Here is a 72,089-nt window from a genome sequence, read left to right on the forward strand (position 1 = left end):
CGTTTCATGGAAGCAAGATATGCGTAAAGCCTAAGGCCTTGTTTCAATCTACGCAATTTAAGCCACGTTACCACTACAGTAAGGCATATAGTACTATTACAGTATCCCTCACTGCCACTGAACGCAAGCGTTACTCAGTTGACACACAGCATGCTTGTGCGTTGCGCTTTTTGAACCCGCTGCAGAGCACCTGATGTGGAATACCCCTTAGGAATATCCTTGCGTTGCAGCGCAGTGATATTGTCCATTGCAACGGACTCAATGTGTAAAGGCCCTTACCTTCTAATACCTTGTACACACAATGCAATTTTCCATCACATTGACTGTCAAATTGATTATTTCCAAGAGGAAAAAAAAATGATCGGAAATCAGTTTGGACCTGTTATTTCTGAGAGGTCCAAACTGATTTCCGATCATTTTTTTTTCCTCTTGGAAATAGTTTGGACCTCTCAGAAATAACAGGTCCAAACTGATTTCCGATCATTTTTTTCAATCACTTCTATACAAAATCAATCGAGAATCAGATCGGACCTCTTGGAAATAATCAATTTGACAGTCAATGTGATGGAAAATTGCATGTATACTAGGCATTAGTCTATATATTCCTATGGATTCTGCTGGAGACTGGCGGTAGTGATCTGCTTCCCTGGAGGGCATACATTAAAAAAATGGCAATAAGCGATATTCTACTGCTGGATCCAGATAGTAAAATATTGGTAATGTTTGCCGATATATTATTATGGCTAAACCTAACCCTACTCACACAGAACCGTTCTCTAACTATGCGTAACAACCCCCGGTGGTGCAAATCCGCGATGTGCAGCAAGGAAGGTAAATTTCAGCGCCTGGAGGCACCTGATTAGCGGCAGTGAAAGTAAACTTCGCCACCAGACATCGCGGGCACGGAGGTTTGAGAAAATGGTAATTGCTATTGAGCGCTGGAATTTACCTTCTTTGTGGCTTTTTTAGTGACCACAATATGCATCAATTTGCAGCAAAGGTAAAGTTTTGGTGCCAGGAGGCTTCTGATATTACCTTTGCAGTGATGTTTGCCTGAACGTGCATTGAAAGATGAATTAAAACCCCAGTGCTGCGGTGCAGAAGGACCGCTCCATGGCACAAATGCTTCGCTCCGCATAGCATGGGACACTGGAGCAATTGAATTTGGCTATCATTCATAAAGTATTCCTGCATGCGGAAATGCTGAAAACAGCTGACCTTACTGAGCACATAGCAAAATGTGTATTCATAAAGGCGGTTTCCGCATGAAAAGCTGAAATTCCTGAGCAGAATGATAAATTACTGCCTTGTGTGGTGATTATCTTAACAAATGTAACAATGTCAATTCATAAAGATTAGAGCAAGCGGTATGCGGACGGGGAATACCGCTCCCTTGGAAGTAGCGATAAACATGCAGAATACATTTTAAGTTAAAGGGACTCCGAGCTCTACTTAAAAAGTAAAATAGTACTCACAGGGGGCTTTTAGTCCAGTGCTGGTCGGGAGGTCCCACGACGGCGTCCTGGCTCCTCTCCTAGGCCCCGCTCCGGAATGGCTGGACTCGGTTGAGTGTCGGGCTGCTCCTTCCGCGTATGACGCGGCTGACGTCACACGCCGGCCGCCTCGCGTCATCACGGCGGCCGGCGTGGCAGTACGGCGCATGCGCGATTAAAGCGCGCATGCGGCGTACTGCCACGCCGGCCGCCGTGAGGACGCGAGGTGGCCGGCGTGTGACGTCAGCCGCGTCATACGCGGAAGGAGCAGCCCGACACTCAGCCGAGTGTTGCCCGGGCTGCCGCCGTCCAGCCATTCCGGAGCGGGGCCTAGGAGAGCAGCCAGGACGCCGTCGTGGGAGCTCCCGACCAGCGCTGGACTAAAGAAAGCCCCCGGTGAGTACTATTTTACTTTTTAAGTAGAGCTCGGAGTCCCTTTAATGGAGACAGACCTCCCAAGCAGCAGTAGTGAGAGCAGCACACTGAAGGACTCAGGCAGCTTCTCCTGTTACGCCAGCCTACCAACAGCCTAGTGCGGGAAATCACCGCACTACTATCGCAACTGGCAACATTTTTATGACTGATCACCCAGAAGTCTAAATACCGAAAGCGGTATTTTCCCGCACAAATTTGTTACCGAACTCACTTTTATGAATGATAGCCATAGTTGGTAAATCCTGAGTGATGGGAGGTGATAAACAGCTCACGTTATGAACTTTTTATCACCTTGAATTGCATATGGCCTCTGTGCCTTGCTGAAATCCTGTTCAGCAACACAGAAGTGGGGAAAGGACCTTTATTGGCATTTCTCCAATGTTTTGAAGGTTGCGGTATGTCAAATGTCAGGAAACTGCAGGTTGCACCTTCATGGCATTTGACATGAACACCAGTGTGACCAAAAAAAAAAAGTTCTATTGCTTCTCCATCTGTTAAACAAAAAATACTTGTTCTAACAGGACCAATTAGGTATTGCTATTGTTGCCCATTAATAACAGTGGGTTTTTAAAGGGGAACTGAAGAGAGAGGTATATGGAGGCTGATATGTTTATTTCCTTTTAATCAATACCAGTTGCCTGGCAGCCCTGCTGGTCTATTTCTCTGCAGTAGTATCTGATTAAAACCAGAAACAAGCATGCAGCTAGTCTTGTCAGATCAGACTTATAAGTCTGAACCACTGAAACACCTGATCTGCTGCATGCTTGTTCAGGGGCTATGGCTAATAGTATTAGAGGCAGAGGATCAGCAGGGCTGCCAGGCAACTGGTATTGTCTAAAAGGAAATAAACATGACAGCCCCCATATACCTCTCTCTTCAGTTCCCCTTTAAGAAGTGCAAATTACAATCTACTGGCGAGTATGATGCCATAATTACAAACCACTACTGTGCTGAATACTGACACCCATATCTACCCTTCCCAACAGTCCTATAGAGTAGTAAAGCATTTGCATTGTAAGCAAGTGTTTCTTGATGGGGAACACAAGCACTAGTCACAAGTAAATGGTGCTTATGCATTACTGTATATCAGAGCTCTAGTCCACACATCCCTCCAGGCTATGAGTAGATTGGCGCTTGCACATAGGCAGCCAATCAGACGGAAACTGATCAGACATCCAGTTATGGACCATTTACAAGGCAGGTGCCAATAGACAGCCCATTATATCTTCAGAGGAGCTAAATCAGCAAAGCTTAAAGGGGCACTACAGTGAAAAACTGTAAAATTTAAAATATGTACAAACATATACAAATAAGAAGTACATTTTTCTAGAGTAAAATGAGCCATAAATTACTTTTCTACTATGTTGCTGTCACTTACAGTAGGTAGTAGAAATTTGACAGAAGTGACAGGTTTTGGACTAGTCCATCTCTTTATAGGGGATTCTCAGGGATATATTTATTTTCAAGAGCACTTAGTGAATGGCAGTTGCTCTGTCCAACTGCCAAAAAACTGTAGCGAGTAGGGAAACCGGCCAGCATCTTTGTATAAATCCTTTTTAGGGAATATCTTTATAAAGAATAAAAGCTTTGCTGAGAATCCCCTATGAAGAGATAGACTAGTCCAAAACCTGTCACTTCTGTCAGATTTCTACTACCTACTGTAAGTGACAGCAACATAGGAGAAAAGTAATTTATGGCTCATTTTACTCTGGAAAAAACATACTTATTTGTCTATGTTTGCACATATTTTACATTTTTTCGCTATAGTGCCCCTATAACAATTACAATATTGATCGAGTGGTCATTTGGAGTACGGTATATTTATAGGATAAAAAGACGGGCCTATTTGGCAATCGTGATTTTCTCGTTTTACTCAGATGTTGCACTTTTAACCCCACAGAAACACACAGGAAAAAAAAAACGGCCACTACCTTGGTAAAAAAGGCAATTTGCTGTAATTTATTTACTAAAACAACTTTTTTTTTTAAATCCAGAATAAATAAAACATGAATAGCACAAACCACCATGGCATTGTAAGATTATAAATCAGAGAATGGTAAAAAAAAAACCACAGGTATAAATAAACATCATTTAGCATAACAGATGCAATACAATTCTAGAAGCAGAGTGCAACAAGATAACAGAAATAAATAGATTTGATGAATTCAGCCCTAATAAACAGCTATACAGGATTCTTTCATCTCCTTTTTAAGCCCCATGTACACGATACGATTCTTTGTGCGATTCGATTACGATTCTATTTACGATCCGATTAAATCCAACATGTCCGATCGGGATTCGATTTGATTTAATTCAATTTGCCATTGCAAAACAATGGCTAATCGAATTGAATCGATTCCCGATCGGACATGTCGGATTTAATCGGATCGTAAATAGAATCGCACAAAGAATCGTATCGTGTAGATGGGGCTTTAGACTGCAGGCTCTGGTCCCTTTAAAGTGAACCCGAGGTGAGTTATATGGTGGCTGCCATATTTATTTCCTTTTAAGCAATACCAGATGCCTGGCAGCCCTGCTGATTCTCTGCCTCTAATACTTTCATCCATAGACCCTGAACAAGCATGCAGCAGGTCGGGGGTTTCTGACAATATTGTCAGATCTGACAGGATTAGCTGTGTGCTAGTTTCTGGTGTGCTTCAGACACTACTGCAGCCAAATAGACCAGCAGGGCTGCCAGGCAACTGGTATTAAAAGGAAATAAATATGGCAGCCTCCATATCACTCACCTCAGGTTCACTTTAAGGATGAGCCTTTTTTTCCTTTCACTCTTCCTGAGCCAATCACAGTGATCAGGAAATGTAATAACAAAAACGGCTCCTGAGAGAGTTACGGAGCTCAGCTGTCTTTAGACTCACCTGTAAGTTTTTGAGATTGAGCCCGTTGATTTATCACATTCATATTTGCACAGGAACACAATTTATCTGTACGGAAAGGAGTGTTATGAGGCTTGCTATAATTAAATGACAACTTCACTTTAAATTCTTAAAGGAGAACTCCAGGTAGTGTCATTGGACTGGGGAATGAATTTTACATAACATTTATACCTTCGCTAGTTACTCAAAAGTTCTCAGTTGCAGAAGTTTTTTTTTTTTAATATTCCTGTGTGTCAGTGAGAACCTCCAGAGAAGAAGTCACACCCCCTGACAGCTTCAGGTACAATGGAATGAGTGGGCTCATGCTTGGTTGGGAGCTTCCGAGACAACAAGATGGGCAGGTTCTAGATAGAAGAAACTGCTCGACATTGCTGTCACAGCTGCAAGAAGTGAAACAGTCAAACCAAGCCTCAAATATTGCAGGGTCCCACCCACTTCCCTGGAGGGAGTTCGATAACCAATTAGAGGGACACTGTATGAATTTTAAGCAGCCAATGGCTTCTGACAGATAATTTCAATCATTTTTATTCATTGCCAAATCCAATGAGATTGCATGGAGGTCTGACAATGAACCATGGTCAAAAACACTAACTGAATATTAATTTGTAAGTGGAGAATAAGGTGCATACCTTTTGGTCCACTAGTATATCTCACAGTCAAACCTTGGGCCCTATAAAGTGACCAAACTGGTTTTCTCCACAGAAAACAAAGTATACAGATACTTAATTGGCAAACTATCTAGCAGTAACCCTTATTCTGATTGGCTGGACAATCAGACTAAGTTTTGTCACAAAAAAAGGCCATCCTCTCAAATGCACTGTCAGTCATCAACTAGTCATGGGAATGTTGGCGTGATTGCATTAGACAGTCATGCAGTCAGGATCTTGCTGCGATTCTCTTCATAGTGCTGGATCATTTCTTCCAGGTTCTTGTCCGCATCGATGACCTGCAAAACAGAGCTCAAACTGAACAAACCCTCCACACACCAACTGATAAATGGCTTTGTAAAATCAATTAATAAAATTAATGTTAAAGTGTACCTCAGGGCATTTTAAAAAAAAGGAACTTAGGGTGACCATACACCTGACGATTATGGGCAGAATCCGAGACAAATTTATCTCTAATCGACTGATTAGAGATAAATTTGTCTCTTGTCGATTTTGCCCATATACTACAGGCCGATTCCAGCATGAAATCTTTAGGGAATCAGTTGAGCTCGTTGCGTCCGCACTGCCGCTGCCCTCCCATATATAAATGTGCCCCCCCCCCCCAGTGTGTGTGCATTTATACATTACTTGTCCTATTGCAGCCCCCGCAAGGTGTCCCGTAACCTCCGGGTGGTTTTCCGTACGTGCACTGGTGCATAGCGTCTGACGTCAGTAGCGTGTAAGGATAGCCGTCCTGAGGTTACGGGACACCGCGCGGAGGCTCCAACAGGACAGGTAATGTATAAATGCACACGGGGGCACATTTATACATTGCGGCGGGGGTTCCGTCGTCTCGTGGCTCGTTCCAGAAATCGCAGCCGTACCACCGCACACCCGACCAAGCAACTTTGGCCCGACATCTTGCATCATGTGCAATAAAAAAAAAAGCAACCAACTTCTGTCCCGAAATCGGTCGCTTTGTCGGTTAGGCATGCACTTGGCGGCAACGATTTTCATCCAATCGGATTATAGTAATCGAATTGGATGGTCAATTGCCCGCCAAGTTGCCTGATGTATGGCCACTTGTAACCTGCATGGATAAAAGACAATAACCAGTAAGGCCCAGTGCACACCAAAATCCTCTAGCAGATCTGCAAAACGCTAGAGGTTTTTGAAGCAGATTTCAGAGCGATTCTAGGAATGTTTTGTAAACGTGCCTAGCATTTTGTGTAGCACATTACAAATATTGTTACAGTAAAAGCGGTTACTGAACAGCTTCTTTAACAAACGCCTGGAAAACCGCTCTGATCTAGCGTTTTTCAGTGCGGTTTTCCACTTTCCTATACTTTAACATTCAGGCAGAAACACCTCAGAAATCTAAAAAATGCTGCAGGACAGCAGTTTGCGTTTGTGGAAAATGAGCCGCTCTGGTGTGCGCCATCCCATTCACTTTCATTAGCCAAGCGGTTTTCCCCCTGCAAGCGTTTTAAAAAACGCTTCAAAACCGCTCCGGTGTGCACCAGCCCTTAGACTCCTGATCATTGCTAGCCTCTTTGTTCAGATGCTCTGTGTTTTTGTTGACTGTCCAACCAATTCCAAACATTAGAAAGATGATTGGGTGGCGGCGCTGTCAATCAAAGCCACTCCCCTTTCCTTCCCATAGTATCGGTTATTAGAAGAGGCAGCCAACTTGGAAGATGCTTCTAGAGCACTTTCACCAATATCTGCAGTTAAAGGACCATTCCAAGGAAAATAGTAAGCAGTTTAAAATCGGACGGAGCCCGTAGGTTTTGGATTGGTCCATCGACTCATGGGGAATACTCAACACCAGTTGCAAAGTCTAAGGGCCCTTTTACACTTAATGAGTTAGTACGTGTTGGTATGCGTTAGTACACGTTTTTTTCCATAGCAGTGCACTGTGAAAAAGCTTTCTGTTAAAATGTGTATAGTGGTAAAAATGTGTAAAGTGGGAACTGAGCCATAGGAAAACATGGACATTACTTTGAAAATCAGTTTTCTTTCAGTTTTAACTCAGAGCAACTGATTAAGTTTAAAAGGGGCCTTACTGATACCATAATGTGCAAGTAAGTAGGGAGACAGGCTGGTATCTTACTATTTTTACAGTTAAACTGCTGTTTACGAAATGCTGTTGAAAACCCTGAGAATCCCCCATGAGGACTAGTCCAAAACTGTTTGGTATTGTAAGACCTTAACCTATTTTGGTTCCTGGACGTAGAAACTACTTCCAGGAACCATGCGCGCTACCGCGGCCGATCGCGCACGTGCACGCGCACTCCCGGCCGCGGATTCGGTAGCCAGGGAATCAATGTATCGGGCTATGGTGCCCAATCACTGATTCCTCTCCCCCGCTGAAAAAGCGACAGCTTCTCTCGGAAGCTGCGCCTTTTCTGGCCGCTCCCTCCCCGAGGCGTCACTCTAAGCGTGTGTTACGCTTAGAGTGACGTCATGTAAACAAACTCATGGCCGCCATCTTGTGGCCAAAAAGTAGTAATACAACTGAAAATAAAAATAAATTAAAATGAACACACATTTACATTATAAATCCCAAATAAAATGTTTACTATAAAAAAAAAAAATTACAATAAAATTTTTTTTTTAAATATTTACCTAAGGGTCTAAACTTTTTAAATATCAATGTAAAGATGAAATATTACTATATTTTTTTTATTTTAAACTTGTTAATAGTGATAGATGCAAAATGGAAAAAAATGCACCTTTATTTACATATAAAATATTGTCGCCATACATTGTGATAGGGACATAATTTTAACGGTGTAATAACCGGGACATATGGGCAAATACAATACGTGAGTTTTAATTATGGAGGCATGTATTATTTTAAAACTAATGGCTGAAAACTGAGAAATAATGAATTTTTCCATTTTTTTCTTATTCTTTCTGTTAAAATGCGTTTACAGTAAAGTGGCTCTTAGCAAAATGTACCCCCCAAAGAAAGCCTAATTGGTGGCGGAAAAAACAAGATATATAACAGTTCATTGTGATAAGTAGTGATAAAGTTATAGGCTAATGAATGGGAGGTGAACATTTCTCACGTGAAAACCACGGAACCTGAATGGGTTAATGGCTTACTTTTTTTTGCTGGAGTGGTCCTTTAAGAGGAAGATAAGAAGGTACCAGTAGAAGCCTTCCCAGCGAGGTATGCAGCTTTTTCCTTTCAGGTTATTACTGTATATCACCCAGAGTTTCGTGTGAATGAAAATAATTGGCATTTTCTGCCTTAACCTCTTGACGACCAGCTAACGCCGATTGGCGTAAACTGGTCGTCTGCGGGTTTCCATGGAAACAGCCGCTCGTTCGAGCGGCCTCTCCATGTCCGTTCACGGAGGGTGACTCCGTGAACAGCCGGAGAGCCGACGATCGCGGCTCGCCGGCAAAATGTAAACACGCGGGGAAGAAATCCCCGCTGTTTACATCATACGGTGCTGCTGCGCAGCAGCGCCGTAAAGCAGATAGGCGATCCACGGCCTCTGATTGGCCGGGGATCGCCGGCCTATGATAGGCTGAAGCCTATCCTTCAATGCGCAGGACGGATATCCGTCCTGCGCAGCTCACAGGGGGAGGGAGGGAGAGGGACGGAGCGCAGAGAACGCTGCGGAGGGGGGCTTTGAAGAGCCCCCCCCCCCCGCAAAGCGCAGCAAGCCGACGGCGATCAGACCCCCCCAGGAGGACATCCCCCTAGTGGGGAAAAAAAGGGGTAAGTCTGATGGCCCTGGCTCTATCCTGATCTGTGCTGCGGGCTGGAGAGCCCACGCAGCACAGATCAGCCATAAATCCCCTGGTCGTCAAGTGGTTAAATTAAAGAGAAACCGTAACCAAGAATTAAACTATACCCCTATCAGTAGCTGATACCCCCTTTCCCATGAGAAATCTTTTCCTTTTCTCAAATGGATCATCAGGGGGCGCTGTATGGCTGATATTGTGGTGAAACCCCTCCCACAGTATGATGTTTTCCTGTCTGTGAACCTCATTGCATTGTGGGAAATCGCTGTTTCCAACTGCCAAAAAAGCATTTCCTTCCACTGACGTGCCAACAGTAAAAATGTCACCATGTGATAAATGTCAGTATGTAAATCAGGGAGAGGAAATATGGGCAAACACTGACTAAATCATTTATACATAATTGTAAAAATGAAGCACTATTTTTATTACATTATTTTCACTGGAGTTCCTCTTTAAAAAAAGACCATTATCGGGAAAAAAGTAGGCAGTAAAAATCTGACAGAACCAACAGGTTGTTGGCCAATCCATCTCCTCATGGGGGATTCTCAGGGTTTTCTTTGTTTTCAACAGCATTTCCTGAACAGCAGTATAACTGCCAAAATAGTAAGATACCAGCCAGCCTCTCTACTCACTTGCACACTATTTTGTTAGATAGACTTAACTGCTGTTCATGAAATGCTGTTGAAAACAAAGAAACCCCTGAGAATCTCCCATGAAGAGATGGATTGGCCCAAAACCTGTCGGTTCTGTCGGATTTTAACTGCATACTTTTTTTTTTGTTAAAGAGACACTGAAGCGAAAAAAAAAATTATGATATTATGATTTGTATGTGTAGTACAGCTAAGAAATAAAACATTAAGATCAGATACATCAGTCTAATTGTTTCCAGTACAGGAAGATTTAAGAAACTCCAGTTGTTATCTCTATGCAAAAAAGCCATTAAGCTCTACGACTTTCAAAGTCGTGGAGAGGGCTGTTTTCTGACTTTTATTATCTCAACTGTTATTTAATTTTTTACTTTTCCTCTGCCACAGACTGCTCTGAAAGACTCATTTTGAATGCTGAGTGTTGTGTAATCTGCACATATTAGAGAATGATGCAATGTTAGAAAAAAACACTATATACCTGAAAATAAAAATGAGAATATTCTCTTTGCTGCTAATCTTCTAGTAATTTTAATAGTACACAACCAATTCATTATATCATATATTTTTTTCGCTTCAGTGTCTCTTTAAAGGTTATTATGCTGTTAATTATCTTTTAGAGCAGAGAGGAAGTTCTGAGTTCAGGCCCGCTTTAAAGGGATACTGTAGGGGGGTCAGGGGAAAATGAGTTGAACTTACCCGGGGCTGCTAACGGTCCCCCGCAGACATCCTGTGTTGGCGCAGCCACTCACCGATGCTCCGGCCCCGCCTCCGGTTCACTTCTGGAATTTCAGACTTTAAAGTCTGAAAACCACTGCGCCTGCGTTGCCGTGTCCTCGGTCCCGCTGATGTCATCAAGAGCGCACAGCGCAGGCCCAGTATGGTCTGTGTCTGCGCAGTACACTCCTGGTGACATCAGCGGGAGCGAGGACACGGGCGTGCAGGCGCAGTGGTTTTCTGACTTTAAAGTCAGAAAATCCAGAAGTGAACTGGAGGCGGGGCCGGAGCATCGGTGAGTGGCTGCGCCAACACAGGATGTCTGCGGGGGACCATTAGAAGCCCCGGGTAAGTTCAGCTCATTTTCTCCCGACCCCCCTACAGTATCCCTTTAAATCTTAATGTTGAATTTTACTAGCAAACTTTTTTAGGGTTACATGGTGTACCTTGATAGTTTTTTTTTTTTACTTTTTCTATGTAATAGAGAAGTGTGCAGAGTGCAGAATGGATGTGCCTTTTGTGAAGAGGTACAATACTTACGAGAACCGGCGCAGGAATAGGGAACGAGGACTGTTTAATGAGCCACTCTTCATACAGACTGTGAATGTCGTACAGATACTCCTGCAAAATAATACATGTTTAGTCCTTGGGGGCAGCAGATCAGAGGCTGCAACGCTGGCATCCATATTAATAACAAGTATCAGGTGAGCTCTGTCCTCTGCTGACAGCCTATTGTTCACCTCTGTGACTGAACAATTCCCATGGTAACCTCTCTCGCCAAGTTTCCCTGCTCCTCATTAGCTTCTCTCTTGCCACTTCTATATTACAGACTGCGGCAGCGAGTGTCAATCTCTCACTGTAATCCCACTTATGCAGCCAGTTACCCGCTCCATTACTGCTCTCTAAAGAGCCTGTGACCCTCTCCATTCATAGCTTCCTAAGGAAAAACTCACTGCTGCCACCACTACAGTAACGAGAGGCATCGCCAAGATCTTCAACAACTGAGGTGTGTTAGCTGAACATGAATAGAAGCTGCTCTTCCCTGCAGGACTAGTATTTGGTGTACAAATACAGCTGCCAACATTTTTGGCATATACGTGAGAAGTATAGCTTAAAGGGATACTGTAGGGAGGTCGGGGGAAAATGAGTTGAACTTACCCGGGGCTTCTAATGGTCCCCCGCAGACATCCTGTGCCCGCACAGCCACTCACCGATGCTCCGGCCCCGCCTCCAGTTCACTTCTGGAATTTCAGATTTTAAAGTCTGAAAACCACTGCGCCTGCGTTGCCATGTCCTCGCTCCCGCTGATGTCACAAGGAGTGTACTGCACAGGCACAGACCATACTGGGCCTGCGCAGTACGCTCCTGGTGACATCAGGGGGATCGAGGACATGGCAACGCAGGCGCAGTGGTTTTCAGACTTTAAAGTCTGAAATTCCAGAAGTGAACTGGAGGCGGGGCCGGAGCATCGGTGAGTGGCTGCGCCAACACAGGATGTCTGCGGGGGACCATTAGAAGCCCTGGGTAAGTTCAACTCATTTTCCCCTGACCCCCCTACATTGTCCCTTTAAAGATAATCTATAACAAAAAAAAACATGCCCTGGGGGATACTTACCCTCATGAGGGAGAAGCCTCTGGATCTTAATGAGGCTTCCCCCTCCTCTTCAACCTTCGGGATCCAGTGCTGGCTGTGGCACAGGAGCACCAACAATATATACCTTCCCGGCTGCAGCGCAGGCGCAGAAGCAGCTTTCCAATGGGCTTAGGCAGAAATAGCTCAGCCAGATCGGGTCCGCTCTACTGCATAGGAGCGAGATGCTCCTGAGGCTTCTTGCAGCACGCTAGAGTCCTGTGCCCACTACACCCTCCTGCTTTCCTCCAGCCAGCAGCAGTGACCTCTGCAAAGCTGGCTCGTTGCTGCCAGTCGCATGCTACTGTGCATGCGTGACCTCGAGCCACGCGCACCCCGATTTGTGCTCACGCAAAAAACGCTACTGTGCATGCGCTCCTGGCATTGGGAGCCAGATCAGGGTGCGCACAGCTTGGGGTCGCACAAGAGCAGTGGCCGGCGATGGGCCAGCTTTCTGGGGGTCGCCCCTGCTGCCCGGAGGGAATTAAGATGACGTTGTGGGCACAAAATGCCCCAGGTAAGTAAAAAAATTTTTTTTTAATTTTAGTATTCCTTTAAGTAAAAATGTAATGCTAGTCATGAAAGGCGACTGTATAGATCTTAATATAATCAGGCTGAAATTCAATAATCCTATTACAGTTAGAACAAGGTTTGGTTAGCTCATGTAAATCTAGCAGAAGAAGACCTCTGTGGGGTACCCAGTCAGGTGTTGGTGGTGCAGAAACCAGCAGGCTTTTTATTTAGAGGAAGCTATATGTCTTGTGATTAGAGCACTGCAATGCGCTGCCTAACCCTGTTCCTGTATAAATACTCTCTGAATTTAACAAGTCAGAGGAACACCCTTTCACCTCGTGTGTTCTTCTCTCCCTGAACACCGAGGGCCTTCCAGACAGAGGATTTGTTGAGCTTAGGTTATTATGGTAACCTTATTCAAGTCAGACTGCTTTCACAGTGAGGTCTTTCTTCCCTGGAATGGCTGTTTCTATTATATGTACTGCCTTTGTAATTCACTGTCCAGAGACATCACGAAAGCTCCTTGTGAGGCTACCTTCAGTGGTGCCTTAGCTCAGTGCTGCTGACTAAAGGTGTCCATACATCTATCAATTTTACGACCCGATAATCTTATTGAATGAAAATCTGTGCTGTAACAAGCATGCCCAATCAACAATTTGATCGATTTTGCGCCAAAATTCGTCACATGTATCAATAGAGCATGCTGGGACATCTCATGCTCAGGAGGTCAATCAGATGCGTAGCAATAACTAAAGGCGAAACTGCAAAGGTACCCCTGGCTACTGCCCCCCCAAATGTAAATATGCTCCCCCACCACCTGCTCCATGACTGTCCAGCTGCACCCAGTCTCGGCTGCTTTTTGATGTCACACACGCACGTGCTACAGTATATGCGGTAGCCATATGGGGCTCTCATTGGGTAGCAGCAGACGAGACCAGGAGCAGCTGGACAGTCACTGAAATAGGTGAGATTTGAATGGAATGGGGGGGGGGTACATTAACATTGGAGGGACAGCAGCCAGGCAGCGGATGTGGCATTACAAGACCGATTCCTGAAAGACTTCATGCTGAAATTGATTGGGAATTGGCCAGCGGTGCCAACAGATCTCTCTCTGATCTGACAGTTCATATTATCAGCTCTTCTACAATAAGAGTACAAGTCTTGTTATAGGCTTTTATTGCTGTCTGGTCCATGGCGGGGAAAATTTCACTCACTTCCTGCTGCTCTGCTCGAATGGGTGTCAAAGGAAAAGAAGAGAGGTGATAATCTCCTTACAGGGACATAGACAAAGGTCACACGCATTTCAACTGTGGTCCCTCAGTGGCACTATTAAGCCCTGTTCACAGAGGCGTCCCAACCGAATACTTTTCTGTATGCGTGCAGAAAACAATCTTGCAGCCTGTGCAGTGGCACATGGGAGATCGTCAACCTGCTGCTTCCAGGGTCACCTCGAACGACAGGAAAATAAGAGACCAAAACGCAGTTTGTGTGCAAATGACAAGAAGCTATGGTACCAATGCTGCCTATTCACTTGAATGGGAGCACTTAAAGGGAACCTAAATTGAGAAGGATATGGATTTTTCCTTTTAAAATAATACCAGTTGCCTGACTCTCCTGCTGATCCTGTGTCTCCGATACTTTTAGCTACAGCCCCTGAACAAGCATGCAGATCAGGTGCTCTGACTAAAGTCAGACTGGATTAGCTGCATATAGGTGTAGTGATTCCTGCGCTGCTGAGCACTAAATGGAGGAAGATGATGCTCCCAGGTGCTGCTCCAAACGCTGGGTGGCGCCAGCAATCTGTGCAATAGGAGAGAAGAAACAGGAGCGCCTCTCTGGTGCATTAACGTTTTTAATAAAAATTCAAGCGCATTAAAATTACACTTACAACGTGTAAGGTGGAATCAAGCGTGTTTCAAAGCCTGCCGTCCGTTCCCCTCCTGGCTCTCTCGCTTGGCCAGAGCGAGAAGCGCGATGTTTGCGATGCGGAACAGGGTCTGGTGGGCGGGCCTCGCTACGCTGTTGCCGTCTGACGTCACGACGCGTTTCGGCGTTGACCACGCCTTCGTCAGGTCCTGAGCCAGGAGAGAGCCAGGAGGGGAACGGACGGCAGGCTTTGAAACACGCTTGATTCCACCTTACACATTGTAAGTGTAATTTTAATGCGCTTGAATTTTTATTAAAAACGTTAATGCACCAGAGAGGCGCTCCTGTTTCTTCTCTCCTATTGCATGGATTAGCTGCATGCTTGTTTCAGGTGTGTAATTCAGCCACTACTGCAGGTAAAGAGATCAGCAGGACTGCCAGGCAACTGGTATTGTTTAACCAGCTGAGCGGTCTGGACGAGCTCAGCTCGTCCAACACCGCCAGCGGCTGCCGCTCAGGCCCTGCTGGGCCGATTTGAATGAAATAAAAAGCAGCACACGCAGCCGGCACTTTGCCAGCCGCGTGTGCTGCCTGATCGCCGCCGCTCTGCGGCGATTCGCCGCGAGCAGCGGCGAAAGAGGGTCCCCCCAGCCGCCTGAGCCCAGCGTAGCCGGAACAAAAAGTTCCGGCCAGCGCTAAGGGCTGGATCGGAGGCGGCTGACGTCAGGACGTCGGCTGACGTCGATGACGTCACTCCGCTCGTCGCTATGGCGACGATATAAGCAAAACAAGGAAGGCCGCTCATTGCGGCCTTCCTTGTTTATTCTGGGCGCCGGAGGCGATCGGAAGATCGCCTCCGGAGCGCCCTCTAGTGGGCTTTCATGCAGCCAACTTTCAGTTGGCTGCATGAAATAGTTTTTTTTTTATTTAAAAAAAACCCTCCCGCAGCCACCCTGGCGATTTAATCAGAACGCCAGGGTGGTTAAAAGGAAACATCCATATTCCTCTCAGTTTAGGTTCCCTGTAAAGGAGGACTGTAGGGGGGTAGGGGGAAAAAAAAGAGTTGAACTTGCCTGGGGCTTCTAACGGTCGCCCACAGATGTCCTATGCCCATGCAGCCACTCACCAATGCTCCAGTCCCTGCCTCTGGTTCACTTCTGGAATTTGCGACTTTAAAGTCTGAAAACCACTGCGCCAGCACAGCCGTGTCCTCGCTCCCGCTGACATCACCGGGCCTGCGCAGACCATGCGGAGTCTGCGCCGTACACTCCCGGTGACATCAGCGGGAGTGAGGACACGGCTGCGCAGGCGCAGTGGTTTTCAGACTTTAAAGTCGCAAATTCCAGAAGTGAACCGGCGGCAGGCAGAGCATCGGTGAGTGGCTGTGCGGACACAGGATGTCTGTGGGGGACTATTAGAAGCCCCAAGTAAGTTCAACTCTTTTTTTCCACCTACAGTTCTCCTTTAAACCACAAGCTCCACGGCAGTCCTTTACTGCCCGACATGTGTCTGTGTGAAGCGGGCCTAAGGCCCGTGCAGGTTAGATGCATGTTGCCTTGGGCTAGTGACGTTCTGCTCCTATGCAAGGAGTGTTGTGAGAGTGGATTGTAGCCACTGCTATTGGGCACCTCGGACGAGTTTCATCTAGTAAGTGTATGGAGCTTTAGATCCGATAAAAAGAAAACCTCACATTTAAACAAAGTTGATCTGACCAGGTGGAAAATTTTGAGGGATAGTTTGAATCTAAATAGGGTTGGGCCCCAATTTTTAACTGACATTTCTTTCATTTGCTGTATCGATAAAATTGAACATCTAATCAGTTTCAGGGCTCTTTTACATTACACGCAATTCCATTTTGATTCCAGCTCGATTTTGATGCAATTTGAAAAGTCCTGCATGCTGCATTGTTTCTAGCATCCAGTGAAAATTGCAGAGGCATCACAAATCAAAATTAGAATGGCACTGCAATTTGCAATGTAAAAACAGCCTAAATTTTTTTTTTTTTAAAAGGTGCAGGACGTGTGGCTTGTATTATTGTGGATTTGGTATATATTGGAATCATCAGGCAATAATGCTTAGGCCAGGTTCACATTAAAACAGTGGATCTGGTATGACCATCCACAGTCCAATCCCATAGTTCTCACCACTTCTGTTGTGTCTGTTGTAACTGACATGTAGATAGCATCCTACCTATGTCATGTCAGACTTCCATCTGTGTCCAGTCATGCAGGACAAGACTTTGCGTTCCATCAATACAACAGGCAGGACAGACAAGTCAGCACATCTGAATTGATCCTATAAGTTACATAGGATGCATCGATGTCTGTTGGTCCGTTGTGGACTGTTCTGCAAAACAGACTGATTTCAAACTAGGGCCCATATACAACTACCGGTACCTTTTTCTCCCCGGTTTTCTCCTAGGTGATATTTTTAAGCTTGTTACTTAAAGAGACTCCGTAACAAAAATTGCATCCTGTTTTTTATCATACTACAAGTTCCAAAAGCTATTCTAATGTGTTCTGGCTTACTACAGCACTTTCTACTATAACAGTCTCTGTAATAAATCAATGTATCTTTCCCCTGTCAGACTTGTCGGCCTGTGTCTGGAAGGCTGCCAAGTTCATCATTGTTGTGGTTCTGTGATGAATCTCCCCCCTCCAGGCCCCTCTCTGCACACTGCCTGTGTGTTATTTAGATTATGGCAGATTCTCTCTTCTCTCTTATCTTTTACAAGCTGGATAAATCGTCCTCTGAGCTGGCTGGGCTTTCACATACTGAGGATTACAGACAAGGGCAAAGCTGTTTGCAGGAAGAAAAGAGCAGCCTGAAACTTCAGTGCATGAGAGCAGAAGGGGGAAAGAAACGCACAATGATCTCTTGAGATACAAAAGGAATGTTGTATACAGCCTGCTTGTGTATGGATGTATTTTCTATGTGTGGACATACTGTACATCAACCTACTTCCTGTTTTGGTGGCCATTTTGTTTGTTTATAAACAAACTTTTTAAAACTGTTTTTAACCACTTTTAATGCGGCGGGGAGCGGCGAAATTGTGACAGAGGGTAATAGGAGATGTCCCCTAACGCACTGGTATGTTTACTTTTGTGTGATTTTAACAATACAGATTCTCTTTAAATGCCTTTTAAGGCACCAGAAAGCAAGAAAATACTTAAGATAATTTTGGTATCAATTTTTCACCTACTTTTTCGTACTTTTTTTAGTTGAAAAGTGCTGGAAAAGTTTTTTAAATTTGAGATGAAACATTATCTCCGAGGAGAAAACTCAGGTGAAAAGGCAAATTGCATATGGCCCTAGGTGTCAAGCTAGCTTTACAAAAAGACAAGACATTGAAGACTGAGATGTAGGCTCACTATACTCCAGCAGTTCTGGATGCGCACCTTGCTTTCAGGGGCATAGATTATTTGCATACTCGGGAGTGATGCGTCATGGGAAACCGCAGTTGCTCACTTCATGCTGAATCATCACAAATACCTTCTGTTTTAGGAAAGGAAAATAATATTCAGTCTTGCTTTTTAGTAAGAGGACTTTTTGGTGTCTTTTAGCTCCTTACACTCTCCCAATGGCTCCGGGTCACCGTGAACTATCTGGGTATTCTGTAGTAAATGAATGTGTGTGATCTTACCCGTGGTATGACCCTCTCCTCCTGCCTACACCTCTTCTTCAGCCTCTGGTAACAGGTCTCTGGGGATGTCTGCAGGTACACTGTGAGGGAAACATATAAACACCTTTAAATATAGTAGCTATGAGATGACACTCTGTGGTGCAGTGAACATAAGTCTGTGTATTGAGTGAAATCTACCAGTGGTTGGGAACAGCAGCTGCACTTTACACAAGAAACATTATCAATATTATTCACTGGAATGTCCAAAGAAAAGAATTACCCGTATGCACTATTTTTCTCCAAAAAAAGAGGGGTGGGAGGATGAGTTGGTGCGCCTTATGGTATGAATATGGCTGTATCCCCCTGCCGTCCCCTTCGATGTTGTGTACGCAGAAACAGGAAGCATTTTACTCACCCCTGTCCTGCAGGCTCTGCTTTGTATGTGGCCGCTCTCTACTCCCCTCCAGCCCTTTGATGTACAGTATTTGCAGAGGCAGTTGGTGTCACTGTTAGCAGGACAGCAACTCTGTATACACCAGAATCCATACTTCTCTATGTCTTAATGGGTCCTCACTTGATGACCTCATGAAGAGAGGACCCTAATCTACAGAGCCGCTATCCTATTATCATTATTGATTTATATTTGGCCACCATCTTCCGCATATACATCGGAGGGACAGAGGGGAATGGAGCATGGCCACATACAAAGCAGAGCCAAGCAGCAGGAAGGGGGTAAGTGATATGCTGCCCGACTCTGCGGAAGGAGGGGGGCGGGGGTGACATGCTGCCAGGGGGAGTAAGCAGAGCAGAGCACAGGGACACAGGGGAGCCCGGAGACCACAGGACTGCCAAGGACATAGGGGGTATCACCCATCTTCCTTCAGGAGCTTACAGTCTAATCCCTGGCTCACATCCATGACCTCAGAAGCGTGTGTGTGTGTGTGTGTGTGTGTGTGTGTGGGGGGGGGGGGTTGCACACAGCTCTTTACCCCATTGCACATGGCACTGTACCCCACTGGCCCACTGTTTCCCCATAACAGAGGCAGTTCAAATGAGTGGAGGAGATACACTGAGAGTTATAAGTACAGGTGATCCATTTACTACAGCAAACAGTCTAGCTAATGGATACTTGAAGCTACTTTATTTTTTCTTTGGATAGGTCATGAGAACCTTCACAAGAATAATATTCACTGGTGGTGATGACCAAATCGGGCTAACGGATACTTGAAGCTACCTTATTTTGTCTTTGGATATGTCATGAGTACCGTCACAAACATAATATTCACCGGTGGTCACCGAATCAATTGAGAATGTGGCCCCCTGAGGCTTTTTTACCGGCCCTCCACACAAAATGTATTACTTATAGATGCGGTCAGCTACATCTTTAAATATTGTTGGTCCGCATATAGAATAGCAGTGCTGGCACCACCCATCCACATGGAAGCCAGAAAGTAGTCATTTGCTGGTTTCCAATCAAATTCCACATCAGGTGGCACTACTGTCCAATTGGACTGCAGGTTGTCACCTGGGTAAGCTTCACTGGCCCGCAAAGACTTCTACATCTACTTCTACATCATTTTATGTATACTCCGGCCTGACAGCAGTCTGAAGTATGTTGACCCGGCCCTCGACCCAAAATGTTTGGGGACCCCTGGTTTAGAGGTTTGTCCAGTCTGCTGAGAAGCCTACAATGTATGAAGTAGCAGTCAATGGGTTGGTGAACCCAGACAGGAGTAAAGTCCTTCTCTCTGTGTGACATCCTGGAAACATGAGAGGTGAGGCAAGCAAATAAAAAGCACCAACAGTCTGTCTAGAGAGGTAAAGCTTTACTCAGACCAGTTAACCCACATTACTTCAAAAACCTATCTGTCTGCAGTTTGAGACATGTTCCTCCCAAAAAACTGTGTGCTACTGGTGTGCTGGAATACAAGCTGGCTTCCTCTATCCCTGGAAGACTGCAAATGCAGGATAAGCCTATCTGAATTCCCTGTCTCACCCCGGTGCGGCAGCCAAAATACAACCAATCACAGCGGCACACTTCTCTGATGAACTGTCTGCAGTGTATGCTAACAGTCAGGGGGTCCAGCTGTGCCAGTGACAGCTTCATTACAGCCTTGTGGCAGCAACTGACACATAAAGCACTGTGGATAAAAATATATCAGAAGTCAGGCATTGAATCAATTTAACCCAAGCCAAAATAAGACTTATTCCATCTAAGTCCAACAGTGACCATGTAATAAAATTTGTGCAACATAAATAAAGCATATGATAATAAAATCTGAAGCTATCTCCAGTAAAAACTGTGTACATTTTCTGCAGAAACACAGGTTGGAGCAGATGTCAGTGGAACTTAGTTTATGAGCAGAGCTTCTGAGCTTTTCTGTTGCTCATTTAACTCATTCGTCACATCAAAGGGCAATGGAGAGGCACTTGCATCTGACACTGAAAAGCTTCCTCCTGACACGTAATATTACCTCGAGGAGCATTGCAAGACAAAAAAAACACATTTTAATGCAGCTTTTACAGAAGGTAAACTCTTATTTTGTACTTAAAGGAATACTATCAATGCCCAAGTGTTCTAAAATGACAATGTACAAATAATGTCTAAGTAGCTATGTAAACATTTTCCTACTTTTCATGTTAAATATCAGAGGCAAAAGCTTTAATTTATTGAGTGTAGGATTTAGCTATATTGGGACAAATCAATTGCAGAAGGGGTGTCTGCTTCAATGCACAGCCAGTGTTGCATATCAGACTACAGAGTATTTTTCTCAGAAAGCAAAAACAGTATGAAAAGCTGTGACAATTACAAATGTTCATAACAAGTTTCCTCTGCTCTCTTTAGACACTTCAGTCAGAAACACAGGACACAGAAGCTGCAGCTGTTTGGAGCTTTCACTCTCTCTCTCTCTCACACACACACACACAGCTAGCAGATCGTCAAAACGCTAGCGGTTTTGGGAGCAGAGAGCAGATATTTGGCCGGGTGCACACCAAGCGGATTTTGTATGCGATCCACCAGCCGCATCAGCCAGTGAAAACGCTTGGCTATTGTATTTCAATGTGTGGTGCACACCGGCGGTTTGAGTTTTTTTAGCAAACCGCAAACGCGCAGCAGGAGGCGCGTTTGCGGCTTGGCAAAAACCTCAAACCGCCGGTGTGCACCATCCCATTGCAATACATTAGCCAAGCATTTTTCCAGGCGGATGCGGCCGGCGGATCGCTCCAAAAACCGCTCGGTGTGCACTGGGCCTTACACACAGGGTTAGCTGATCAAGTGTGATGGGAATTTCCCCTCCCCTCATGGCTCATTCTGTCGTCAGTTTTGGCATCAGTAAAGTTTGAAAGTATTTTGATAACGGTAAACAAAGAGGTTTCCTGTGAAATGTATACACCAGTACTTAGCAGCACTTCCCAAACAATTCCTATCTCAATTGAAAAAAATATGTAAATCGATAGTGTTCTTTTAATCATATTCTCATTTTCTATTGCCCATGTGTGCCTTAAGGCTTTACATCTGTGGTTAGCGTTACGATACTGTGCAAGCACCGCATCACAGAAACCACCCTCCATATGACTGAGCCACCGTGCAGCGACATGGTCATATGCATAGCTCCGCCCCCTGCTCAGAGATGTACTCCCTGCTGGGCAGGTAGTACGTCACTGGGTCTGTACGCACATGCATGCCACGTCACATGCGTTCCGGTTGTTTACACTTACTGTGTAGCCCATACACTTGCATTGCAGCATAATCCATGCGGTAGGCACGGATCTTGCGGCAATGTGCTGCAGACTTTGGTTATTTCCTGGAGTACCGAGTCACATTGCGTTACATGTGCAAGACTTCATAGACTTGCATTGCCCTTGCAGGGAGGATGTGTAATGCAGGGCGACACAGGAGGTAAGTGTAAAAGGGGACTAAAGTGTACCTGAGACAAACATAAGACAAGGATTTATCAAGTGGTTCATTTTCACGCTGCATAAATTTGAACGTAGTATTTTCATAATCTTGCATCAAATTGAAATTGAAATCTCATTGACCGCCTCAACTTACCAGTCAAACCACCAGGTGGAGCTGTAACAAAATATCACATTCATTTGTGATGGTTGCTATGTTTCTGATTAAAAATAAAAATATTTGACGTATTAAAACGAAGGGCACATTTCCACTAGCATCGTCCGGATATCCGGATGCGTCATGCACTTCCTGTTGGATGCAATCAGGAACCGGATGCGTGTTGCAGAAAACTGCAGCATGCTATCCATAATTTCCCCCGCGTCACATCGTGCCGGATCACGTAGGTAAATTTGCGCCAATGGAAACGACTCCACTTACATGTATTGGTTGCATTTTGCTTGCAGTGCGATGCGTTGATCACATTGCACCACGTGTAGTGGAAACGGGCCCTAATACATAAAATAAAATTAAAATATAAATATTTGGAATGCCTTAATTTTCGAAATATAAACGCTCCGGAATATAAGATGCACCTAGGTTTAGAGCACAGAAACCAGGAAAAAAATACATATACTAAACCTGGTGCGTCCATGTTCCAGGAGTGTCTTGTAGATGTTCTCTCACAATAATTGTCCTCCTGTGTCCCCTTCTGTCCTCCTTTGCTCCCTCCAGGCCCCCTTGTGCCCTCTCCTGTCCCCTGTGTCCTCTCCTGGCCCCCCAGTGTCCCCTCCTTTTTCCAGTGTCCCATCCTAACCCCCTTCTGTCCCCTCATGCCCCCCCCTCCCCCCGTGTCCTCTCCTGTTTCCTGTGTCCCCTCCTGGCCCCTCACAATGTCTCCTCTGCTCCCATGTAAAATTAGCAGCAGAGCAGCTAGCTCACCTCAGCCGTGAGTCCAGTGGTGATCAGGTGACCTCTCATCTTCCATAGGGCTCCCTCTAGTGAAGGCTTCTGATGATCGTGTCATCAGCAAAAGCCTTCACTAGGGAAAGCCGCATAGAAGAGGAGATGTCTCCTGATCGCCAATGGAATCATGACTGAGGTGAACTGCTCTGCTGCTAATTATTTTTTACACGGCGGGGGGGGGGGGGGCAGAGGAGACTTTGTGGGGGCCGGAAGACCACACGGGGGACAAGGCAAGGAGTCCCCAATGTTGCAGCACGTCAGCGTTCGTATCGTTGGGCAATCTTAAGTCGCGGACTTGTCTTTGGAATATAAGACACACATAAAACACAAAGTGCGTCTTATATTCCCGAAAAAAATACTGGAGTTTGTGGATGATACTGTAGCAGCCCTGTTACAACCAAACCGGACAGATTCTGCAAAGGATTGATAAGAATACCATAGCTCAACCAAGTGATGTTTAAAAAATACACAGGCAACATTTTCACACACACTATAATGTACAGGTTGTACGTACGTACACACACATACATATATACAGTGTGTGTGCGCGCGCACGCACGCACGCACGCACGCGCACACACACACACACACACACACACACACATATATATATATATACACACACACACACACACACACTCACACATATATATACATATGCAAAAGTTTGGGCAACCTTGTTAATAGTCATGATTTTTCTGTATAAATTGTTGGCTGTTACGCTAAAAAATGTCAGTTAAATATATCATATAAGAGACTCACAGAGTGATATTTGAGAAGTGAAATGAAGTTTATTGGATTTACAGAAAGTGCGCAATAATTGTTTAAACAATATTAGGCAGGTGCATAAATTTGGGCACTGTTGTCATTTTATTGATTCCAAAACCTTTAGAACTATTTATTGGAACTCAAATTGGCTTGGTAAGCTCAGTGACCCCTGACCTAAAAAAATAATAATAAATGAAAATCAATATTTAGTAGTTCCTCCTTTTGTATTTTGGACCATTCCTCTTTACAAAACATCTCTAGTTCATTCAGGTTTGATGGCTTCCGAGCATGGACAGCTCTCTAACTCACACCACAGATTTTCAATTATATTCAGGTCTGGGGACTGAGATGGCCATTCCAGAACGTTGTACTTGTTCCTCTGCTTGAATGCCTTAGTGGATTTTGAGCAGGGTTTATGGTTGTTGTCTTGTTGAAAGATCCGGCCCTGCGCAGCATCAGCTAGGTCACCGACTCCTGGACATTGTTCTCCAGAATCTGCTGATACTGTGGAATCCATGCCTCCCCCATGCATCCCTCAACTTTGCCAAGATTTCCAGTCCCTGCACTGGCCAGTGGTCGCACAGCCCCACAGCATGATGGAACCACCACAATATTTTACTGTAGGTAGCAGGTGTTTTTCTTGGAATGCTGTGTTCTTTTTTCCTCCATGCATAACACCCCTTGTTATGCCCAAATAACTCAATTTTAGTTTCATCAGTCTACAGCACCTTATTCCAAAATTAAGCTGGCTTGTCCAATTGTGCTTTAGCATACCTCAAGCGGCTCTGTTTGTGCTGTGGGTGGAGAAAAGGCTTCCTCTGCACCTCGCATATAGCATCTTCTTGTGTAAAGTGCGCCGAATGGTTGAACGATGCACAGTGACTGCTTCTGCAGCAAGATGATGTTGTAGGTCTTTGCTGCTAGTCTGTGAGTTGACTGACTGTTCTCACCATTTGTCGCTTCTGTCTATCCGAGATTTTTCGTGGTTTGTCACTTCGAGTCTTAACTTGAACTGAACCTGTTGTCTTTCATTTCCTTAATATGTTCCTAACTGTGGAAACAGACAGCTGAAAGCTCTGAGACAGCTTTCTGTATCCTTCCCCTAAACCATGATGGTGAACAATCTTTTTCTTCACGTCATTTGAGCGTTGTTTTGAGACCCCCATGTTGCTACTCTTCAGAGAAAATTAAAAGAGGAGGGAAACATATGGTTAACCCCCTTAAATACTCTATCTTACAATTGGATTCACCTGTGTTTGTAGGTCAGGGGTCACTGAGCTTACCAAGCCAATTTGAGTTCCAATAGTTTTAAAGGTTTTGGAATCAATAAAATGACAACAGTGCCCAAATTTTTGCACCTGCCTAATTTTATGTAAACAATATTGCACACTTTCTGTAAATCCAATAAACTTAATTTCACTTCGCAGATATCACTGTGTGTGTCTCCTATATGATATATTTAACTGACATTTTTTTTTATCCTAACAACCAAAGATTTATACAGGAAAATCATGATGATTGGCAAGATTGCCGAAACTTTTGCGTATGTATGTATGTATGTATGTATGTATGTATGTATGTATGTATGTATGTATGTATGTATGTATGTACGTATACACACACACACACACACACACACACACACACACACACACACACACACACACACACACACACACACGGTTGCAACAGTATTCAGCCCCCTTGAAGTTGTCCACATTTTGTCATATTACTGCCGCAAACATGAATCAATTTTATTGGAATTCCACAAGACCAACACATTTTTTTTACAAATAAATAACTGCAAAGTGGTGTGTGCATAATTATTCGGCCCCCTTTGATCTGAGTGCAGTCAGTTCCCTTTAGACATTGCCTGATGAGTGCTAATGACTAAATAGAGTGCACCTGTGTGTAATCTAATGTCAGTACAAATACAGCTGCTCTGTGATGGCCTCAGAGGTTGTCTAAGAGAATATTGGGAGCAACAACATAGTGAAGTCCAAAGAACACACAAGACAGGTCAGGGATCAAGTTATTGAGAAATTTAAAGCAGGCTTAGGCTACAAAGAGATTTCCAATGCCTTGAACATCTCACGGAGCACTGTTCAGGCGATCATTCAGAAATGGAAGGAGTATGGCACAACTGCCAACTAACAAGACAAGGCCGTCCACCTAAACTCACAGGCCGAACAAGGAGAGCGCTGATCAGAAATGCAGTCAAGAGGCGCATGGTGACTCTGGACGAGCTGCAGAGATCTACAGCTCAGGTGGGAGACTCTGTCCATAGGACAACTATTAGTCATGCACTGTACAAAGTTGGCCTTTATGGAAGAGTGGCAAGAAGAAAGGCATTGTTAACAGAAAGCATAAGAAGTCCCGTTTGCAGTTTGCCACAAGCCATGTGGGGGACACAGCAATCATGTGGAAGAAGGTGCTCTGGTCAGATGAGACTAAAATGGAACTTTTTGGCCAAAATGCAAAACGCTATGTGTGGCGGAAAAAAACTAACACTGCACATCACTCTGAACACACCATCCCCACTGTCAAATATGGTGGTGGCAGCATCTTGCTCGGGGGGGTGCATCTCTTCAGCAGGGACAGGTAAGCTGGTCAGAGTTGATGGGAAGATGGATGGAGCCAAATACAGGGCAAACTTGGAAGAAAACCTCTTGGAGACCCACTTGGAGACAGCAAAAGACTTTAGACTGGGGCGGAGGTTCACCTTCCAGCAGAACAACGACCCTAAACATAAAGCCAGGGCAACAGTGGAATGGTTTAAAACAAAACATATCTATGTGTTAGAATGGCCCAGTCAAAGTCCAGATCTAAATCCAATCGAGAATCTGTGGCAAGATCTGAAAACTGCTGTTAACAAACGCTGTCCATCTAATCTGACTGAGCTGGAGCTGTTTTGCAAAGAAGAATGGGCAAGGATTTCAGTCTCTAGAGGTGCAAAGCTGGTAGAGACATACCCTAAAAGACTGGCAGCTGTAATTGCAGCAAAAGGTGGTTCTACAAAGTATTGACTCAGGGGGCCGAATAATTACGCAAACCCCACTTTGCAGTTATTTGTAAAAATGTTTGGAATCATGTATGATTTTCGATCCACTTCTCACGTGTAAACCACTTTGTGTTGGTCTTTCACGTGGAATTCCAATAAAATTGATGCATGTTTGTGGCAGTAATGTGACAAAATGTGGAAAACTTCAAGGGAGCCGAATACATTTGCAACCCACTGTAGATGTATGGGAATGATTAGCGACGTGAGGAAAGCCAGAAGAGTTGTGAGGATTAAAGTATAAAGGTAGCCATACACTGGTCGATTTGCCATTAGATCGACCAGCTGACAGATCCCTATCTGATCGAATCTGATCAGAGAGGGATCGTATGGCTGCCTTTACTGCAAATAGATTGTGAATCGGTTTCAGCCTGAAACCGATCACAATCTGTGGAGCCGCCGCTGTCCCCTCCCCCGCGCATACATTACCTGACGCTGGCTCCCGGGCATCTTCTCCGCATCTTCTCCACGCTGCACCCGCTCCATCCCGGCGCTTCCTGTGTCACTCGGTGTCTGCAGTGACAGGAAGCGCCGGGATGGAGCGGGTGCAGCGCGGAGAAGATGCGGAGAAGATGCGGAGAAGACGCCCGGGAGCCAGCGTCAGGTAATGTATACCTGATCGGATCGGCCGCCGCTAGCGACGCGCTCCCTACCCGCGGGCGATCGAGGGTAATTTCCCGCACTGCGCGATCGACGGACCGATCCGATTTCGGGAGGAAATCGGATCGGCGGGTGCGTTTAGCGCGAACGATTGGCAGCAGATTCGATCCCATATATATATAGATATATATATATAGATATAGAGATATATATATATATATATATATATATATATATATACAGTGGAGGAAATAATTATTTGACCCCTCACTGATTTTGTAAGTTTGTCCAATGACAAAGAAATGAAAAGTTTCAGAACTGTTTCATTTCAATGGTAGGTTTATTTTAACAGTGGCAGATAGCACATCAAAAGGAAAATCGAAAAAATAACCTTAAATAAAAGATAGCAACTGATTTGCATTTCATTGAGTGAAATAAGTTTTTGAACCCCTACCAACCATTAAGAGTTCTGGCTCCCACAGAGTGGTTAGACACTTCTACTCAATTAGTCACCCTCATTAAGGACACCTGTCTTAACTAGTCACCTGTATAAAAGACACCTGTCCACAGAATCAATCAATCAAGCAGACTCCAAACTCTCCAACATGGGAAAGACCAAAGAGTTGTCCAAGAATGTCAGAGACAAAATTGTAGACCTGCACAAGGCTGGAATGGGCTACAAAACCATTAGCAAGAAGCTGGGAGAGAAGGTGACAACTGTTGGTGCGATTGTTCGAAAATGGAAGGAGCACAAAATGACCATCAATCGACCTCGCTCTGGGGCTCCACGCAAGATCTCACCTCGTGGGAAGTCAATGGTTCTGAGAAAGGTGGAAAAGCATCCTAGAACTACACAGGAGAAGTTAGTGAATGACCTCAAATTAGCAGGGACCACAGTCACCAAGAAAACCATTGGAAACACATTACACCGCAATGGATTAAAATCCTGCAGGGCTCGCAAGGTCCCCCTGCTCAAGAAGGCACATGTGCAGGCCCGTCTGAAGTTTGCCAATGAACACCTGAATGATTCTGTGAGTGACTGGGAGAAGGTGCTGTGGTCTGATGAGACCAAAATAGAGCTCTTTGGCATTAACTCAACTCGCTGTGTTTGGAGGAAGAAAAATGCTGCCTATGACCCCCAAAACACCGTCCCCACCGTCAAGCATGGGGGTGGAAACATTTTGCTTTGGGGGTGTTTTTCTGCTAAGGGCACAGGACAACTTAATCGCATTAACGGGAAAATGGACGGAGCCATGTATCGTGAAATCCTGAACGACAACCTCCTTCCCTCTGCCAGGAAACTGAAAATGGGTCGTGGATGGGTGTTCCAGCACGACAATGACCCAAAACATACAGCAAAGGCAACAAAGGAGTGGCTCAAGAAGAAGCACATTAAGGTCATGGAGTGGCCTAGTCAGTCTCCGGACCTTAATCCAATAGAAAACCTATGGAGGGAGCTCAAGCTCAGAGTTGCACAGAGACAGCCTTGAAACCTTAGGGATTTAGAGATGATCTGCAAAGAGGAGTGGACCAACATTCCTCCTAAAATGTGTGCAAACTTGGTCATCAATTACAAGAAACGTTTGACCTCTGTGCTTGCAAACAAGGGTTTTTCCACTAAGTATTAAGTCTTTTATTGTTAGAGGGTTCAAAAACTTATTTCACTCAATGAAATGCAAATCAGTTGCTATCTTTTATTTAAGGTTATTTTTTTGATTTTCCTTTTGATGTGCTATCTGCCACTGTTAAAATAAACCTACCATTAAAATGATACTGTTCTGAGACTTTTCATTTCTTTGTCATTGGACAAACTTACAAAATCAGTAAGGGGTCAAATAATTATTTCCTCCACTGTACATATATACACTGAGCAGCTTCAGGGTCTTACCTATCAGGTCCACTGAGAGGTCAATGTTCTTCGTGATCCAGTTAAACCACTCTGTTAAAACCACATAATCCACTTCAGACATCTTCCCGCTGCAGAATACAGAGAGGTGCAGACAAGTTAATGGAGATGTCACAGGATGAGACGCCTCAATGAGGTTGAGGATTAAACTCTACCAAAAGGGCCGCCTTATCACAGAGCTGGGGACGGATGCCTGTAACAGCAAATGGATCGCTAGGCCGGCTTAGCACAGTCTCTCATGGGTAATTACAGAAGGTGAGGGGTTATATCTGTGACTGCTGGGATAGGAGGGGGAGCTGAAGACTGGCTCTGTACAAAGGACATACGGAATTCAAAGCAGTATATGGGCAAAAGAATTTTCACCTCACAGCTTGACACAAACCAAGTGATAAAAATAGAGATCAGGACAAATTTTCTTCAGTGCTGAAAAAAAAAAAAAAAAAAGACCCATTCAGCTCTGATACTGTCATCTTTCTTTGAAAAGGGTCTCTCCTTTCATTAAAGAACAACTGTAATGAGAGGGATATGGAGGCTGCATATTTAATTCCTTAAACAATACCAGTTACCCTGGCTGCCCTGCTGATCCTCTGACATTATTATCAGATCTGACAATATTAGCCACATGCTTCTTTCTGGTGTTATTCAAACACTACTGCAGCCAAATAGATCAGCAGGACTGCCAGGCAACAGGTATTGTTCAAATGGAAGTAAGTATGGCAGCCTTTAAATTCTTCTCACTACAGTTGTCCTTTAAGAAAAATAATAATTATTCTCTCAACCATATGCATTGCACAAACATTTACCTCCTAATAATTAGTTGTTGTTTTTTTTGGCTCACAGGACGTTGAAAATTAACTATAACAGCATATGGGTTGAGAGCAGACATGTGGCTTTCAGACTTTCCTGAAGCTGTGAATTGTTCATTCGGCTTAAATAAATAAAAATAAAGTCACTCCAGATGTCTGCAAATGAAAACCTGGGCAGTTACTTTCAACAACAAATAGAATGATGCCACTGCTGTAAAGCATAATTCAGCATGTGTAGAAAATCCGAATGAGAAAGACTTTACATCAGGTGTTGCATATACTGTCCAGAGAGTCTTTCTGCTTCCGTATTGCAACAGCCAATTGGATACGAGTTTGGCAGGGTTTATGATGTTACCCCTGCTGTTCTGGCGGACTTAAAGCACCAGAGCTGCAGCCACTACGATGCACTCTATAGGCAATAGCAGTGCTCTCCTACTGAATAGGTGCTGGCTTACTGAACAGGGAGAGCAGAGAATGTGTCAGAGGCGGAGCCCTTAAAGTGTACCAGAGACGAAATTAAAAAAAAAAAGTTTTACACATACCTGGGGCTTCCTCCAGCCCCATGTGCATGGATCACTTCCCCGCCGCCATTCTCTGCTGCCTGCAGCTCCGGTATCGGGTCCCGTTAGTTCTGCCAGTCGCGGCCAGTCTGTGCGAGAGGAAGTGCGCTTTCTACATATCTCTCCCGCGGCCGCCAGAGATACATAGAGGGCGCACTTTTCTTGCGCAAAGTGGTCGAACTAATGGGACCCGATACTGGAGCTTTAACCATTACACTATACAGCCTTAGCAAGTAAGGAATGCTTGGGCTAGACTCCCTAACACTGCTGTCTATATATTGCACCCTAGTAGCTGCAGCTCGAGTGCTTTGAGTCGGTCAGGAGAACAGTGCGATATAAAATGTTCTGTTGAGTATAGTTGTAATTCACATTATGTCCTATTTCCTGCGCCGTTTTTTGCCCATCTCGCACACGGGGAACCTCTGGCTTCCCTCTACTGACGTAAGTAACTTATTATTTTTCTCATTGCAGAATACAAAACTTAGAACTTACATTACTGGCAGGTCCTGCAGCTAACTGCATGCTTAATTCAATGAAACTGCATGTGGCTTACTTCATGTGCAACCTGGTGCAATGCGACCAAGCACTGCTCACAATGTGCTGCAGTCGGCTCAGCAGATCTGCCAAGTAAGGAAGGTTTCCATTGTGCTAAGTGTGTTCAGTCGTGTGGAATGCAGGAAAAAGAGGTCTCCTATTAAAGACAGTTTCTTGTACTAAAATGGAAGTCACAAACAAATGTCAAATGTAAGTACAATCACCCAAGCCCCACATCTGTGCTTCAGTGCTTTAAATGGCCTTCACTACTATGATGCGCTTTTAAGTCATTTTTGTCACTGCAGCTCTCTGCCACCGTGTGACACCACCCACCAGAAGTGCTGCTAATGTTTAGGTGGCCCCTAACAGCCCATAATTTGAGCCCCCCCCCCCCCTCCCTGAAGGGAGCGGCAAAAAATGGGTGTGGCCCCTCCACCGAAGAGCATTGTGTTGAAAAAGTGGGAGTGGCCATTACATGATCTGGATGGAGCCAAATACTAGCGAAATACAGGTAGTCCCCAGTTAATAAATGAGATAGGGACTGTAGGTCTGTTCTCAACCTGAATCCGTTCTCTTTTGTCCCCCTTTGTTCTCCCTGTGCCTCTTTTGTCTCCCTTTGTGTCACCTCAGTTTGTGTGTCTTTTGTTCCCGATCTCATCTTTGTTCTACTTGTGCCTAGCTAGGTATAGGTCACCCAGTATACATATCCAGGCATAGGTTCCCCCAGTATTGGTCGCCAGGCATAGGTGCCCCCAGTATAGGTATCCAGCTATAGGTGGTGCCCCAGTATAGGTAGTTTTATATATAGTTGGGAGTGTGGTCTTTTTACAAAAAAGGGAAAAAGAAAAAACCTTTGGTCCTTTTTGGGTCATCCACTCGACCCTATCGAGACTTCACATATGTAGAAAGAACCATGAAAATGTAAAAATTATCAAACAGGACCTTTTGAATGCAAAAATATCAAAAAACTTTATTGACACATATATAGAAAAATAGTAAAGACTCTCTGTTAGAGATTCCTTGTGATATTTCCAATACAGAATTTATAGCGTAGACATGAGCTTAATTTATAGACTTAGTGCAATTTTGAATAGAGGCAACGACACGCTCGTTTCGGGCACGAAAGGCCCTTCATCAGGCCAAGTTGCGGAAAGCACTGTCTGTTAATCCTGCGGACAATGCACAATGAGGACACCAAGGAAACCAAAAGGGCATCTGAACCAACCAGATGTAGGTAACACGATCCCAATGGCAAAGGAAGAGCTGATATAGCCTGCTGCTAGTATGGGAGTGCTTAGTATAGGTAGCCAGGCATAGGTGCCCCAGTATAGGTAGCCAGGTATAGGCGCCCCCAGCATAGGTATCGAGCTATAGGTGGTGCCCCAGTATAGGTAGCCTGGTATAGTGGTGCACCAGTATAGGTTAGCCAGGTACAGGTGCCTCCAGTATAGGTAGCAAGTTATAGGTGCCCGAGTATAGGTAACCAGGTACAGGTGGTGCCTCAATAAAGGTTATCAAAAACATCAAGTCAGTCTCAATACAATTAAACATCCTCCTATAGGACTGTACATAAGGCAGGAGTCACATCACCACCAAAATATCAGCAATAAATAAACAAAAGGTGTCATGACTTATAGGTTAAGGAAAAATGGAAAAAGCAACTTTATTCAGATCACTCATATGACCTCCCAGAAAATGTCCACAGTTCTTAGATGCAGATTTCCTTACCGCTGAAAGGTCTCATAAGGTCTTCACTTATCAGCATGTGCGGCTGAATGTCCCACAGACTGTTTGTGTAGAGGCGTGCAAGCAAGTCCCGGGGGAGGCGTATGATAAGGCAAGGAGTGCTCGGCACTGACCTTTCCGCAGTAAAGAATACTACATGAAGCTCCTAGCTAGGGACAGGTCAGTGTTGGGAGTGGGGCCCCAGTAAGGGCTACTTGCACACGGTGCCCCCTGCTGGTCACATGATCTGTAATTGTGCGCCATGATGTCTCTCTTGTGTCTATGGCCACCTGTTTCAGCTGTTGCTGGATTTGGTACTGCAGACACAGGCATATGTATTTGCACTTTTTATTAGCTGACAGGCTGTCTGTGGACCCATTTAGAAGGCAAGTGCTGTCTTGGAGTGTGCATTTGTTTCCTGTGTTTATCCTCAGAGTAACCAAGCAGCTTGGGGTGACCCAAACCAGTAGGAAAGTATAGGGGGCTAAAAGAGACCGAAAAGCCCTCCTCAGAGGGAGACTATCCTCAGAGGAGCTCACAATCTAATCCCTTCCACAGTCATAGTCTTATGTCCTACAATATTATCATGTATTTCTGTAGCACTGACATCTTCTGTAGTACTTTACAGAGTACCAAGGTAAATCATCAGGCGCGTGGCCCCAGGCTGAAACGTCTCTGCTGGGCCGTCAGTGTCCCAGTCCAACCCTGCCTTTATTAGCCCTGCATGCAGCCAGACAATGAGATGTTCAGCAGAGAAGGAGCTGCGTGTATGCTGGCTGTGCAGTGGTGCAGGGATGGAATTTCCCAGCTAAAGGTTACAATACACATGTTATAAATAGCTGAATACACAACATTTAGAAAGTAACCCTTCACTAGACATTAAAGAGACATAAAAGATTGATACAAAGGGCTGTTTTCTGCTGTATGTGCTTTGCTGCATGTTGAGGATCGCATCAGCACAGATGTAAACCGCGACTACACGTTACCACTAGTGTCATCAGAATTTGATCAGATTTGGCCCAATCGCATGTTTGTATTTTCAATGTAACTATTTTTAAATGTTAGTTGTCCTTTAATATACCTTCATGATATACCTTTTCTAGTATGTAAAATATTTTCTAGTATGTAAGGTATGAAGGTATAGCACTAGCAAGTCTTTTTGGCGCAGCCTCCATGTATGTAACCAGCTAAACAGGATTCCCGGGAATGTGAAAACCATATTTCCCAGCAGCCCTCACTGGCAAAAGACCTCTTCTTTTAAAAGGACCTGAACTCTTGCACAGGACAGAAAGAAAATATAGAGAAACGCATCCTGTATGTATTTAGAGAGTTTACCCTGTCTAATTCCCCCTCATCTGTGCCTAATCACCACTGTAATTTGATTTCTCAGCTGTGTCAGCTCAGGAATCTCCTCTGCTATGGCAGAGTAGCCAATTTGTACACAGGATATTAACCCTACGTCTGCTTCCATGAAAGCAGGAAGTAGACACACTGCAAATTTACTGCAGGATTTGTATCAGCTGTAACAAATAAATGTTTTACTTTTAAAGGTTATTATGCTGTTGCTTATTTTTTTAGAGCAAAGAGGAAGTTCTGAGTTCAGGTCCGCTTTAACACATCTCCTTCATCTGCCCTTTTCTTATACGGTGCCAATACCCCACACAGAGATACTCACAGTGTCCCTCTGCCTCCATAAATCACATGATCCGTTATTGGTCATGCAGACTGTGGATGGATCTCTGCCAGGACTGCATTTCCCTGCATGCACAGCTCCTGCCCACCAGTCAGACCCGCATCGGCAGGGCCGGGCCGAGGCATAGGCTGGAGAGGATCCAGCCTCAGAACGCAGTGTAGGAGGGGGCGCACAATTCATTCAGCTGTCATTCCTAATTGTGTATGAAGCTGAAAGAAATAAGAAAAGTGGATACATAGCAGTGACTGCACGCCAGATAACTAGATATTAAGGTGTTGGGGAGGTTGTGGGCCCTGTGGCCCTCTTAGTCTAATAGCAATCAGTGTGTGACGGCTGGGGTGGGAGGGATGGAGGGGCGCACTTTGGTGTCTCAGCCTTGGGTGCTGGAGGACCTTGTCCCAGCTCTGCGCATCGGTGGTTAAGAAAAAATATATACAAAGGAAAAACCCTACGTACGTCTCCGTAATTTAGGGCTAGTTAACACTACAAGCGCTTTTCAAAGCACTTTCTGATTTTAAAAGCTCTTGCTAATGTTAGCCTATGTGTGCGTTCTCACTGGAGCGATGTGATTTTGTAAGAATCCCCCATAGCATTGCATTAGCAAGAGATTTTAAAATCTCTAGCGTTTAAAAAGCTCTCATAGTGTGAATCTGCCCTAAATGAAAGAAAACAAATAGCTTCAAAATCCACTTTACAATGAATATCCACAGAGCTCCCTCTGCTGGAAGCTTGGATCAGTTACTCCACTTCTACAAATACTAGAAAAGTTCCCCTTAGTAAATGTAAGAGTTAAATGAATTCCCCTCAAAGAGGCCTAAAGGTCAATCAAGAAAACAATACAATTATAGTAAAATATAAGGGATGGCACATTCGTTAACAACCGTTTCACTCCAGCCAAAAAAAACAAACCCTTTATACTTTTTTTTACTTTGTGTCCCGTAAGTCATTTACTCCTGTGTTTCTTTATGTTATGATATCGTTTCCGATTCTATCCTCTGTGTCCATGTCTTCAGTACCAGCTCTATTGCCAGTAGTCTTTGTACCCCTCCAAGCATTTGAACATTTCTGGCTTGCTATTGCTTAAAATTTCCAGTTCCACAACAAAAATAAATGCATACAATCACAATCTGTATACCTATTGCTTCTTCATCATCTTTGCCACAAACACTATAAGTAATGGAAAAACTTAACAGAGCCACTGTGCCAAAATATGAGGTCTAAGCTGTGATCAAACCAAGACTGTCAGCCATGGAATTTGGGGACACCTACCGCCACCAGAAATTGCTTTTTAAAGGACAACTGAAGTGAGAAGAATATGGAGGCTGTCTTATTTATTTCCTTTAAAAAAAATACCAGTTGCCTGGCAGCCCTGCTGATCTCTTTGGCTGTAGTAGAACCTGAATAACTCTTGAAACAAGCATGCAGCTAATCTTGTCTGATCAGACAAGAATGTCAGAAACACCTGATCTTCAGATACTGTAGTTTTTGGACTAGAAGACTCACTTTTTCTCCCCCAAAAGTGGGGGGAAAAGTCACTGCCTCTTATAGTCCAAATGCAGAGAGTTCCTGACTTGTGAACGCCTGCCAATACAAACCTCCAATCCACTACAATGCCAGGCACTCCCTGTACTGTGCCCATGCAGAGGACACAGGGGGACACAAAGGGGCATAGAGGAGGACACAGGGAGGACATAGGCAGACACATGGGGAACACAGGAGCAGAGAGGAGGACAGAGGGAGACATAAGAGGTACAAGGGGGCATGAGGTACAAACGGGGCATAATCCACAAGATGCCCCCTCACCATGGATACACCAGGTTTAGTATATATTTTTTCCGCTGGTTTTTGTCCTCTAAACCTAGGTGTGTCTTATGGTCAGGGGCGTCTTATAGTCCGCAAGATACGGTACTTATTTGGGATCTATAGCTAAGGATCAACATGATAGCCAGGCTACCAGTATTGCTTAAAAGATAATAAATATGGCAGCCTAGATATCCCTATCGCTTCAGTTTTCCTTTAGATTAAACTCTCATCCAAGACTCCCTATTAGGCCTCGTTCACATTGGGTGCGTTGAGAAACGTATAAAAGCACATGATAAAAAAAACGCATGCGTTTGTACACGATTTAGTGCGTGGTTCAGTGCGCTTTTTTAAAAGCACGTTTTGCTTATTGTAGCAGTAGCAGTTGTCAAAGATTTGTTTTCAAATAAAAGTGTTTTTTTTTTTTTTCATTTAGGGGTAAAAAAACGCACGTGCATCTATGAGCTAAAAAAAAGCACACCCCTTCACTTACATTGATGTGCGCTTATGTAAATTACCGTTAACCATGAGGGCTCACTTCACACTAGAGGCGGTTTTTGGATTTTAAAGTTACATATAGTTACATAGGGTTGAAAAAAGATACGTCCATCGAGTTTAACCAGAGAACAAAGTACAACACCAGCCTGCTCCCTCACATATCCCTGTTGATCCACACTTGTGGGGGACAGGACACTTGGGAGGACACGACACTTGGGGGGACAGGAGGACACTTGGGGGGATACAGCAGGACACATGGGGGTACAGGAGGACAACTGGGGGTGACAGGAGGACACCTGGGGGAGACATGGAGACACAGGAGGGCACCATTTGGGGAGGTCATGTACAAGACGCTCCTGAAATATGGACGCACCAGGTTTAGTTTATTATTTTTTTTCCCTGGTTTTTGCACTCTAAACCTAGGAGCGTCTTATATTCTGGAGCATCTTATACGGCGCGAAATACGGTACATTGTATTTATTCATTCCGGGGGGCAAAGTAATCACTTCCTGACAGACGCCAGGAAGTGATTGCAATAATTGCTCTGCTAAAGCGCTTATAACACGCAGAGTGATTTGGTAAAAAAATAAATAAATAAAATCGATCAGCGTGGGCGAGAGCGCGAGCAGAACGCAATGTGAACGAGGCCTAATAGTGCCCATACACGGTACAATATAAACGTTAAATTTCCCTGTTTATTCCACTAAAACGATCAAATCTAATGAAAGTTAAAGGGGCACTATGGCGGAAAAATTTTAAAATATGTGCAAACATATACAAATAAGAAGTACGGTTTTTCCAGAGAAAAATGAGCCATAAATTACTTTTCTCCTATGTTGCTGTCACTTACAGTAGGTAGTAGAAATCTGACAGAAGCGACAGGTTTTGGACTAGTCCATCTCTTCATGGGGGATGCTCAGGGATTTATTTATTTTCAAAAACACTTAGTGAATGGCAGTTGCTCTGTCTAACTGCCAAAAAACTGTGTAGCGAGCAGGGAAGCTGGCGAACATCATTGTATAATTCCTGTTTAGGGATTTCCTTTATGAAGAATTGCTGAGAATCCCCTATAAAGAGATGGACTAGTTCAAAACTTGTCGTTTCTGTCAGATTTCTACTACCTACTTTATGTGACAGCAACATACGACAAAAGTAATTTATGGCTCATTTTACTCTGGAAAAAAAAACATACTTCTTATTTGTCTGTTTGCACATATTTTACATTTTACAATTTTTCGCCATAGTGCCCCTTTAAAAACAATCCTTTTTTAGATCCAGAAAAACAAACTATTATCAAGTTTTTGCAATAAAAATCCAATCTGACATGGAAAAATCTTTATATTTGATCTAACGGAATAATTAAACAAAATTATCTTATCGGAAAAAATGGTACCATGTAGGGGCAGCATTAGAGAAGATTCAATTCAGCTAATTAATGCCTCCAGCTGTTGGTTCATTAAAGAGAATCTGAAGTGAAAATAAAAAACAGATACTATTCTAAGGATAGGAAAAGCGGCCGTATAGAGCCTTCCCGGTCTTCTCACAGTCCCAGTGTTCCCACGCAGGCTCCCCGGTTAGCAGTCCATAGACTGCTCTCTTCCTCTCCTGGTGGGCTTTGAGAGTCTTCCCGAATCACTCGGGCTTCTGAAGATGGGCCCCTCCATACGTCAAACACGCGAGCGTCCTCTCTTGCACGTGAGCAGTACAGAGCCGCCCAAGTGCTACCGAAGACTTACGAAGCCTCCCACGGCGGGAGATTTGAACGAGGGATCCAGCGCTGGAATGCAGAGACTGTGAGGAGAACGGAACGCATGGACCGTGAGGAGAACAGGAATGCTCTATACTAGGACCCAAAGCCTTCCCTCTCATTAGGTGAGTATCTGCTTTTTATTCTTACTACAGATTCTCTGTAACCAGCTATCTTAGCAGCAGCTTGCTGGGTTTGGATGACTTTATTTCAAGTCTGTTGACATTTTCTTCCTAGGAGAATGAATTGCACGTGATTACTGAATACCAGTTGCCACTTTTTATAGGCGACAAAGTGCATTCCAGTCAGAGGGGTAACATGGATTCTAGCACATTACAGATACTTCAGTCTATATAAAACAGGACACTACACAACAATAAGGAACAAAGCTGGACAAGAAACTCTTACCTTCTGTACAGGTTTTCTACAAAGATGTACTTGGCACTGTGAATGGACCTTTCCATCATCTTAACAGGAGCGACCTGCAGGAATGCATAAATTAAAAGTTACAGTGCTTAACAGCTGGAGAGCCAAGTTTACAGATCACTGTCCTAGGAGAAAACTCAGGAGAAAGTTAATTGCATAAGGACCAGGGGCTGTTTAAAATGGCATACATACATTTACATTGAATGGAAGACATATGGAAGAACAACACATATATAAGTAAATACTCGCTTTACTTACATAACATATGTATTGCACTGTCCACATTTTGATTTCAGTGCTTTTTCTACAGTACAAAAAAAATAAAATCTTTCTTATGGTGACCATACATGGTACAATTGTTTTCATCCAATCTTACCATTTCTTTGTAGTATAAAGCCTCATCTACACGCGTAGATGAGGCTGCGATCCGGCGGCTCGATTAGCCGCCGGATCGCCTCTTCCGCGTCCCCGCCACGTCCCTGCTCGACGCGCGTGCGCCGCATTCGATTCCCCGCTCGTCCCCGCTGGCGCCGCTTATCTTCCGCTCGATTCCCTGCCATTGTCCCCTCGCGGGGAGCGAGCAGGGAATCGGCGGAAGCAAGATCCGTCCTGTCAGATCTTATCAATCGAGTTGCATCAGCGGCTCGATTGATAAGGAGGATCGGAGCCGCATCTACGCGTGTAGATGCGGCTTTTGGGTAAATTAAGTGAATATACTGAAAGGATAACTTTATATTGTATAGAAATGGTAAGATTGGATGAAAAAAATTGTACTATGTATGGGCACCATTAGCATTTCCCATGTTAACTGTGGCTATTTTGAAGCCAATCCTGATGTAATTTCCGCCCTTACTTTCCTCTGCCTGATTTACCCGCCCTTCACTATAGAAAGTGCATTGTCTCTGCATGAGAAATATTGGCCAATCAGAGAGGAACAGAGGTTTGGGTGGGAAAAACAGGAGGGAAAGAGACTTCAGCCAATCAGGCTGCATTAGTTAAGTCTGAGGGGAAGAAGAGCAGCAAAAAAGGACAACCCAGCATGCCCTGCAACTTCCTTTTGGTGTACCAAATAAGAGTCAGGTAAACTGGGGAATGATCATTTATCAACAAGAAAAGTAATAGGGATTTTAACTTTTGGATTGCCTAGTTAGCATCTCTATTACTTGTTTATCAGATAAAAATAAAGAATTGATTTTTGATTGTATGCCAGACAGTTACACTTTAAGAAGCCCTATAGATAAGGCACACCTGAAGTGCTGAATAAGGGTTGAGGTATTGTTCATGAGTAAACTCAAAGGGGGGAAAAACCTAAGTCCACTTATAGTTTAACAGAATCCACATTTTTTATATCAATATTTTGATCTGAAGAAGCATCCATTCCCGAGAAATGTGTTGACTTGTGTCTGAAGAAGCATCCATTCCCGAGAAATGTGTTGACTTGTGTCTAATGAAGTATTTGACCTTTTATTGTAGTTTTCCTTGGAGGGTTGTAAAAGTAAACCCGCCATACCTCCTCTTTCTTTAAAGTGTACCTGTCGGCAGGGCTGGTTCTACACATGATGAGTAGGGAAACAGGAAGTAGAGGAGCCGGCTGCTGAGAAGTATGGACGAGTCGCATGGACAGGTGAGGGTTTTACAAAAACACATCGCTGAGCCAGCTCGGCATGGGGACACACTTTTGCCGGGTGGGTGTCATCCACTCCAAGCCCACCCCCCCGCTCACGACTTCACTGTCCCGGGGCCACCCCAGGTAATCTGCCACCTGAAGCAGCAGCAGCTTCAGGCTGCATCATGGCTGCTTGACGGGATACTTACCTCAGTAGAGGGAACCCTCAGAATAATCCAGAAGTTCCCCCATTCTTCTCATCTCCACTGATCCAGTGAACCTCTTTGGACAAGGGCTTTTTGGACTGGTGCGCACTCCCATCTGTGAACGAACGTGGCTGCACAGCACAGGAGCAGCACGCCTCATGCCTGCATAGTAGAGCAATGCTGCTCGAGCTTGGCTTTTTCCACGTGAAAACACACACCTGATTTGCAGTACGAAAAAACACTAGATAAACCTTATTCGGAGATTGGTTATAGTTAATAAAACATAGCTTTTAATAAATTCAGGTTAAATAGTTCGAACAGATTATACTACCCCCTCAGTGCAAAAAGTGATACATTGGGTTGGGGATAAAGGTCATTTGTCTGTCAGACTCTCCTCCAAACTCACAATGCATGTATATTAGCAACCCCACCATATGTTTTGTTTCCTTAGGCCCCGTTCACACTTGCGTTTTGGCAAGTAAACGAACCGGATCCTGACCTGATCAGAACCGTACGGTTCCGATCCGGATCCGGTCCGTTTGTATCAGGCATGCATCACGCTGCCATCCGGATCCGTGGGCAAAAAATAGTTAAATAAAAATAAAAAAAATGTTGGGGTCAGCAGAAGGTGCACCTGGTGCACATGTACAATCAGGTTCCTCCGCTGTAGGCATCACCTCCACCTCCGATATTCTGCCAAACAGCTCCAGCACGTCTGTCACTGCTGCTCCACTCCAGACATGCTTGGCCCGTGTGTCCCCATCCGAAATGGCCGCTTGGATACGCATAGGAAGTGGGGTAGAACGTCAGGTTTTTGTAGGCAGTGTGTTCTGTGCCTTCCGTTTCCCATTGGTTTCTGTGTTCCTGATGGTGCTGTCAGGCTCAGGCCAGGATGCGTGGGCCGGAGATCCAGACACAAAAAATAGCGCATGTTGGAAAAGAGTCCGGAGTCCGGTCCGGCTCCGTACTGTACAGAACGTACGTATGCGAACGTCCGCATAGCCTTTGCATTGCTATGCGGAACGTACGTTCCGTTTGTACAGTATGAGGTCCGGATCAGATCCGGAAAATCCGGATAGCGAACGCTAATGTGAACCGGGCCTTAATTGAAAACTTCGTCAGGGGTAACCAAAGTGCTAAGTGCCTTGAGTGCCTAAAGTGCTAAAGCATATACATTATAAATCATTACATATTACACATATCAAGGTAGCTTAAAGAGGAGCTGTTAGGTATAAGGTCTCAGAGAAAATAAACACATATATCAGTAGCTAAAGATTGGCTGTACTTACATTACATATGCATTTCACTGTCCACGTTTGGATTTCACAGAATTTGTATATAGTATATGCAGAGATAAATGCTCCTGACAGCTCATGGCAGGCTCCATGTTTTTCTGTCAAATGTGTCGTCATGTCCTGCCTGCTTCCTGATCACAGATAAGCTGGTACTTGAACAACACTGTGTCCAGTGAATATTAATGAGCCATGTGGCTAGGAACAATAACTGACTCCTGCAGTGTACTCTGCCCGAGATTTATCAGTGCTACGCGATTACAAGCTGCTGTAACGTCTCATTAGCAGCCGAGGGGAGAGCCCCAGAATGCTTTGCAGTATGGTATGCGGCTTGCGTCTTCTTAAGAATAACAGACTTGCTGATAAGCACACATCAAAGGTAACTGAGATTTTTATCTTCACTAATTGCTTTTGGGCTTCCTTCTAAACTGTTTAACACAGGAGAATAGAGGTTTAAATTAGCTTCTGCAGCCTGACAGTTACTCTTTAATAAATAGATTAGGCCACTACCAGCAGCAGCTGTCCCAACGGCCGCCGTCCGCGTGGTAGGGCAAAAGCATGGACACGGGTTTTATTGTATAGGATGGTAGGTTTCCTTTTTGTAGACTGCAGTATAGCGCATTGGATAGCATTGTATACACTGCCTGTTCCAGATGAATCTGTCATATTATGGATCGAGCCTAAAAGGTAGCATTGATCTGCCTGGTAGTGACTGGAGCTTTCAGCAGATACTGATTGGCTGGGAGTCGGAGGACATGCAGCCCTGGTGGCGATTTACAAAAAGAAGGCACGGCAGGCGATTATAACTGCATAGAGGAAGACACAGTAACTATGATATAGTCACTGGAGGTCCTCATTAACAGGTATTTATAACAGACTGGATTTAAAGGCCCGCTTTAGTTAAAGGTTTATGGAGGCTGACATATTTATTTCATTTTAAGCAATAACAGTTTCCTGGCTATCCTGCTGATCCTCTGCCTCTCATACTTTTAGTTATAGACACTAAACAAGCATGCAACAGATCAGATGTTCCTGATATTATTGTCAGCTCTGACAAGATTAGCTGCATGCTTGTTTCTGGTGTGACTCAAACACTACTGTAGCTAAATAAATCAGCAGGATGCCAGGCAACAAGGACTGTTTAAAAGGAAATAAATATGGCAGCCTCCATAGTCTTCTCACTTTAGTTGTCCTTTAACCTTCCTGGCGGTAACCCTGCCAGGCAGCGCTGAGGGGTGGATCGGGACTCCCTTAGACGTCACGACGTCCATGACGTCGGTGACGTCATCCCGCCCCGTCGCCATGCCGACGGGGGAAGCCCTCCAGGAAATCCCGTTCTTTGAACGGGATTTTCTGATTGCCGATCGCGATCGAAGAGGGTAGGGGGATGCTGCTGCAGAGCGGCTATCATGTAGCGAGCCCTGGGCTCGCTACATGATTTCAAAAAAATAAAAAATAAAAAAAACGGCTGCGCTGCATCCTGGATTACCGACAAGGGATTGTCAGTAATCAATCGGGGCTGCGCTCCTCTTCAAGAACGTGCGTGGCCACACTGCACCTGCACAAGTATGGCCGCGTCTGTGCAGTAAACCACTGTGCACCATTTTTTCATAACTGAAAAATCTAACATGTGTTTGAAAAGTTACAATCAATCGGAAAAATTGATTGTAACTTTCAAATACAAAAAAAAAATATTTAAAAAAAAATAAATTGTATGGAGTTGCCACCATAAACGTAAACTTGGTTTCACACATCCTGCTGGAATGTTTCTAGTTTCTTAGCCGCGTTATATTATGTGGCTAAATTGTGGAGAAATCGTCATCACTCAATTTTCAATGCATTAAATACACATCAAAAACAAGGCATGTAACACTTAATACAAAAAATCCCCCAAAAATAACCGACTCACTGATGGTCGTGTGTGAACGTCTAGCATTGTAAGCTGCACGTAGGTCTGCAAAGTCAGCCCCCATCTTGAAGGATCCTGGTACATCAAACGCTGAAGAAAAGATGAAGACAAAGCATTGCAAATGTCAACTTTCAAAATTAAAGTGGAACTCCGACCATCACATTGAAAATGGCCTTACCCCGATACGTTAAAGAAATACTATAGCCATCCAACTCCACAGCCCTGCATTTAACAACAACAACAAAAATCTACATTTGTTTTTATAAAAGGAATTTCAACTTCCTATGCGGTTTTTCCTTTACCATTTCTGGCTTCCGAGACATAGGTTCCCTACCCCTGATCTAATACATAAAACACAACAAAAATTGTATACAAAACAAGATAAGAGACTGGTCTGCTGTCATTCCACCGCATATTTACACCTCACTGCTGCTAATTAATACGATTGTTAGTTGCAGGACAAATTATCAGATAATCTTGTGATTAAGTAATTGCTGGGCAAACAAAAAAAGTGTATGCAGAAATTTCCCTGCTTCCTCCCTGGATACAGCAGACAATTTTCAGCGCTGTTTAAGGCATGTACACACGCCGTATTTTTACAAACCCATCTGACAAAACCGTTGTTTGTAAAAATATGGCGTTTGTAAAAATATGGCATGTATACGCGCCTTTACACAGCTTAGTATTTAGCTGAACCCAAACTGATAATTCTGCTTTTGAGCGAAGTAGATGTTTTATATTAACCCTTCTAGTAGCTTCAAAACTATTTACATAATGTTGTCTTTATTAGTTTTATGCTGTGTTTAATGCTTTAGAGCAGGGCTGTCCAAAAGTCAGCCCCATCCGGGCCTCAAAAGCTCTTGCTGGGGCCAGTCAGTCTGTTTGCTGGGTCACTCCACTTCCTCTCACTACTTCTGCCATGCCCAAATTTTTCTCTCCGTCCCCGATTACTAGGAGGTCGCTGCTCCACCCCCTCCAGACCAGGACTCCTGGGAGCAGGTCTGCAAAGTTGGACAGCACTGCTTTAGAGATTAGTTCATAGATAAAATGTGAGTTTCATTGCACTTTAAGAAATATTTCAGAATGCACTTACCAATGGATTATGACCGTGGACATTCCTCCATTTAGCTACAGGCTCTGTCAGCACCTACAAGAGAATCATGGAAATAAACACAAAAAGTAGAAGAATTACTTTACATGCTTGGGTGCTAAAAAAAAGTGGGACACAGGAGGGGAAAGTGAGTGAGTATAGTTACATAGTTACATAATTATTTTGGTTGAAAAAAGACATACGTCCATCGAGTTCAACCAGTAAATAATGTCCACACTGTATAATCAATCATTTGTGAGACATAATGGCTGCACAAGTTGTAAGGAATAATTGAAAGGGATCTGACTGGATCTAACAGCACAGGGGCAGAGAGGCGTATCTACAGGGGTACAGGTATGTGCCATACAGATTCTAGTTTTTATCTGGGGGACATTCTGCTGCCTGGTTACATCTTTGGGGGGGGAGCTGCCTACTGCCTTTTATTTGGGGGATATGCATAGGCTGACGTATTGCAATACTTCATAGGCCTTGTTTCACCTCAATTTGGACACAACCAATTCAACCAAGGCTAAATATTTGGAGGATGCATCACCTTCCCCAGGGGCGGATTCAGTGTTTGTCATAGGTGCAGTTTTCCCTAGATACACCTCTGCGGGGGTACAGGAAAGCAGTGGGGGGTACATTTGTGGTGCACTGGGGCTGTAGTGGAGATACTACTGGCGACATCTCGGTCGCTGGTAATATTTTTATGTCATTGATAACATGATGCTGTGCAAAGTGGTTATACATCTTCCACCTTCATGTATGATGTATCGCTGACCTGTCCAATTGTCCGTTATCTGTAACTCATTGTCTGGTAACTGTTTGCATTCTCTTGTGGGCAACGCCATGGAAGATGCTGGCACTATATAAATCTAAAATACCTATAACACTATACACACCCATCATAACTTCATGCCAGCCACCATCTTAAAATGGTAATAAATGAAACTAATTAGAGTCCACTCAAAGGACCTTTGTCGCGAAAATCCTAAAATTTAAAATACCTGTAAACATATACAAAGAAGACATACGTTTCTTCCAGAGTAAAATGAGCCATAAATTACTTTTCTCCTATGTTGCTGTCACTTACAGTAAGTAGTAGAAATCTGACATTACCGACAGATTTTGGATTAGCCCATCTTCTCATGAGGGGTTCTCAGGGTTTTCAATATTTTTAAAAGCACTTAGCGAATGGCAGTTGCTCCGTCCAACTGCCGAAGAAGTGTACGGTGAGCAGGGAGGCTGGCCAGCATCGTATAGATCTTTTTCAGGGAATGTCTTTATAAAGAAGGCCATGCTGAAAATCCCCTATGAAGAGATGGACTAACCCAAAATCTGTGGGTAATGTCAGATTTCTACTACCTACTGTGAGTGACAGAAACATAGGAAAAATGTACTTCTTATTTGTATGCGTTTTAAATTTTAAGATTTTTGCGACTCTTTAAGTACAAAGAGGCACTGTTACAGTATAGCAGAATGAAATTCATTATACAGTATAAAAATTTTATGATAATTAAACAGAAATATTTCCTATCCCACCTAATAAAAGCCCTTAGATCTGCGTCCATGGGCTGCATCTGAGTCAGGCGTTGAGTGCGCAGGTTCTAAGCCTCAGGCGAACATGGGCGGTGCTACTTCTAGCGCCCGTTTTTCAAATGGGCCTAATTGCCTAGTATGCATATATTGCTGTGTATTGGTATGGAACCCCAGCCTCCCAGTAATGTTTAGCCTAGGCTATGTCGTCATGAAGCCTTGTCCTTTCTTACAAATTTTCTTTAAGTAGACTGACTTCAGTCCAGTTTAATGCGGATGATCAAATCAAAAGTCATCCGTTCAGTAAAACCATCAATGGCCTCCTTTAAAGGGACCCTGAGCTCAGGCTAAAAATCGCAATTTGGACTTACCTGGGGCTTATTCCAGCCCCCCATAGCCCACGAGGTCCTCGGCATCCTCCTGGTTCCTCTCCCGGTCCCACTGGCGACTCCGTTAATTGGCGAATTCGGGCTGAAGTTGCCTGTGCCCGCCCCTGGCGCACATGCTACGCTTGAGATCACGCCGGGCGGCGTGAGAGCCCTGTGCATGCGTGGTTCTTTAAGACTGAACCGGGCATGCGCAGGACTCTCACGACAGCTGGCGTGACGACGTGTAGCGTGCACGGCAGGAGCGTGCAAGGCCGACTTCAGGCCAAAGTTGCTAATTAACGGAGCCACCAGCAGGACCTCGGAAGGGACCAGGAGGATGCTGTGGACCTTGTGGGCTACGAGGGCGGGGGGGGGGGGGGGGGGGCTGGCTGGAGGAAGCCCCAGGTAAGTCCAAATTGCAATTTTAGCCTGAGCTCAGGGTCTCTTTACCTGCAGCAATCACACAGAGCAGTTAAGTGAAATGTGACAAGGATAAGTGCACTTCCCATATTTACACCAGTCTTCATGTATTTTAGTTTCAGTGGAAAAGTCTTCTCACTTCCATAAGGATACTTTCACAGTAAGATACACACTTTATACTGATACCTCTAGGTTTGCGGTGCTGGAGAAGTATTCCAGGCAGCTGGTTTTTCCACTTGCTATGTTTCCCTCAATGCAGATCTGGAAAACAAAAAGCAAAAAATGTGGATTTGTAGCCAAAGCCAATAGTTACAATTATAACAAAACACAGAAGAATTAAAGCAATCAGTATCCTTATTGCCAGAAAAGTAGGAGTTCCTTCCCCAACACAGAGCAAATCAGCTGACCCAACCCGCCTCCTCCTACCGATGAGAGAGATAAACTCTTTGTGGCCAGCATTGCACATACAGTTGTAGCAGCCTTGGCCCAGCGGTGTCGCCTGAGGGATCAGGTCCTGATCCCTGTCGGGCGATATCAATCCAGCATGTGTTTTGAGGCTAGCACACAAGGACATAGTTCAGCTGTTACTCACTGTGCAGTGTGTAAAAGCAATTCCCTTCCCCCACTCCCTCCAGTGTATCTATGAAAGATTGAATTGACAGTTTACATGAATGCAAGACTTACTGTGCTTTTTGTTTTGTTCCGTAAAAGATCCCCTGCAAGAAAAAAAAATAACACTGATGAGAGACTAGGAAAAAACCATACTAAGGTGATATTGTTATGTAACACATTCTGGAATTCCCCTTTACAAAAAAGTTTAAATTATTTAGGTTCACTTTTAGCTCCTTCAAAATAAATGCTAGTTTCTTGTAAAAAAAATACCTTATCTACCTGAGGCAAGCATAGCAAAACTTAGGCCAGAGTTCTTTTTTAAGAGCAGGATATTTTGACAGGTGGGCAAATAAGCAAAAACAGTACACTCAGGAGTCTGCTCAACAGCTTAGAAGATGGACTAGGTCTACAGCTGAATTTTGAAAGCGGTCTTCCTTTAGCTCCCTCTGCTGGTAGGAGTGCCGTACTGCTGCTATGCTGTAAAGATGATGCATATACTCGCACATTGCCTGAATACTTTGGGACTCGACCCCTTAAGCGACAGTTGGGAAGCCCAACTTTGTACAAAGGCTTAGCTCAGTTAAAGTAGTGTGACAACTGTTCCTGCAGGGAGGGGAGGAGGGTTGGTGTGCAGTGCATAACGGAGCAGCTTCCGGCAGGAGGTAAGGAAGGGAACAATGGACTCAGTATGCCTGATGATTACGTGGCTTCAATAGACCTTAAGGGGCACCTGCACACACACTATATTCTTCGATTAAATGACCCTCACTGGCCGCCTAGGCCAAGAACAGTCTAGCATGTGTACGACACCTAATCTAGAGTGTGAACAGGTGTCCCCTGAGCTTTGCCAGATCGTTCAATGATAATTGGTGGCCAACTCCATTGTTCTGTTCATCACCCCCTCCCGCTAGCTGCTCCGTTGTACCCTGTGCATTGTTCCTCCTCATAGCAACAAACGCAGTACTCTGCTTTAGCAGTGGCTGAATAGTGTACTGGTTAAGGGCTCTGCCTCTGACACAGGAGACCAGGGTTCTTCCTTTTCAGTGAGAATGTACCTATTCAGTAGGAGACCTTGGGTAAGACTTCAGGAGAACAGCATTGTGTGTCCCTGGTGCCCGACCTGGGGTGCTGATGCCACATGCAGATTTACCATACTTTACTGTGCAGCCCTCAAGATGTTTCCTATACAATCCAGGTTTCTTAACATCCAACTTTACCAGGGAGTCCTGTATTCTGATAGCACTTTGTGTAATAAGAGGCAACTCTCATTGCTCAGATCAGAGCTTTTTATCAGTTAGTAAGAGCTGTGATATATATATATATATATATATATATATATATATATATATATATATATATATATATATATATATATATACATACACGTGTGTGTGTGGTGTGTGTGGTGTGTGTGTGGTGTGTGTGGTGTGTGTGTGGTGTGTGTGTGTGCCCACACACACACACATATATATTACAGACACGGTATTGTATCTTATAAGGAAGTAACAATGAGTGAACATTGTGCAGAGAACCCAAGCTATGAGATTGTTGTCTGATCCAATAGAAAGTGGCCAGATTACAGAATTAGTAGGTGGAGGTATCCTTTATATGTAAAATAAGAAATGATAGCTAAATGAACAAGGCATTATACCTCTTCCACATCTAAAACCCACACCAAAAGGAGGGTTTTGACTAAGTAAGGTTTTTACTCAAGCATGTTTTTTTTTAAAAAGGCAATACGTTTCTCAGGTCTCTTCCAGCCTCAGGTCAACAAAAGTGCTTGCAGATATTCAGTCAAAATCAAGGGGACCCAGCCCCCCCCCCCCCCCAAAAAAAGGGAGGTGTCCCTCTCCATGGTGTGGCATCATCCACAGCCAATAAGGAACATAGGAGTGCAACCGCCAGGTTCAGTTATACCAAGCGGGGATGGTAATTTCGCCACGGTGGTTGCAGGGCCTAATTACTCTTGTAATTTTTAGTATTACCCAATACCTTACGGTATTGCACCATTTGGCTCCTGGCCTCTCCTGTCACACAGGCTACAGTGGTTCCCCCACAATGACCGTTCCTATTTTTGCAGATTACAGAATTATCTTCGTATACAGTTGTGATTAGTCACAGATGAGGGGGAATTACACCGGCTAAACTCTCTAAATACATACAGGGTGCATTTTTCTATGTTTTCCTTCTGTTCTGTGCAAAAGTTCAGGTCCACTTTAAGCAATGACAGAAGGGTGTGCATGGATGCCGAACAGGTTTCCGGAACCATGGGCAACATCTTACACTTGAAACAGTGCATGGCCACAGGGTGAGCAACCTGTGAACATAAAAAGGCTGTATGACTTAGTATTGGTTTTGCCTGTGGTTACACAATACTAGCCATTGACAAGGCCATGCCAGGTGACAATCACCGAACCACAAATATGAAGAAAGTAAACACCTCTGCTTCCCAGCTCTATAGTAATGGTTAGACAATGCTGAACTGTTATGTTATCCAGGAGAGAGGAGCTGGGAGCACACAAGGTAGTGCAGAAGCCATGCATTTTCTGCACTGTTTTTTATTTTCTTGGTGCGCTTTTGAATGTGTTTGCATTTTTCATGCGTTTTTTGCAATATTTTCTCTTTATCAATGGAGTAAAACTACAGCACCATATTTATTTTTTTAAAAAGGAAACAAAAATGCATTCCTCTGCATCTCCATTGAGATACTTGATGTGCATTTTACAAAGGTTTTTGAAATCATGCAGCAAGTTGTTCGTTTTTAAAAATGCACACTGTAAAAGGTACATATATGCATTTTCACATGTGGCTTATAGACTATCATTATCGGCAAAAATCCTAGTGTGTTCCTAGCCAGTGTGTGAATGTTCTTTCCTTTCCAATGTAACAGACTACCCAGCAAGCTCATGGTGAACCAGAACTCATTGGAGTGTGTGAGGGGCTACAGTGGACCAAAACGCCCTCTTACTAAAATGCTATGGAAAAAAAAAGTTTGCTTTCTTAAAAGGAGTTATCAGGGGAAAAAAGAAAAATTAGCTTTACTCACCTGGGCCTTTCTCCAGCCCCTTGCAGCCGACTGTCCCACGCTGTCACCTCTGCTCCCCGGTCTCGTAGATCGGTATTGAGGCCGACCGCGGGGTCGGACTTACTGCGGCTGCGCGAAGCAGCGCTGTCAATCATGGCCACGTGGGCTGAGGCGAACTGCGCAGCCGCAGTAAGGCCGACCCCGCGGTCGGCCTGAATACCGATCTACGAGACCGGGACGGCGGTCCATGAAAGCAGGAAGTAGACACACTGCAGATTTGTTGAAGTATTTGCATCGGCTGTAACAAAGAAATGTTTTTCTTTAAAGGCTATTGTGCTGTTGCGTATCTTTTAGAGGAGAGAGGAAGTTCTGAGTTCAGGTCCACTTTAACTGACAGTATAAGAGCCAAATCATAAACCTCCTGAGCGTTACGCTGCTCAGGAGGTTTTGCCAGTTTGTGTCCCCAAGTTAATTAATGTGATCAAATGGGTGTAAAACGTTTAGCTAGCACTAGGCTAGCTAGTACAAGTGTCCGGCACCCCCCGCTCCCGTTTATACATTACCCAGCCTGGATCCAGCGATCAGCGCAGCCTCCCAGCACCGCTCCGGTCTTCACTATGGGGAGGATCGCACATGACGTCATGCGCAAACCCGATCCTCCCCATAGAGAGACCGAAGCTGTGCGGGGAGGCTGCGCGATCGCTGGATCCAGGCTGGGTGATGTATAAACGGGGGTATCGGGGGGGGGGGGGGGGGGGTTGGTTTTTTGGGGGGTCAGCAGCAATCGGGGGTGGGGGGGCTGGACACTTGTACTAACTAGCCTAGTGCTAGCTAAGCATTTTACACCCATTTGATCACATTAATTATGCATGGGGGACTGCTGGGGCCAGCAAGCGGTATGCCTGACACAGTGTTGGGCATACCGCTAAGGAGGTTAAACCTTCCACACACAGACCAATGCAGTGTTCTCCCCAGAATTTTTTTTTACCAGCTGGGTGGCATGAAAAATTAGCCAAGTAGGGCAGGACAGGGAAGTACAGGGACCGTTGCTTCCATAGGTCCAAACCGGCTCCACAGGGGAAAACCGGGCAATTGCCCAGGGCCCCAGAACTGGCTAATGGGTCTCCAAGTCTCCCCCCCAATTGATAGTGCTCCCTCACTACCCTTGCAGACTATCAGTGTGCTCCTCTGCCACATGATTGTCTGGTGCTGCTGTGTGCACTTTCACGCTGACAAATACACACACATACATACATACATACATACATACATACATAGACATAGACACGCACACACAGTTTGCTGCCTGAATGACATGATTCAGGTTTGCATGATGGTAATTCAGGCAGCAAACTCTAGGGGGCAGCACTGCTGTACGCTGGTATAGGAGACTTTCTCACTTTCTAAAAGGGAATCTGAAGTGAAAATAAACTTATGATATAATGAATTGTATGTGTAGTACAGCAAAGAGATATAACATTAGTAGCAAAGATATGATATGTCTGTGCCAGGTATGCCTAGTACTGTGCCCCACACACTGCCTTGCAGCATCTGTATGCATGTCTGTGCCAGGTATGATGCTGCAGGGCAGTGTGTGGGGCACTATTGGGCATACCTGGCACAGACATGTATACAGATTCTGCAGGGCAGTGTGTGGAGCACGGCACTGGGTATACCTGGCACAGAAATGTATACAGATGCTGCGGGGCACAGTACTGGGTATACCTGGCACAGACATGTATACAGATGCTGCAGGGCAGTGTGTGGGGCACAGTACTAGGCATGCCTGGCACAGACATGTATACAGATGCTGCAGGGCAGTGTGTGAGGCACAGTACTGGGTGTACCTGGCACAGACATGTATACAGACGCTGCAGGGCAGTGTGTGGGGCACGGCACTGGGGATACCTGGCACAGAAATGTATACAGATGCTGCGGGGCACAGTACTTGGTATACCTGGCACAGACATGTATACACATGCTGCAGGGCAGTGTGTGGGGCACAGTACTGGGTATACCTGGCACAGACATGTATACAGATGCTGCAGGGCAGTGTTGGGGCACAGTACTGGGTATACCTGGCACAGACATGTATACAGATTCTGCAGGGCAGTGTGTGGGGCACAGTACTGGGTATACCTGGCACAGACGTGTATACAGATGCTGCAGGGCAGTGTGTGGGGCACAGTACTAGGCATACCTGGTACAGATATGTATACAGATGCTGCAGGGCAGTGTGTGGGGCACAGTACTAGGCATGCCTGGCACAGACATGTATACACATGCTGCGGGGCAGTGTGTGGGGCACAGTACTTGGTATAACTGGCACAGACATGTATACAGATGCTGCAGGGCAGTGTGTGGGGCACAGTACTAGGCATGCCTGGCACAGACATGTATACAGATTCTGCAGGGCAGTGTGTGGGGCACAATACTGGGCATACCTGGCACAGACATGTATACAGATGCTGCAGGGCAGTGTGTGGGGCACAGTACTGGGTATACCTGGCACAGACATGCATACAGATGCTGCAGGGCAGTGTGTGGGGCACAGTAGTGGGTATACCTGGCACAGACATGTATACAGATGCTGCAGGACAGTGTGTGAGGCACAGTACAGGGTATACCTGGCTCAGACATGCATACAGATGCTGCAGGGCAGTGTGTGGGGCACAGTACTGGGTATACCTGGCACAGACATGTATACAGATGCTGCAGGGCAGTGTTGGGGCACAGTACTGGGTATACCTGGCACAGACATGTATACAGATTCTGCAGGCCAGTGTGTGGGGCACAGTACTGGGTATACTTGGCACAGACATGTATACAGATGCTGCAGGGCAGTGTTGGGGCACAGTACTGGGTATACCTGGCACAGACATGTATACAGATTCTGCAGGGCAGTGTGTGGGGCACAGTACTGGGTATACCTGGCACAGACATGTATACAGATGCTGCAGGGCAGTGTTGGGGCACAGTACTGGGTATACCTGGCACAGACATGTATACAGATTCTGCAGGGCAGTGTGTGGGGCACAGTACTAGGCATACCTGGCACAGATATGTATACAGATGCTGCAGGGCAGTGTTGGGGCACAGTACTGGGTATACCTGGCACAGACATGTATACAGATTCTGCAGGGCAGTGTGTGGGGCACAGTACTAGGCATGCCTGGCACAGACATGTATACAGATTCTGCAGGGCAGTGTGTGGGGCACAATACTGGGCATACCTGGCACAGACATGTATACAGATGCTGCAGGGCAGTGTATGGGGCACAGTACTGGGTATACCTGGCACAGACATGCATACAGATGCTGCAGGGCAGTGTGCGGGGCACAGTAGTGGGTATACCTGGCTCAGACATGCATACAGATGCTGCGGGGCAGTGTGTGGGGCACAGTACTGGGTATACCTGGCACAGACATGTATACAGATTCTGCAGGGCAGTGTGTGGGGCACAGTACTGGGTATACCTGGCACAGACATGCATACAGATGTGGGGCACAGTACTAGGTATACCTGGCACAGACATGTATACACATGCTGCAGGGCAGTGTGTGGGGCACAGTACTGCGTATACCTGGCACAGACATGTATACAGATGCTGCAGGGCAGTGTGTGGGGCACAGTACTGGGTATACCTGGCACAGACATGCATACAGATGCTGCGGGGCAGTGTGTGAGGCACAGTACTGGGTGTACCTGGCACAGACGTGTATACAGACGCTGCAGGGCAGTGTGTGGGGCACGGCACTGGGTATACCTGGCACAGAAATGTATACAGATGCTGCGGGGCACAGTACTGGGTATACCTGGCACAGACATGTATACACATGCTGCAGGGCAGTGTGTGGGGCACAGTACTGGGTATACCTGGCACAGACATGTATACAGATGATGCAGGGCAGTGTGTGGGGCACAGTACTGGGTATACCTGGCACAGACATGCATACAGATGCTGCGGGGCAGTGTGTGAGGCACAGTACTGGGTGTACCTGGCACAGACGTGTATACAGATGCTGCAGGGCAGTGTGTGGGGCACGGCACTAGGTATACCTGGCACAGACATGTATACAGATGCTGCAGGGCAGTGTGTGGGGCACAGTACTGGGTATACTTGGCACAGACATGCATACAGATGCTGCGGGGCAGTGTGTGGGGCACAGTACTGGGTATACCTGGCACAGACATGCATACAGATGCTGCGGGGCAGTGTGTGGGGCACAGTACTGGGTATACCTGGCACAGACGTGTATACACATGCTACAGGGCAGTGTGTGGGGCACAGTACTGGGTATACCTGGCACAGACGTGTATACAGATGCTGCAGGGCAGTGTGTGAGGCACAGTACTGGGTGTACCTGGCACAGACATGTATACAGATGCTGCAGGGCAGTGTGTGGGGCACAGTACTGGGCATACCTGGCACAGACATGTATACAGATGCTGCAGGGCAGTGTGTGGGGCACAGTACTGGGTATACCTGGCACAGACGTGTATACAGATGCTGCAGGGCAGTGTGTGGGGCACAGTACTGGGTATACCTGGCACAGACATGTATACAGATGCTGCAGGGCAGTGTGTGGGGCACAGTACTGGGTATACCTGGCACAGACATGCATACAGATGCTGCGGGGCAGTGTGTGAGGCACAGTACTGGGTGTACCTGGCACAGACGTGTATACAGATGCTGCAGGGCAGTGTGTGGGGCACGGCACTAGGTATACCTGGCACAGACATGTATACAGATGCTGCAGGGCAGTGTGTGGGGCACAGTACTGGGTATACTTGGCACAGACATGCATACAGATGCTGCGGGGCAGTGTGTGGGGCACAGTACTGGGTATACCTGGCACAGACATGCATACAGATGCTGCGGGGCAGTGTGTGGGGCACAGTACTGGGTATACCTGGCACAGACATGTATACACATGCTACAGGGCAGTGTGTGGGGCACAGTACTGGGTATACCTGGCACAGACGTGTATACAGATGCTGCAGGGCAGTGTGTGAGGCACAGTACTGGGTGTACCTGGCACAGACATGTATACAGATGCTGCAGGGCAGTGTGTGGGGCACAGTACTGGGCATACCTGGCACAGACATGTATACAGATGCTGCAGGGCAGTGTGTGGGGCACAGTACTGGGTATACCTGGCACAGACATGTATACAGATGCTGCAGGGCAGTGTGTGGGGCACAGTACTGGGTATACCTGGCACAGACATGCATACAGATGCTGCGGGGCAGTGTGTGAGGCACAGTACTGGGTGTACCTGGCACAGACATGTATACAGATGCTGCAGGGCAGTGTGTGGGGCACAGTACTGGGCATACCTGGCACAGACATGTATACAGATGCTGCAGGGCAGTGTGTGGGGCACAGTACTGGGTATACCTGGCACAGACATGCATACAGATGCTGCGGGGCAGTGTGTGAGGCACAGTACTGGGTGTACCTGGCACAGACATGTATACAGATGCTGCAGGGCAGTGTGAGGGGCACAGTACTGGGCATACCTAGCACAGACATGTATACAGATGCTGCGGGACAGTGTGTAGGGCACAGTACTGGGTATACCTGGCACAGACATGTATACAGATGCTGCAGGGCAGTGTGTGGGGCACAGTACTGGGTATACCTGGGATCCCTGAGCTGTACAGCCGCTCCATGATGCATCGGGATGCAGAAGATGATGGTCTCTGTAGAGCAGCCCACAGGCTACACCCCGCCCGGGCCACCGATCTCCCCAGCATAGCACCGGGGAAGCTGCCTGCACAAGTGCACATGTCTCGCATTCACTTCCGGTAACAGAGTCTCCCTCCTCCCCCAGCAGCATGTCACACTAACACGCCCCTCTCTTTCCAGCCAGCCAGCAACCGCACGTCTCCTCCCCCTGCAGCATGTCAGTCACACTGATACTTCACTCTGGTTACTTCTGGAGCGGATTTAGGGAAGATAGCGTCTGCTAGCGTTACATGCCTGTGCTATGTACTCATGCACTGCCTTATAACCATAGTTTTAGGTATGTTGTGCTAGTATTTGTTCATGCCATGTTGTATTGCTATACTGTGGTATATGCCCATGTCATGCCATATTGCTGTGTTCTCTATGCCTGTGATATATTGCTATACTGTGTTCTATGCCCATGGTATATTGCTAAACTTCCTTGCATACTCGTGCAATGCTCTAGGCTAAAATGCACCCAGGGCGAGGGTGTAAAAATTGCATAAACTAGCCAGGTCTAGTTGCACTCAGTATAGGTCCCCCCAGTATAGGTAGCCAGGCATAGGTAGGGTTGCCACCTTTAGGGTAAAAAAATACCGGCCTGTGGGTGTGGCCTGAGGGGTGTGGTCTAAAAGTGGGAGTGGTTTGTCGCGGACTTTTTAAAGGACAACTGACCTGAGAGGGATATGGAGGCTGCCATAATTTATTTACAAATGCACATTTCCTGGCTGTCCTGCTGATCCTCTGCCTCTAGCTATAGCCCCTGAACAAGCATGCAGATCAGATTTTTCTGACTAAAAGTCTGACAAGATTAGCTGCATGCTTGTTTCGGGTGTTTGATGCAGACATACAGGGCCGGGCCGAGGCATAGGCTGGAGAGGCTCCAGCCTCAGGGCGCAGTGTAGGAGGGGGCACACAATTCATTCAGCTGTCATTCCTAATTGTGTTTGAAGCAGAAAGAAATAAGAAAAGGGGATAAATAGCAGTGACTGCAAGCCAGATAACTAGATATTAAGGTATTGGGGAGGTTGTGGGCCCCGTGGCACCTCTTAGTCTAATAGCAATCAGTATGTGACGGCTGGGGTGGCAGGGATGGAGGGGCGCACTTTGGTGTCTCAGCCTTGGGTGCTGGAGGACCTTGTCCCAGCTCTGCAGACATACTAATGCCAGAAAGCTTAGCTGGAGAGCCAGGCAACTGGCTTTGTTTAAAAGGAAATCAATATAGCAGCCTCCTTATCCCTCTCTCAGGTCAGTTGACCTTTAATGCTAGGTACACACTATACAATTTTCTGACTATTTCCAACAGGTCCGATCGATTTTCTGATTGATTTTCTGTTTATTTCTATGGAAAAAAATAGTCAGTCTGACAGTAAATCAGTCAGAAAATGGTATAGTATGTACCTAGCATTAGGCTAGATCTGGGTCTCTTAGAGGCAGCATTAAAGGGTACCTACACTAAGGCTGCCTACACACCAAGACGTTACAGGCGCACGTTAGTGCGCCTGTAACGCTCCCCCAACGCACAGCAATGTAACACAAGTGGGCTGTTCACACAGCCCACGTTGCGTTACATGTAACGCTGCACGTTCTGTGCAAAGTGCAGCATGCTACGGCGTTGGAGTGGCTATAGCCGCGTTAGACTGTTTGCACATGCGCAGTGGGGGGCGGAGAGGAGGCGGGGAGAGCCAGCTACAGTAGCCGCGCACATGGCTACTTAATATTCACTGCACTGGCGGGCGCTGATTGGCCGGCGGGACCACGTGATGCGGAGTGTCTCGCTCCGCATCACGTGGTCCCGCTGGCCAATCAGCGCCACTCTGGGAGACATTATAGGACTCAAGCCGCCTAACGCGGCTCACTCTACCGTCGGCTCTTGCAGCACCATACGTTGTGTTAGGTGCACGTTATGCGACCTTAACGTGCCACCTAATGCAACGTCTTGGTGTGCAAGAAGCCTAAGAAGGAAATGGCTTTTTCCTTTTAAAATAATACCAGTTGCCTGACTCTCCTGCTGCTCCTGTGTCTCTAATACTTCTAGCCACAGCCCCTGAACAAGCATGCAGATCAGGTGCTCTGACTGAGGTCAGACTGGATTAGCTGCATGCTTGTTTCAGGCGTGTGATTCAGCCACTACTGCAGCCAAAGAGATCAGCAGGGTTGCCAGGCAACTGGTATTGTTTAAAAGGAAACATCCATATACATCTCAGTTTAGGTTCCCTTTAATGGGTGTATTTATATTTACCCGGGGAGCTTCCTCCAGCCCCATGAGGTGCCTGGGTTCCCTAGCCAGCTGCTTCATTCACTTGATATGCTCCCCCAGTAATATCTGGCTGGCCTCGCTCTTCTGTGTCATGCGTCTACCCCTGTAGTGCTCCCGCAGCGGAGAGCATTCTGCTCCTGTGCAGTAGCGGCCGGGTTGTGTATATGCAGAAGCACATGGCTGGCCGTGATTGTCCAGATTACCGGGGGAGGCGAGAATATCAAGTGAACAGAGAGGCTGCAAGCAAGCCCACACACCTCATGGGGCTGGAAAAAGCCCCCAGGTAAGTATAAATACACCCAATAATAACATTTCAAGCATCAAGTCCTGGGGGAGGACGCTGAATGATGGAGTGGAGTTCCGAGATTAGCCTGCCTGCTTGCGATCGTGGGCGGCAGGCTGTTACACATAAAAAAAAAATTGTTTATTTACACAGGGGCGGGGGAAGCGGGAAGAGCAAAGTTTCAACTCACCTTCCTCATTCCCCACACACAGCCTCTATCTTCATCCTGTCCCGGCATCTGTTGCATTGGTAAGAGCTCCCCCTGTGATGACATGCTGTTACGTCATCACAGGGGGCACTGTTACCATCGCAAAAGATGCCGGGACAGGATGAAGATAGAGGCTGCTGTGCGGGGATCGAGGAAGGTGAGTTGAAGCTTCGCTCCGGCCGCTTCCCCCACCCCTCCTGCCCAGGGTCGGACTGGGACACTAAGGGTCCACCAGATAAGTTTAAGCCTGAGGCCCACATGCTCAGCCCCCTACCACCTCCCGATTTGGAGCTCACATACGGATTTTGAGCAGATGTCAGTGCTATATAAATACATAATTTGGTAGGACATCAGACTATGACAATGGTAGGGAATAGGTTGTGAGCTCTTCTGAGGACCGTCCATGACAAGGCTATGCAGGTGCTGGATTCACTGTCGTGGGATATGGTTACCTGCGGCGTGCGCATGTAACCATCAGATTCATACCTCAGATCAGCAGCGACCAGAGAGAGGCAGAGTAGGGTGCACACTACCCACCTGGACCTAGTGCACTTCACATGCAGAAAGTGACCAATTACGTCACTTCCACATTTGAAGTGTCCACGTCCTGCACATAGTGTGCGCCCTGCTCTGCCTCTATCTGGTCGCCTGAAGTATAAAGAGAGGCAGTGGGGATTGGGAGCCACACTACACGGGGGATGGGGGGAGGCGCCATAAGAGAGCAGCGCTGGTGCTATGGCAACTGGCACCTGCACCATTTTTAAAGCATACCTCCCAACAGGACAGGAAAAAAGGGCCAAAAGTGCATACTAGCAGCGGTGACCGGGGGACTGGAGTCGCGCCGGCGGAGCAGGTAATGTGTGCCGCTCTATTGTGTCGGTCGTCGGGCACTCGAACGCCGCTAGCGACGTGTTCCCTACCCGCGGGGGATCGACGGTAATTTTCCGCACGGAGCGATCGGACGAAATGGATCGAAATTCGGCGTGTAGCGCGAACGATTGGCAGCAGATTCGATCCAAGTGATCGAATCTGCTGTCGAAACGGCGGCAAATTGGGCCAGTGTATGGCCAGCTTAAGGGGTGCTTTTCTTCTAAGTGAACAGCAGTGACCAGTTAAACAGCAAGTGGGATGGAATACTATAAATCAGGTCTTCCTTTTTCTTAGTGATAAAACAAGTTTGTGCCAGAGACATTGGAACACTTGATTGATGTGTATCCCATTCTCAAATTAGCTCACTGCAGGGGTTCCCTTTACAACAGGACCACAATGCTGATAACAAGCACTCTCCTCTCCATGCAACAACACATAATCTCACCCTGAAAAGCTATAAAAAAAAACAAACCGGCAAAGCTTATCAGCTGCTGTTAATGAAAGCACCAGCACTTTGAAGGACTTTACCTACTTCCAGGTTTCTCCTCCAGAGTGACAGCAGCACATTGAGCCAGGCCAGATCACAGCAGGGACTGTGAAGTCTCCATTCAGAAGTCGCTGCCTGGGCATGAAGGAGGGGAGAGGGGAGGGCCCTCCTGAATCTGCACTCACTCTCACAGCTCACTCTGTGTCCTCATGTGAGAGAACTGCAAGCAGTGCAGGGCAGAGGTGATCCCAGCTGACTTCTCTGCAGTGCACATGATTTCTGTAGTGCAGAACTGTGCGGGCTTCTTTGAAATGCTGCCCCTCCCTCCACTTCTTATTGGACATTTGGAGCCACAACAGCAACAGCATTGGCTAGTCCTAAGCTGCTGCTGCTGCTATTGGCCAAACTCCTGATCTGTGAGGAGAGGAGGGCGGGTCTAGTCTCTGCTCCGTGACAGGGAAAATGTGACATTTGTGCGGAAGAGGATTCTACCGCATCTTCAGCGTCTCCCCCTCTGCACTTGTGGAAGTTGGAACAGTCTGTCCAAATTACCGGGCAGATACATTGCCGGTAAAAACATTTTTCCGGCAGCGGCTTTTTAATTGATTTTACGGCTGGGCCGGGGAGATACCGGCTGGGTGGCAACCCTAGGCATAGGTGCCCCAGTATAGTTGCTCCCAGTATAGGTTAGCCAGGTAGGTGCCTCCAGTATAGGTAGCCAGTATAGTTGCCCCCAGTATAGGTTAGATAGGCAGGCAGGCGCCCCCGGTATAAGTTAGATAGGATAGGAGCCCCCCAGTACATGTTAGCTAGGTGGGTCCCTCTAATATAGGTAGCCAGAATAGTTGCCCCCAGCATAGGTTAGATAGGTAGGCGCCTCCAGTATAGGTTAGGTAGGTGCCTCCAATATAGGTAGCAAGTATAGTTGCCACCTGTATAGGCTAGGTAGGTAGGTGCCCCCAATACAGGTTAGATATCTAAATGCCCCCAGTATAGGATAGATTGGTAGCTGCACTCCAGTATAGGATAGATTAGTAGCTGCCCCCCAGTATAGATTAGATAGGTAGGTGCCACCCAGTATAGGTTAGATTAGGTAGCTGCCCCCCAGTATAGTTTAGATTAGGTAGGGGCCACCCAGTATAGGTTAGATTAGGTAGCTGCCTTCCAGTATAGGTTAGATTAGGTAGGTGCCCCCCCCCCCCCCAGTATAGGTTAGATAGGTAGCTGCCCCCCAGTATAAGTTAGATTAGGTAGGTGCCACCCAGTATAGGTTAGATTAGGTAGCTGCCTTCCAGTATAGGTTAGTTTAGGTAGGTGCCCCCCCCCCCCAGTATAAATTAGATTAGGTAGCTGCCCCCAGTATAAATTAGATTAGGTAGCTGCCCCCAGTATAAATTAGATTAGGTAGCTGCCCCCAGTATAAGTTAGATTAGGTAGCTGCCCCCAGTATAAGTTAGATTAGGTAGCTGCCCCCAGTATAAATTAGATTAGGTAGCTGCCCCCAGTATAAGTTAGATTAGGTAGCTGCCCCCAGTATAAGTTAGATTAGGTAGCTGCCCCCAGTATAGGTTAGATTATGTAGCTGCCCCCAAGTATAGGTTAGATTATGTAGCTGCCCCAAGTATAGGTTAGATTAGGTAGGTGCCCCCCCCAGTATAGGTTAGATTAGGTAGCTGCCCCCAGTATAGGTGAGGTAGGTAGGTGCCTGGCCCCCCAGTATAGGTGAGGTAGGTAGCTGACCCACAGTATAGGTTAGATTAGGTAGGTGCCCCCCCCAGTATAGGTTAGATAGGTAGCTGCCCCCCAGTATAGGTTAGATTAGGTAGCTGCCCCCCAGTATAGGTTAGATTAGGTAGGTGCCCCCCAGTATAGGTGAGGTAGGTAGCTGCCCCCCAGTATAGGTGATGTAGGTAGCTGCCCCCCAGTATAGGTGAGATAGGTAGGTGCCGTGCCCCCCCAGAATAGGGTAGGTAGGTGCCCCCCCATAATGGAGGGGGGAGCCACAGCCGCAGGGAGGGCAGCCCGACCTCTCCCTCCCTCTCCCCGGGCCGCCCTCCGTGTTCCCCCCTCGGAGTGCAGCGTGAGCGCGCAGGGAAGCGCTATACACAGCTACTCACCTTCCTGGTTCCAATCGGCGATTGGAACCAGGGAGGTGAGTAGCTGTGTATAGCGCTTCCCTGCGCGCTCACTCTGCACTCCGAGGAGGAAGCACAGAGGGCGGCCCGGGGAGAGGGAGGGAGGGAGAGGTCGGGCTGCCCTCCCCGCGGCTGCGGCTCCCCCCTCCATTACAGCGCCCCCTCCCAATAGCGCTCAGGGCGGCTGCACGGCCCGTAGAAACGGGCCTGGCTATATTGCTATACTGTGTTACATGCCCATGCAATGCTATATTGCTATACTGTGTTAGGCTCCCTGCACACTGCAAATCAGTTTTGCGATTCCAATTTGCAATTCCGATTTTCCCTGAATGCAATCAACAGAAAAACGGAGGAAAAAATGCAGCATGCAGTAACGATTAAAAATCAGAATCGGATGTAAAAACTGATTAAAAATCAGCATGTATCATGCATGTAAGGCCCATGCATGATACATGCATGGGCCTTACATGCCCATGCAATGCTATATTGTTATACTGTAATAATACATACCCTGCTATACCAAAATACATGCCCATTTTATGTCGTTGTAATGAAAGATTTTGCAACCCATTATATTTTGCAACTTTTCATAAGGACAGTGTATAACTGCGTAGGCGTGGCTTCTCTCTGTTAACACGCCTGTAATTTTTTGCAAACACGGATCCCTAGAAGGAGGATTGTTCCCTCCGGGGGGGATTGTTCCCGGGGGGGGGGGGGGGAGTTATTAGTTGAGCAAGAAGGGGGATTGTTCCCGGGGGGGGGGGGGGGGGGGGCTGAGTTATTGAGCAAGAAGGGGGATTGTTCCCTGGTGGTAGGGGTTATTAGTTGAGCAAGAGGGGAGGGTACTGTGTGAGAATTGCGTTTGGTTGGGTTGCATTTTCCTTTACAGATAGGTTGAAGTCAATGGTTAGGTTGCACTTTCTGATAGCTATACCTATGAATAAGTGCAACCGGTTGCAAAAAAAAGTTGTAAAAAATTTCACCACACCGTATTACTATACTATGATACATGTCAATTCTATGCCGTATTACTATACTGTGATACACGCTCATTCTATGCCATATTTCTGTACCATAATGCATGCCTATTTTATGCCGTATTGCTATACTGTGATACATGCCAATTCTATGCCGTATTGCTATACTATGATACATGCCCTTTCCATGCCGTATTGCTATACTGTGATACATGCCCATTCTAACCGTATTGCTATACTGTGATACATGCCATGTCTATGCCTTATGACAAGGGGATTTATCACATTATGGCATAGCATGGGCACGTATCACAATACATGCCTATGCTATGCCATACTGATAAATCCTCTTGTCATATTGCTATACTGAATTATATGCCCATGTCCTGTTTTGCTGTACACAGAGCAGGATTATAAGGCAACCTAGGCAGGTGCATGGGGACAATTGGGTGTCAAGTGGCTCACTTGCCACCTTCTCTGACCCTTGTCCACCCCAGATTACCAAAAGGACCATAAAGGGGAGCCACAGCTGCTACATTGCCTGGGACCCCATTTCATCTTAAAGCAGTAGGATCAGCCATACTATGCCAGGGAAAAAAACACACATATATAAGTAGATAAATACTTGATCTACTTACATAACACATCTATTGTACTGTCCATATTTTGATTTCAGTTAATGTTATATAGTAAATTAAGAGAATTCTGTTAGTGGTGGGGGCCATGTCTTTTGCCCACAGTTTAGGCTAAATCCCGATGTCATTTCTGCCCTCCACTTTTTTTCTTTTCTCCTCCAATCGCTGAGGCACCTCAGCCTTGCTTGTAAACACAAGTGAGCAGGGGATCATTTTTTAGATGAGCAGCTAGCAGGGAAATAAATGGAAGAGGAGGAATATATTATAGATAAAAAGAACCCCCAGCATGCAACTGTTTGGCAGTGACTACTAAAGGGCCAGTGCTCCTTAAGTTTCCAAATCATAACAGCAGAAAAAGTTTTGAATGCAGGATTAGCATCTTTATCACTTAATACACTCAGACCAGTTGCTGTTGAAATTTGATTTTTATGGTGACAATCCCGCTTCAATCCATTTCTGTACTGTGCTGTACTGCACATGCCACCGCAGTACAGAGTTATTGGTACAGAGCACTGAATGCTCTTGCAAAATGAAATCCCCTCCCAGCAGTCTGTGACACGAGCCCAATTTGTATTATCACATACTGCTATATAATGTATAATGTTACCCACCTGAACATACACCGGGAAGTTGGGAACTATCTGTGTCCATGTCTCTTGATTGTCAGAAATTACCCAAGCTTCTACTATACATTTGCAATTCTATACCTGGGTCATGAGGGATAGTACACATCCATGCTGTATGTTTTGTTTCCAGCCACATTGTGCTACTTGGTAACTTTTGTTGATAACACCTTTTGCAAATATTAGTTACCTATAGAAAGGAACCTGCATACAGTAAATTAATGAGAATTTAATAGAATGCTCCCTTTCTATATGAACAGTCTAAACCGAGAAATCAGCAGCACCATGTGGAAGTATTAAAGCTCTTTATTGCATAAAAACAGAGATGGCCTTCAACAGCGACAGACACTGTTTCGGAAAGTGTATCCTTCTTCAAGCTGTACAGGCTCTTTCTGAGATAACCAGACACTACAAACATTTATATACTCTCTCAATCAGATCACATGAACCAATCAAAAGCTTTAAAAACCTCAAAACCTCCAACAACCAATCATGGTACAAGGAATAATGAGAGGACCTCATGGGGAGCTATAATGCAAAGCAGCAACCGTTATGTCAGTACAATTCAAAAAGCGTAACTGCTGTGCCCACCTATCAGAAGCGGCTACCAGGAGAGGACCTGATGGAAAACTGTGTGCTATTCAATGAAACACACTTGCTATGCATACGGCTGGTGTGGAAGGCAAAACCGCCTCACAGGCACATGATCGCAACATATCGTTACCTAGAGACAAAATGCGAGCGAACAAAGTCACGTGGTGCTGACTTCTTGGTTTGCATTTTGGGTCCTAAGGCTATAGGACTGTATCAGCATAGGATATGTTTGTCTTCATTGGGGTGCTTGACAAAGGCCTCTTTTCCACGAACTGTTGAGCTGTGTGCTCAGCAAGCAGTTGCCAGGCAGTAGTGAGCAATTACCAGGCAGCAGCAAGCAGTTACCAGGCAGCAGCAAGCAGTTGTGAGAGTTTTAGAAGCATTTCACTACCTGTAAACAGTTCGTGGAAAAGAGGCCAAACTTTGCTTATATGAACAGTCCATACATATCATATGCACATTTGGTAATGTAAATAATACATAGAAGATGTCTAATTTATACCAGGGTGTGTTCTAGGAGGTGCTAGTAGTACAAATCAAATTTTTCATAAGCTAAACAAATGGTTTCACAATAGAAAACAATGGTAATTTATGTCTTCTAGAAGTATTGGGACACCCTCTCAAAATCATTAAATTCAGGTGTTTCACTCAGGTCCATGGCCACAGGTGGGTCAAATCAAGCACCTAGGCATGCAGACTACTACAAACATTTGTGAAAGAATGGCTCAATCTTAGGAGCTAAGTAAGGCCTCTTTTCCATGAACTGTTTACAGGCAGTGAAAGCACACAGCTCAACAGTTCATGGAAAAGATGCCTTATGCCTCTTTTATACAGACAGTTGATAGGCAGTGGAGTGCCTCTCAAACCCTAACAACTGCTTGGTAACTGCTCACTGCTGCCTGGTAACTGCTTGCTGAGCACACAGTTCAACTGCTTGTGCAAAAGAGGCCTACGGCCATGTAAAAGAGGCCTAAATGCCAGAATGTAAGGTCTCTTTTCCATGGACTGTTGATAGGCAGTGAAATGGTTCTCACAATTGCTCACTGCTGCCTGGTAAATGCTTGTTGCTGACCGGTAACTGCTCACTGCTCCCTGGTAACTGCTTGCTGAGCACACAGTTCAACAGTCCGTTGAAAAGAGGCCTAAGGATGCTATCTGTGCAATAAGTCCATTAACTAATGAAATGTAGGCCTCCTTTCCACGGACTGTTGAACTGTGCTCAGCAAGCAGTTGCCAGGCTTCAGTGAGCAGTTATCATACAGCAGTGAGCAGCTACCAGGCAGCAGCAAACAGTTGTGAAAGATTGAGGGGCATTTCATTGCTTATCAACAGTCCATGGAAAAGAGGCCTTAGGGCTGGTGCACAGCAAGAGCGGTTCTGAGCATTTTTTAAAACGCTTGTGGGGGGAAAACCACTTGGCTAATGTATTGCAATTGGATGGTGCACACTAGAGTGGTTGTTTTTTCCACAAATGCAAACTTGGGTCCTGCAGCATTTTTGCTGATTTCTGAGGCGATTCTGCCTCATTGTTAACTTTAGGAAAATGGAAAAACGCTCTGAAAAATGCTAGATCAGAGTGGTTTTCCAGGCGTTTTTGTTACAGAAGCTGTTCAGTTACAGCTCTACTGTAACAAAATATAAAAACACTACACAAAAACGGTCCAAAAAATGATAGGCATGTTTAGAGAATCGCTCGAAACCGCTTCAAAAACTGCTAGCGTTTGCGGATCCGCTAGCGGTTTTTGGTGTGCACTGGCCCTCAGTGGTATTATACTAAGTGGAAACAATAACTCAGCCATGAAGTGGTGTGCCACATGTTATTATGTATTTACAACGCACTGAAATCTTCTGCAGTCGGGAGCGACGTGGCGCTGACGCTGGTTTCTGTTGTGAAACTATCCTCAGAGTCAGTCTAATTCCTACCATAATCATATGTCCATTGTTGTCTAAGGCCAATCTATGGGGAAGCCAGTTAACTTGCCTAGGTGATTTGGGAGGAAAACCGGAGGAAACCCATGCAGACAAGGGGGAAACATACAAACTCCATGCAGATTGTGCCCTCACTAGGATTTGAACCTAGGTACTCAGAGCTGCAAGGTGAGAGTGCTATCCACTATGCCACCATACTGCCCCACGTAAGATCACAGAGTGGAGTCAGCACATACTGAGAAGCATATTGTGCAGATGTCAACTTTCTGTAGTCAGTAGCTACAGACCTTCAAAGTTCATGTGACCTTCATACTAGCTCCAGAACAGTGTGTACACAGCTTCATGGGATGGGTTTCCATGGCCAAGCAGCTCCAGCCAAGCCTCACACCACCAAGTGTAATGCCAAGTGCCAGATGCAGTGGTGATTTTGGGGAGGGTTTGTTTTGCATCTTGAAGCCGGGACATAGTACTTGCGGCTATATGAGGCTGGCTGTGATGCTGGTGGATGAGCTGAGATCCACACTTCTTGGAGCCATCAGTTGTGATTGCAGTGATCGGGATCCAATTGGCATGACTCCTGATCAATGCTGAGAGATGACCGCTATTAAATAACTGCAGAATCTCCAGCATGGGGCACGTGTGGTCACAGTGGGAGCATACGGAGCCAGGTCAGGAAAATCTACGTCATGTCAGAGTGAGGTCATATACGGTTCAATCAAATCTATTTTTTTTTTTCAATAAAAACAATCGATTATATAAGAAGGAAAAAATTATCGATTTTCAGTTTGTATGTAGTGTAAAAATCAGACAGAAAAATATTCAAACTGAAAATTTTATTTGATTCTTTGATAATATTGAAAAAACTCGATCATAAGTGTATGGTATATTGGTTTGATTTCTTGAATTATTTGATAGATTTCTCTGGTCTAAAAAAATCTAATTGGCCAGTTACTTACCTGGGGCCTCTTCCAGCTACCTTGAATGCCTTCTGCTCTTTCGCTGTTATTCCACGCTGCGCCATTCTTCTCTGTCCCCCTCCAAAAGCTGACCGACTCAGTGAGACGCTAGCTACTGCACATTTGCAGCCTTAACTGCATGCCTCCTTGACCGACAATGGCGCAAATGGTATAGTTTGCTATTTTTACTTACTGTGCAACCGCAAAACGCTCCCAGCCGTGAGAGCATGATGGAGGTGGTGTGTATACAGTGTTCGAAGGGCCAGAGTGGCTGAATGATGCAGTGCAGCATGATGGTTGAGGGACAAGAAGGACCTTGTGGCGCTGAAAGAAGCCCCAAGTATTGTAACTAGTCATTTTTTTTTAAAGTGAATGGGAACCGTATTAAAAAAAAGACAGATACTTACCTAAGGAGAGGGAAGGCTCTAATGAGCCTTCCCTCTCCCGGTGCGCTTTAGTTAATTTGGAAATTGACGCCCTTATGTCTGTGTGTGTGGGGTGGTGAACATAAGATTACCCTTCATGGCTTGGTGTCTTTCTCTGTTCAGCTGTAACCGGCCCTGGTCGGCAGGGTTGGCGCAGTGTTTCCGCAGGAGTACGCGTGCACTCCTGCGGCAAGACGAAGCCAGCATGTGGTCACCAGGTATTCAAGCGAACATACTGCACATGCGTGCATAGTATGTCCGGGTCAGGTGAACGTGTGCGCCGGCTACGTCTTCCAGAGGAGTGCGCGCGTACTGCCACGGACATACTGAGACTGCACCAACCCTGCCCAACCAGGGTTTTGGAATGGGGCCGGTTACAGCTGAACAGAGAAAGACGGGAGGTGAGGTAAGCCCCCCACCCCTCTACACACAGGGCGTCAATTTTTTAATCAATTCAAGACTAAAGTATCATTTAAGTCAGAGTTCCAACTCTGTCCTCAAGGCCCAGCAACAGTACATGTTTTGCAGGAAACCACAGACAATCACAGGTGGAGTAATTAGTGTTGCAGCGGAGTTTTGGCCTTGAGGACAGGGTTTGGGAACACTGCTTTTAAGTGTTTCTCAAACCACTCCTTGTGACTCCCCAGCGGTTTATGTTTTGCAGGCAACCTCACCTGTACACAGGTGGGGTGATTAGTGTCTCAGCTAGGTGGATTCCATGTAGCGGAGACACAAATTGCCCCACCTGTCCATAGGTGAATTTGCCTCCAAAACATGCACCATTGGGGAGTCACAAGGACAGGTTTGAGAAACACTGATTAGCATCCACAAACGTAGATTTTGCTATACGAGGAAATGTTATCTGAATTCTAGTGCAGTTTATTTTTCCACCACAAGATGGCAACATTTTTCAACTATTGAGCAGATCTGCTTTCTGATTGCAGTGAAGGTTGATATACAGTATAGACCCTTGTCATGTCCAAAAAATGCTACCTCGCTAGATTTTGCTACCTGTAGCAAAATTTGTCGTAAAGTGCGTCGGAAAATGTTAACATGTCAAAAAGCTACCATGACAGAAACGTTTATCTTGTGAATAGTCTCATTAAAGGACGCCTGAGGTGAAAATAAACTGACGAGAAAAACAATTCCTAAAAATTACTTTTTTTTTTTTTTTAGATATCCCACAGTTATATTTTATATTTAAAACTATTTTTTAGTTTTTACTGTTTCATTGGGCCAGATTTATCAAAGCATTACTGACAGTTTTTTTTCTTAAACAGTTCTAACCAGCAGGGGAATCTGCATGATATAAGATAGATAAGAAACTTATTAAATCCTACTTAATAGCAACAGTTTAGTGTGAATTTCTAGATGTGCACTACAGTTAAGAAAAGTGAAAATCCATTCCTAAAATGCAGCAGATTAAGAAGTGCTTAATAGCACTTCTACATAGATTCTGCAGTGCAGGCTAGACATGATTTGTGAAGTGCTCCTCCCCCCTGCTGAATCCTGTGAAGCTGTTATGTGCTTAAAGGATACCCGAACTGACATGTGACATGATGAGATAGACATGTATATGTACAGTGCCTAGCACACAAATAACTATGCTGTGTTCCTTTTTTTCTTTCTCTGCCTAAAAGAGTTAAATATCAGGTATATAAGTGGCTGACTCAGTCCTGACTCAGACAGGAAGTGACTACAGTGTGACCCTCACTGATAAGATTTTTCCCTTTTTATCTCTTTCTTGCTCTCAGAAGCCATTTTCTGCTAGCAAAGTGTTTTAGTGTTGGAATTTCTTATCAGTGAAGGTCACACTGTAGTCACTTCCTGTCTGAATCAGGACTGAGTCAGCAATTTACATAGTTACTGAAAAAAATGCTGCGCCACCACAATGAAGACAATTAATATGTCGTTACTACAATAATATCACTAAACACAATACACATAAATGTCCTTAGGTCCAGAGCAATGGTTGGAGTGCGCTGTGTTGAATCCTCTAGAAGTGTTTTTACATCAGTAACATCCACTGCGCGCTACCATATCTGCAAAACAATCTGACATAGCGTAACCTGCTTTCTTTGCATATAACTACACCCACATCAACCGTGTCAATGGTGAGATAGTGCCCGTGCAAAACTCCCTCCACCTCTAATAACAGAGCAGCTCACCAAATGATGACCACCAGTCTACAGGTGGGATTCAAGCTCAGCATGTGGTACTCAGGGGCTCATCAGTAATCCACATCCATGATATCATAAAAAAGGCCTTTATTCCTCAATAAAAAACATAAAAAACTTCATTGCGTAACATCCAACTGTCATATAAAACACACTGCGCCTCTCGCGCCCTCTATGAACTTACAAGCTCCAGAGGAAAAGTAGGCATATCACAACGGCAGGGCTGTCCGGCTTCCACTGTTTCACTGCTGGGTCCGTTCGCGGCGTCCCGTTCGTTCCCCTACAGTCGGCGGCTTACCCGGACTTCCGTGTTATGCGTCAGGCGTACTGGCTCCGCCCTACGCGTTTCGTCACAAGACTCATCAGGGGCTAGCGTTGCCAGTACGCCAGCCGCATTTAAACCTCCCCGTACGTAACGTCAGTGTCAGCTTTAACTAGCTTCCACCGGCGTAACGCTGCGTTCCAACTCCAAACCACGCCCCTCAACGTATCACAAACCCCCGCCCACAGTACTGCCCATGTGATGCAC

The 72,089-nt window shown here is 45.6% G+C and overlaps 1 protein-coding gene across 1 annotated transcript; it reads right to left on the bottom strand.

Moving 5' to 3' along the window:
* Positions 1 to 3,864: 3,864 nt before the first annotated feature.
* TK2 (thymidine kinase 2) lies at positions 3,865 to 57,092 on the bottom strand. The gene is made up of 10 exons (XM_068259924.1): positions 56,916 to 57,092; positions 48,317 to 48,348; positions 47,819 to 47,893; positions 45,312 to 45,365; positions 44,219 to 44,308; positions 39,188 to 39,261; positions 29,399 to 29,487; positions 18,245 to 18,324; positions 11,133 to 11,213; positions 3,865 to 5,768 (listed from the first exon to the last, which is right to left on the bottom strand). Exons 1-10 carry the CDS (start codon positions 57,070 to 57,072, stop codon positions 5,691 to 5,693), a joined length of 810 nt encoding a protein of 269 aa, XP_068116025.1. The 5' UTR covers positions 57,073 to 57,092; the 3' UTR covers positions 3,865 to 5,690.
* Between the last annotated feature and the right edge of the window lie 14,997 nt (positions 57,093 to 72,089).

Source organism: Hyperolius riggenbachi, chromosome 11 (assembly GCF_040937935.1).
Source record: "Hyperolius riggenbachi isolate aHypRig1 chromosome 11, aHypRig1.pri, whole genome shotgun sequence".
Taxonomy (NCBI): Eukaryota; Metazoa; Chordata; class Amphibia; order Anura; family Hyperoliidae; genus Hyperolius; species Hyperolius riggenbachi.

Bases quoted from the DNA above. Each gene is read 5' to 3' on its own strand.
- TK2 (XM_068259924.1), bottom strand. From the start codon at position 57,072: ATGCGAGACATGTGCACTTGTGCAGGCAGCTTCCCCGGTGCTATGCTG. The intron at 48,349-56,915 runs GTATACCCAGTA...TTTTTCTTGCAG, and splicing joins GTACAGCTCAGGGATCCCAG to GGGATCTTTTACGGAACAAA. The intron at 11,214-18,244 runs GTAAGATCACAC...ATTATTTTGCAG, and splicing joins AGGAGAGGGTCATACCACGG to GAGTATCTGTACGACATTCA.